Consider the following 72089-nt stretch of genomic DNA (forward strand, 5'->3'; position numbering starts at 1 on the left):
AACCAAGTCCAAAACAAAACTAAAAACCGGGAGGAAAGTTGAAGTAAGTAACTTTATGGATTTTTCTGTTTAGAATTTTTGAGTTAACTTAATTAATAATTATTGATTTAGTTTTTAGTAACACCTGCGCTTCCAATATTTTAAAATTAGAAAAAGTTTTACATAAGTTTACTTACCTTTTCAATAATTATTTTCCAAACTCGAAAAAACCAATCATCGATACAATCAAAATTAGTTTAATCAAATCAGACATAAAATTTGTACATAGATTAATCCAAAAAAGAATCGATTGTCCTGAAATTTTAAATTTTTTAACTTTTAATTGCAGTATGCATAACTCACGCAATCGGAAGCTATTTTATTCATGTACAAATACCCCTTTGGTTATGGAAAGAATGACGTCCAATTATAATAAATATGGCTTGGGTAATGATATTCTTTTACAAAGATCTTTGTCAAATAATTCGGTAAATTTGGAAAATGTTAATTTGATTGTAAATATTAGTGAAACAATTTATTCCGGATCTGTTTTTGTTTTTTTTTGCTATCTATGTTTGTATTTTATGGCGGTATTTTAACTTAATGTAACGTAACACCGACAATGTGTAATAACTAGCTGGTTTTTTATAACTGTTTTATTGCACAATAAAGTAATTATATTATATTCTATATATATAGCCGTTTTTAAAGTTAACCGAATCGAATTCCAAAAAAAAGACAAAAGAAAATGAAGTCTAATTTAGCCTCTTTTAATAAAAAAGTTATATAATTTCGTAAATACATAGTTATTAGTTAATATTTTGATACGTAACTAGTCAAAATGTCTGTTAACATATAACTGCAATATAACAGTATTATTTTACCCTTTAAAAAGTTGGTTTTCCTAATTATTTAGTCACTTTCGGTTACTATTTAACACTTAATTTCCGAAATTTAAGTGTGTAAATGGGTATCAGTAACATCATAGGTCTATAATTAAGGGCTTTTTTAATTCACTTAATAGAGCAAGTTCGGTACGTTATCGAATCTGCCGCCGATTTCCAAGATCGTCCAAGTCTCCACAGATGCGTTATTTAGTTACCTCAGTGACCAACTGGTGGCGTTGCTCTGTTAGCCAAGCGCATGGTTCGTAAAAAACGGAACCATAAGGTTGCCTCGAACGCCTGGTTTTTTTATCAACATTTTACGGCTTTTGGGTTGCTAGGTAAAATCGTGACGTCAGCCAGATGAGATCGTATTGAAAATCAACGGAGGCTCATCTGGGTGACGTCATCAATTTGAACTCGTACAGAAATTTTTTCAAACATCTTTTTGATCGAGACCCCCTTGAGCCAAGCGCACCCGGCGATCTTTTCCAAAGTGTTCAATGATTGGTTAAATCCAAATATTCTCGTTATGGTTTGTTGAAAGCGGATCACGTGCCAACCCGCTAATACGCGTCCTTTGCCCGGTCGTCATAGTGAGCACGTGCAGGAATCCGTTGCCAAGTGTAGGAACAACGCGAGATAATTGGCAATTCATTTGAACCTTCTCTTTTTTGATATTATGTTAATTCTACGTCACTTGATATAAAACACTATAATACATATGCTTATTTACTTATGTTAACACGGGGCTTATCTTTTTGGTTAGAAGTATTTATTTCGAATAACTTAAAGCATGGCCAGTAAATTAAGAGGACAGGTTTTCGATACCCTTCCACAGTGCATTTTATTTCTCCCCGCGTATCAATCAGCTCGAGAGACTCCGAGGGAGTCTTGCAAGGTCAATTGTACCACGTGATCTTAAAATTTCAAATTGGCAATCTAATGCGGTTGATATTGTTACGTAATTATTTGCGCTTTATATTTTACTAATTTTTAATTTTGGTTTTATAATTGAATAAAAACTATCAACTGATATGTAGTATATCATATTTAATCTATAAAAACGTGAAAAAATACCTTTTGGCGTAAAAATGTACTTCGTGTTTATCTTTTTTCTTTTTTCGAACAGTATCGTCCACTCTTAGCGATACTTGTTTTTTTTTTCAAATAACCTTGGCCGACTCCCTTAGTGTGATTGGTTTACGGGGGCTAAAAACCAGGCTTTTTACCGATCCTCTAAAATCTACTATCCATGCTTAAAGCAAGTGTCGGCTCGACCTGAAATAACTCGTATTTCAACAGATGTCGTTAGCGTCGAAATCAAAACAAGATAGTTAAGCTACATTTTGACCCAAAAGGCGGAACATAAAAGTAGAGGTCGGCGTTTGGATAAAAATTAACCGTTTATTTGGATAATATCCATGAACAAAAATTATCCAACAAATAATCAGTTATTTTTGGCTTTTTCCCATATTAAATCGTTTCTATCCATGGATAATATCCATGGATAAACGGTTAACCGCAATTTTTATGATTAATTGAAATTTTGCCAGTTAATTTATCTGTTACGCCGATCTCTACATAAAAGTATCCCTCGCGTTGATTGGGTCGGTTGTAAATTTCTCAACAACGTAAATTATAGTAGTTTTAAGCAATATATTTTATATCGGATATATAATGAAAGTTAAAGTCCACTTACAAGGAGACTACCCGAGGTGTAACTCATCGATTTTCTTTAAATTCAGGGATTAAGTAGACCTTCACGTAACTTAAAAAACCCCAAAGGGAAAAAATGCGATGGGCTTTAGTCTTACCATGGCAACCGAAAACGTTTTTGACAACTAAAATATTATATTTCTCTATGTAAATTAACATAGGAAAATCGAAGATTCTCTAAGGGTCCCCCGTTATGAAATTATTCAAATTTGTTTTAAACCAATTTGGTTAATTTTGGGATATTTACCCACAATTTGATATTTACCCACAATTAACCAACTTTGTTTAAAAAAATTGAATAATTTAGGAATCTTCAATTTTCCTATGTTAATTTATATAGAATATTTTAGTTGTCAAAAACGTTTTCGGTTGCCATGGTAAAACTAAAGCACATCGCATTTTTTCCCTTTGGGGTTTTTTAAGTTACGTGAAGGTCTACTTAATCCCTGAATTTAAACAAAATCGGTGAGTTACACCTCGGGTAGTCTCCTTGTTAGTATAGTATAAGTTATCTAATTATAATAATTAGAAATCGTTGTCTGACGACGTTATTGTTTCGCTGTTTCGAAATTTAACTTCCTTTGCCATTAAAAGATGGCACCACGCTCTCCAGTTAAGTCGCTTTTTCAGAGAACCACATAGATTCATTGCCATTTCTAATTAAAAGAGCCTTATCATAATACAGCTGGCAATGATAGAGCCGACAGTTGCTTTAATGATGGACAATGTTTATCTATTTGGGTATGACGCAATTCTACGTCACCCCTTTAAATAATTTTCGAGAGATGTTGCAATATTCATGCACTCTCAAACAATGTTTACAGGAATACTTTTGCCCTCCCCACAATGAGCGAAACGCCAGACGTCAAGACAGGGAAGTCATTCAAAATTGCAAAGAATGACAAAACGACCAAGTGGTTTGTATTACATGTATATAGATTATACAGATTGTTTATCTACTAACTCCCAAATGTCTCGAAATAAATGTTCCATGAAGCAAAAAAAGTGATCGGTACTTATCATTTATAAATAAGCTTCATTTCTTGGTCGGATGATGGCGCTAGTCTAGTGTACTGCCTTTTGTTTTAATAAACTAATTTCAAGTAAGAGTTTATGAGATAACGATATCGCAACGTACTGCCTATCCGTTCAACCTCACAAAGAAAAATAAACACGAATCAAGTTTAAAATGTACGTAAAGTTTATAATAATCGTAAAGTTTAAAATGTAGGTAAAGTTTAAAATGTAGGTAAAGTTTAAAATGTAGGTAAAGTTTAAAATGTAGGTAAAGTTTAAAATGTAGGTAAAGTTTAAAATGTAGGTAAAGTTTAAAATGTAGGTAAAGTTTAAAATGTAGGTAAAGTTTAAAATGTAGGTAAAGTTTAAAATGTAGGTAAAGTTTAAAATGTAGGTAAAGTTTAAAATGTAGGTAAAGTTTAAAATGTACGTAAATTTTAAAATCTACGTCAAGTTTAAAGTGTACGTCAAGTTTAAAATTAACGTAAAGTTTAAAATTTACGTAACGCTTAAAATTTATGTTAAGTTTAAAATTTATGTAACGGTTAAAATTTATGTTAAGTTTAAAATTTACGTAACGGTTAAAATTTATGTTAAGTTTAAAATTTACGTAACGGTTAAAATTTATGTTAAGTTTAAAATTTACGTAACGCTTAAAATTTATGTTAAGTTTAAAATTTACGTAACGCTTAAAATTTATGTTAAGTTTAAAATTTACGTAACGGTTAAAATTTATGTTAAGTTTAAAATTTATGTAACGGTTAAAATTTATGTTAAGTTTAAAATTTACCTTATCTGTCCATCATGAAATCCTTGGTTTTATATTATTCTAAAACAGGTTTGCCAGTATATTTTAATCGCAGATGTGATTATGGATCAGGACGGTCCGTATAGATTTAAGGCAGTGTTACTTTAAATTTTAATTTTAATACAATTTTTAATACTTTATTTTTCTACTCCATATTAGTTACTGTAAATTATTATTTCTTCAAGACCATCCTTTTATACAGCATTTGGTAGTGACCGTGGGTTAGTTATTTATATTAAATATCTAGTGGAAGTAAAGTTACTCAGATCCCAAATTGACTTTAAAATATGGATACAAAAGAATATTGTCTCTTTAACACTTGGAAAATATTTCCAACTTCTATAAAGAAAAACGTTTAATAAAACGAAGTATTTATTCGAAAGTTACACCAAATATTAACCAATTTTAAGGTTTCCAATGTTACCCCGGATCTGATTAAGACTATCGTAAAAGATGGCTTCTGTTTCTTGAGCGAAAAATTCACACATTTCTTCCAGCTTTCGGGATAATTCTTCCTTCTCTGCTTCATTGTCGCAAATGCTCAATTTCTTTCGAAGTGTCGCTATATCGGTTTCCATGTTTCTAGCATGCTCGACACGAGCTTCCAATTTCTCTGCATTAGGCCTAACTGATTTAGTAAGCATCACTTCTTCCGGTTTCAATTCATTATCCAACTCCTCTCCTTTCGGTTTCAATTCATTATCCAACTCCTCTCCTTCCGGTTTCAATTCATTATCCAACTCCTCTCCTTCCGGTTTCAATTCATTATCCAACTCCCCTCCTTCCGGTTTCAATTCATTATCCAACTCCTCTCCTTTCGGTTTCAACTCATAATCCAACTCCTCTCCTTCCGGTTTCAATTCATTATCCAACTCCTCTCCTTTCGGTTTCAACTCATTATCCAACTCCTCTCCTTCCGGTTTCAATTCATTATCCAACTCCTCTCCTTTCGGTTTCAATTCATTATCCAACTCCTCTCCTTCCGGTTTCAATTCATTATCCAACTCCTCTCCTTCCGGTTTCAATTCATTATCCAACTCCTCTCCTTTCGGTTTCAATTCATTATCCAACTCCTCTCCTTCCGGTTTCAATTCATTATCCAACTCCTCTCCTTCCGGTTTCAATTCATTATCCAACTCCTCTCCTTTCGGTTTCAATTCATTATCCAACTCCTCTCCTTTCGGTTTCAATTCATTATCCAACTCCTCTCCTTCCGGTTTCAATTCATTATCCAACTCCTCTCCTTCCGGTTTCAATTCATTATCCAACTCCTCTCCTTCCGGTTTCAATTCATTATCCAACTCCTCTCCTTCCGGTTTCAATTCATTATCCAACTCCTCTCCTTCCGGTTTCAATTCATTATCCAACTCCTCTCCTTTCGGTTTCAATTCATTATCCAACTCCTCTCCTTCCGGTTTCAATTCATTATCCAACATCTCACCTTTCATATTTAATATAAAATTTTGCATTGACTCTTTCGTTTTCATTTCTTTGTTTACCTTGATTTCATGCTGTTTCAATTCGGATTTTGACTGGTTCTTTTCCCCCATGATTTCATCCTTTGGGAGAGTCTTAACAAGCTTAAACCCACATTTTGAGCTCGATTCCTCTGGCTTTGTTTCATTCTTCAACTTAGTTTCATCTGGTTTCATTTCATCGTACGATATAGTAGCGCCGTCCAATTTCACCTCAACTTTTGAATCCACCTCTTCGTTCTTCATTTGATTCTTATTCTTGCCTCTATTCCACTTCTTTTTTCGCTTTTTCTTTGCACCTTCACTGTTTTCATTTGATCCTTTCGCTTTCATTTCATCCGTCAACTGGTTTTCAACCGGTTTCATTTCACCTATTGACATAAATATTCCTTCCAATTTCACCTCAGCTTTGGAATCCACCTCTTCGTTTCATCATTTCACTCTTTTTCTTGCTTCTGTTCCGTTTCTTTTTTCGCTTTGACTTCGCACCTTCAATGTTTTCCACGGTTTCTTTTGGTTCTATTTCATCATTTAAGTCAGTTTCACGCGATTCTATTGGACCCTCTGACTTGACTCCTCCCAATTTCACTTGAACGTTCGATTCTGCTGCTTTCAGTTTAATTTTGCTCTTTGAGTTTGATTTATTTTCTGCAATGTTTAAGTTTACTTCCTTTCGATTGGAGATCAGTTTCTCTTTGTCTTCACCTGGAACAACATGCTTTATCCTCTCAGTATTGACTACATAAGGAAAAAGTAGCTGCACCAAACGTGGATTTCTGTTTTTCAAAGCCCAGGATAGTGCACTACGACCCGCTGAATCAGTTGTGTCCAAATTAGCACCGTTTCGTAACAGCATTTCCGCAATATCCAACCTGTTTTCTTTAGACGCGAGTTGTAACGGACTAATATTTTCATCATCAACCAAATTGGGATCGGCTCCGTGGCTAAGTAGCGTGGCGACTACCTCTTCGAAACCCCGAAGTGTCGCTAAGTAGAGTGGGGAGGCCTTTTTTCTAAAGCCATCATTCACGTCAGCGCCGTACTTTAAAAGAATCTTTACAAGGCTATGGTAGCCATCGTACGACGCATAAGCCAGTGAATTACTTCCACTGTTATCTCTGTTGGCTACATTGGCACCATTTTTTAATAGCGTTTCGGCTATTTTAGCACGGTTTTTCAAAGACGCTAAGTTTAAAGGACTTTGATTAGAAGCATTAACCAAATTCGGATTGGCTCCGTAACTAAGTAACGTTTCGACTATCTCTTCAAATCCATACCAAATTGCCAACTTAAGTGCTGTCGGCCTATTGTTGAACGTAGAATTTATCTCCGCACCATTTTCAATTAGAATCTTCATTATTTCAAGGTGATTTTTTTGTGTGGCTAAATGAAGAGATGCATCACCATCTTTATCCGTATCGTTAACATTGGCCCCGTTTTTCAATAAAAGCTTGACGACCTCTAAGTGACCATGGCTCGAGGCCATGATAAGTGGAGTTAGTCCTTTCAGATCGGCGTCGTTAACTCTGGCTCCTTTATTTAACAGTAGCGAAACAATGGCCGAATGACCTTGATACGACGCCTTTAGGAGAGAAGTACATCCATCAACCTGACTCAGATTAACGTCGGCGTTATATTCTAATAACAGCGCCACGATGTTCTCGTGGCCAATTGCCGTAGCTATATAGAGGGGAATCGCTACTTTGTTATTCGCTGTTGCTCCATTACTCAGTAGTTGTTGAACCACATCAATATGTCCGGCTTGGCAAGCTGCATAGAGAGCTGTGCATTGGTTTTCATCAGTTAGATTGACGTCTGCTTTATTCTGTAGCAACAGTGCCACGACCTCTTTGTGGCCGAAAAACGACGCCACCATTAGCGACGTCATTCCCGTTTTGGGAGAAGGTTTATTTACATCGGCTTTTTTCAGCAACTCCGATATCATCTTCAGGTTGCCTTCATTACACGCCATTATAAGCGGTGTCTTTCCATCCTTCGCGGGCATATCAGCATTGGCACCATTCGCCAACAAGAGTTGCACCATTTCCAGATTATCATTTTCGACCGCCATTCCCAATGCAGTAGCTCCGTCTTCCTGCCATGGAGCATTAACGTTCGCTCCACCTCGCAAAAGAGTCTGGCAAATTTCCAATTGATTATGGGAAACGGCATAGAAAAGTGGTGTATCACCATTTATCATGGTGTCATTTACGTCGACAGTAGTCATCAGCCATCTAACTCTAATATTGTTGCCGTGTTCTATTGCTAAAATTAATTCAAGGCTCGTAGCAATCTGATACATGACTGGATAATGACTCATCGTTGACTACTCTTGGACAACAAAGATCGCCGATTGTTCTAAAAATGAAAAGAACAACGGGTTTAAATCCACCGAAATATTATAGAGATATGGATTTCAGAAAGAGCTTTTCAAGCTGATATGAGTAATAAAACAATACATTAAAAAGGACCACAATAGAAATATACATACAGGGTGGCTCGATTTGCTCTGACCAGGCTTTGTTTCCTAAAAAATATTTGAGATATAATTTTGAAGTTTTCAAGGTATGTGTATTTAGTTGGGAACGCTTTAAATGGTAAATTGCAGAAAACTCCAGTACGTTTTATCGTTTTTTAGATTTATATTTTGACCGATAGGTTCTAGGGAAACAATCTCGATAAAGCATACTTGAAAATCTACAAATATAGTTTGTTCGATCACAAACGATTTTTTTTTTCATTTAGATAATGCGGTCAGCAAAAAACCAGTTGGCCATAGCAGGTCAAAGGGTTCTTTTACATAGCTTAGTAAAATTAATTGTTTTTGCGAATAACTAGCTAAGGTACGATAAGTTAACCATTTATTTGGTACAAACAAGTGAGAGAAAGTACTTTCCAATCAAACTAAGAAAAAACATTTTTAATCGAAGCAACGAAAGGGTGAATAAATAGTTCGATAATTTCCCCGTCTGCCGCGATACATATTTCTGCGCGATGAAGCATACTTTGGAATGCACGCTAGATCACATCAGGAGTGACAAATTGAAAGCACCAATGATACGCTGACGTAATCCTTCCAGGCTCGTACCAGGCGTCGCATAGACATGATCTTTGATGAAACCCCACAGGAAGAAGTCCATCGGTGTGAGGTAAAGCAACCTTGGATGCCTTTGGACTAGTCCGTTTCATCCTATCCATCGTTGTTGGAATGCAGATTTAAAACATCCGGAGTTTCGTTCACCATGTTGCTTAACCAGTTACAAAAGACAAACCAACGAACAATATCTCCGTCAAGAAGAGCTTGATGAAGTGTTGCTCGATAAGGATGGAAGTTGTGCTTGTGAAGGATACTCCAAATGTGGATTCTGGGCAAACCCAACTTTACGTTTGCACTTCGAATGCTTGCTTGAGGATATGCCGTGAAGTACGCTAAAACGAGCTCTTCTTCGTCGATGTTGTGACGACCAGCTCCTCGGTATCTTGGATTGACATCGCCATGGTTCTGGAAATCTCACACAGCTCCGAAAACGGTGTTGTGACTGGGAAATCTGTCATGCAGGATATCTCATGCTGAAATGTTGACATACCCTACGAGCGTTTCGATGGGCTTGTCCAATATTATTTCGACCATTAAAGCGCGCTGTTCAGCGGAATACACGGGCAGTGTTGAGCTTTGAAAACTTGCAAGACTCAGACTGCATTTTGGGTTATTTTGGTTTAAATACTAAAACTAAATTAAGCCTTTGTACAAATCACCTAAAAAATGTAAATTTAGTAGGTGTAATTAGATCTCACTTGTTTGTTGACATATTATTCTCAAAAACAATTAATTAACTAAGCTTTGTAAAAGAACCATTGGACCTGCTATGGCTAACCTGTTTTTTTAGACCTCATTATCTAAGTGATAAATTGTTCGTTTGAGATCGAGCAAACGTTATTTGTAGGTTTTCAAGTATGCTCTACAACTTTCTCATTGGTTTTTGATCTATTATGGAACATATTTGTGCCGGGCCCCATTTGAATCGCCTGCCCCCTTCTGCACGGCTTTCTTTTTGACATGGTATGCGATTAATTATTATTTGCTGGTGGTTATTCATAATATTCAATTACTTAACTAACGTGATTTCTCACATATAGAGGGAAACGGAAACTTTTGATAAGTTCTTGAATTACGAGTAAAATGGTTTTTATTATGCAAAAAAGGTAGTTAATAACCCTGGACAGAAGTGTCTATTTTTAGGGAATTGTGGGTACTTTAATTGAGTTTATAGCCCGCAGTCTGTGGGTCGAGCATCAGCGCGGGGGTAAAATTCACTATCTACCATTTACAATGGATTTTAATTCAATTGTTCAAATGCCATAAAGAGATTCCGCTAAAGTCGCGGCGAATTCTGTAATTTAAAGCGCGCGTGCATGTAGATATAAAACGAAACAAAGACGCCAAGTACTTAATAAAAAAAACGGGGCTTTGAAAGGGTGATCACTTCAGAAATACGACTCCATTGCAAGCACATAGATATAGAAAGTCTAAGGGGGGGGGGTTATAACAGATCCAGATGAAATCGCGAGCGTGAAATTTTTCGTTAGCAATAACGCATATTTAAAGTACTGGCTAGACTCGGGAGTGACAATGACCTTTCCGCACGTGTATCAAACGAAGTTTTTAATACATTTGCGAGAAAATGATAATAAAACAAAGAACAAAATTGATATTGTTTTGCAAAATTTAATATTTTTATTGGAAAAGGATAATGTTAAAGTAGTAATTATTAAAATACTACCTACACTCTACAATATGCAATAATGTAGATTATGTAGTATTGACCAAAAAATTATTTGGTATCGTCGTGTATCCTGCTTTATTCAAGGCAGTAGACGACTTAGCAGTTAGCCCACTTAGAGCATGCACGATTTACGAACCTTGAGTTAGCCGTCAAATACCAATGAATATTTGTGAAACAATAAAACAAAATAGTATTAACGGCCAAAGGTTTTAAAAATTATATTTTTCCATAATAGCCTACGTAGAAACTTAGAATTAGTAATAATTTAAATGAGTATTATGAGTTATATGTTACAAAATATTAGTATTAACAAATTAGTTTAATATGTAATCTTGTGTGGTCGTGCAACCTACTACATCATAAAAATATAGAACGGTTGAAGGAAACGTTAAAGTAATAGTATCACTTTCAAAGTTTCGATTATGTAAGATTTTAGAATTTAAACGGTTAATTCAGGATGATTGAACTTTGTTAAGCAATTACTATATGTATTACATATGTCATGTAAATTAATTAAGTTAAAAAAATACAAAAAAAAGAACTTACAAACTTCAAAGCCTAATTACGGTTATTAGTACCACCGTAGTTACACGAAGATGCCGCTGGACTCGTGCATAATATTTTTGTATAGACTAGTATAATCTCTACATGTTTTAATATTTTTGTTTTAAATTCTTAAAGTTTTGGCTTTGCTGGAAATGTTCTGCTCTAGGCGTAGGGCGGCCCGCTCCTATTAATATATTTTAATATATTTTACTGTGCTGCGTTGCGGATATTTCAATTCGTTTTACGTCTTAAGGCCCATTTTCATGCTCGCTGGTAGCGGATAAAAATCATCAAAATTCACATTCGCCACTCGCAAGCGTGAAAATAAAGCTAACATATCTGTTTGAAACAGATCGACGCGGAAAGTGAAAAAGTGTGTAGCGGAAGCGGATTTTGTCGATTTTTACCCACTACCAGCGAGCATGAAAATGGGGCTTTAAGCTTGTTGCGCTCCTTTCGTAAGAAAGGAATCGAGTCCTAAGTGGGGGGGGTTATATACGTCCTTGCTCCATTGAATAGGGAATATCGGTCTGATATCTTTGCTTCGCTCACTTCTGTTGTAACCGAAACAATGCTTAACAATAGGTACAAATTGCGATTTTTAGGGACTACAGCGCTTTCCTAAACAGCATTTGTTTAATCAGCATTTTCCAAAACAGCGTTTTGTCATAACAGCGTTTCCCAAAACAACAAATTGTTCAAACGGCGCTTTGTCATAGCGGCGGTTCTCAAAACCGTATTTTGTCGAAACAGCGTTTCCCAAAACGGCGCTGCTTTCTATAGCACTAATATAGGCCTATTGTAATACATATTTTTCTGGAATTTCGGCAAATTTCATTACCTAATGGTTTCTGCCGATAGTTAGTATTGTAAACTTACCTAACCTAACCTAACCTAACCCCTGAAGTTTATATGTGTGTTATACAGGGTCTTTTTTTTTGCTCGGAAAAGTTTTTTTTTTCAAAAACTATTTATAGTACCGATTTCAAATTTGGAAGGTCAATTCTCTATACCGGGGGACATCAGTTTGTGAAATTTGAGCGTTTTCGGTAATGTTTTTCACCAATTTTGAAAAATTATTTTTCGACCACTAGGTGCGAGATAAAAAATTTCTATCGTAATTTGGCTTCACCAACTTGTAAATTTTTCAAGCTCGAATTTTCACTGATAAATAAATTGTTTTTCGTCGAGTGAACAATTTTTAAGGGTTTTCGATGACGGCCTACAACTTCATAATAGAAATTTTTTATCTCGCACCTAGTGGTCGAAAAATAATTTTTCAAAATTGGTGAATTGACCTTCCAAATTTGAAATCGGTACTATAAATAGTTTTTGAAAAAAAAAACACTTTGTCCGAGCAAAAAAAAAAGACCCTGTACATTTTCCATCGACAATTCATATAAATTTTAAGAAACCGCTGTCTTGACCAAAACCGCTGTTTCAAAATCGCTAATTTGAGAAACTCTATATTCAGAAACGCTGTTTATGGAAAAAGCTGTTTTGACAAACCGCTCTACTGAGAAACGCTTAACCAAAAAACGCTGACTAAACAAAACGCTCTTTCGACAAACCGCGGTATTGAGAAACGCTATTTCAACAACCGCTGTTTTGAAAACGCGCTTTTGAAAACGCTATTTTAACAAATGCTATTTTAGTCAAGCGCTCTATTCCCTACATACCACAAATTGCCATGCTTCCTTCAATTTTGAAATCCTCCCACAAGAAACAACGTTTTTTTACCATGATATTAGTCTTTAGATACTAATCACGAAATATTTATGCAAGCGCGTAATAGAAAACTTCGAACAATCGATTACGGCTAAGAAGGGACTGATATTAACAATTTATATTATATGAATATTAATTTAATACGAGTTTATCAATTCTTTCTATCAGTATTTTTGTTAAATATTTATTTATTTATCAGCTAGCCTGATAACTAAATTTTTCACAAAAATACTGATAGAAAGAGTTGAAAAACTCGTATTAAATTCATATTCATATAATATAAATTGTTAATATCTGTCCGGGTGTCCCTTCTTAGCCGTAATACTTAAAATAAACGCCGTTTTTTCAGTTCAAAGAACTATTTTATAATATATGTCCCTTTTTCACTGTGCTAAATTTTTTTATATTAATGTCGACTATTTGTTTAAGTTATTGTTTAATTCGAAGTTACGTAATGATATAATCATAATTCAACTTTGTTTTTATTAATTTCAGATTTGTATTAGTCGTTTTCCATATATTTACTTTAGTCTAACTACCAATATAAGCTCAATCAAGAGTCCTACTTTACCGACTTCTTGTCATTTCTAAAAAAAAACGCTATGTAAAGTAGAATTTACCAATGGAATTTACGGAAATCACGGTATCCGTTTTCAGAAAATCCAAAATAATATTTACTATTGTCTATATTTACTCAAGTCTAACTACCAAAACAAGTTCCATCTCGACTCCTATTTTATTTTTTTGCAATTTTACTGAAGCCTTTGTACCAAGGCTTAACATAGGCTAACAAAAGTCATTTTTGGAAAATAAATATCATTATAAATACCTTGAACCTTTCACTACCAGATTTGAAAAACTAAAGAATCATTTCTTTGTTTATATGGCCTGACTACCTTTTTATACTATATATTTTATTACCATCATTAATAAATACCTGAAACGTAACAGCTGCGGTTTTCTTAACCTTCCAAGGTCAGACCATGGGCCAATAAAAGATTTCATCGTGGGCTACGTTCATTCGTTCAGTGAAGCCATGGACACTGTATCTCTAACCGGACGGGAAAAGCAGCTTAAAAGAGGTACCCCCGCACATTGAGTTGGGAATATTAATCTAGAGGTCCAATCAAAACGTCGGATTTCAGTATTTCGCGAAACAAGTTTTTAAAAATAAGAATACTGTCGTCTGCTCCCATCGGCGTCCCAAATGACGAGGAAACGTTATCATTCTACCCGTGGCACCGTCTATCTCCCAATGGTTCGTTCAAATAAGACGCGTTTTCTAGCATCGTCTATAACTCCGCGGCTGTCACCCACTTACGGCGCTTGGACCGTCTCCAAAATGCTGCACTTCGTGTCATCTTGGGTGTTCCCAAGTCGACAAGTATTCAGCTAATGGAAGCTAAAGCGGCGATCATGCCGCTTTCCCACCGTAGAGATCTGCTGGGTATGCAGTTTGTCAACCTGGCCGCCGCCGCCGATGCTCCCGACTACTACAGGCGCTACATAAATGGCTCGGTGGCCACTCTCAGTCACTTTGAACACATCTGGACGATACATAATACCCCAACGATCCTCAAATACTGGCGTCAACTTGTCACTCTTAATCTTGACTGGCTTCATGAACTGGTTCCTTCTCCCAGCCTGATTTCCCCTCCTTCTTGGACCCCTGTCCAGGCGGACGTCAACTGTCGCTGGCTGAGCTCCTCAAAGTCCGAGTTCTCGGATGTCGAGTTGCGTCAGCTCTTCTTTTTCGAACTCCATGCAATGGCCGGTGATTCCGTGGTCATATATACCGACGGCTCCCTCCAGGACGTCTCCAGCTGTGCCGGCGCCAGCTTCTGCATTCCTGATCGCGATGTCACTCGTCCGTTCGTTGTGGATCCGGGCCACCCGATTAACACGGTGGAGCTCTTTGCCATTAATCAAGCGGTGGATTTCGCTCGCAGTGAAGGTCTCGGGAACATTGTCGTATGCTCCGACTCACAATCGGCCGTGGCTATGATTTTGGGGGACGGCCCTGACCCTCAAGTGCTACGTTTCCGGAGCCTCTGTCACGGTTACCCCGGGCATGTTAAACTATTGTGGTGTCCGGCTCATGCCGGTATCCCGGGAAACGAGATGGCGGACAAATGTGCCACAGTGGCGGCTATCGACCATCCAGCGCGGCCTATGGTTTTTTTGCCTCGCACCAAAAGCTACCTTAAAGCACGGGTTTCGGTTCTGGCAGGTTTCATGGAACCACTTTGTTTCGGCTCGGGGCGTCGGGTGGTACAAGACTGATCCGTCACGGGACTCTATTGCGGGTCTTCGGTTGCCACGTTGGCAAGACTCGTTAGTAGCACGTGTTAACTGTGACCGGCTTCCAACTGCCGCGGTGCTTTTCCGTTTTCGCTTAAGAACGTCTTCGGTGTGTCGCTCCGGTCAGTGCGCGGCTATGGAGACGCTTCACCACATTCTTTTTGAATGTCGGGCTGCTAGCGGTCCCCGCCATTCGTTTTTGGCGTCGCTTACTGCGGGTGACTTTCTCCACTCTGTGTCGGGTCTCCGTTTGGCCTTTTCTCGAGGTGTATTACCGATTATTTCGGACGTGTGTAATCTGCTCCGCGCCTTTGGCATTCGTTAACTTTACCGAGTCCAATAGTTTTGTTTTTGGTTTGTTTATTTATCTTCTTATCGCTGTTTGTATATACTTTAAATTTGTTGTCTAATTCTGTATGATGCACATGGTGTGAAGGCCTCCGCTGCCATATACACCAATAAAGTCTTTCTTCTTTTTGAAAAAAAAAAGACGCGTTTTCAAGCAAAAAGATTTTTTTTCTTCAAAATAATGGATGGCGCCACGGGTCATATGATAACGTTTGCTCGTCATTTTAGAGCAGACGGCACATTCGTATTTTTCAAAAACTTGTTTCGCGGGGAGCAGATTTGATTGGATCTCTCAATGCCCCGCACTGTCCGTTTGCGTCCTACTTCGTATTAGCTGAAATAGTCGGCCGTACTCGATTCGCAGGGCCGTCAAGGCCATTCGAAAGAATGTAAGCCCCCATTTTAAACGGAACGTTTTGTCGAACATGTGACGAATTATATGGCCTTGACAGCCCCGAAACTTTCCAAATTCTTGAACCTCCCCCCTTTACAGAGAGATGGTGGCGGCGGCAGCTGATTTTGTATGGTGGAAGCTACAGCTTTTCCCGTCCGGTTAGAGATACAGTGTCCATGGTTAAGCTCAACGGTCTCAACGTTGACAACTTTTTTTGACTGAACGGTTTTTGTAATTTCCGGTTTTGACGTCATGTTGGCAACGTTAGCTCAACAAACTCACCGATTGAAAGAGTCGTTTCTTCGTTGTTAAACGGAATCGTGACGTCACAGCACACGGGAAGGATAGCTGCGGACGGAATAGCAGACGATATTTTATAGAAATTACAACAATCCTAAGAAAAGCGACCAGCAAAAGTCTCAACGGAATTAACTCAAACGTAAGACCGTTAAGCCTCACTGAACGTAGCCTAGGACACGACTTTTTCCTTGAAAAGCGTCAAACAAGAAAAACGGCTACTAGTGGCGCGAACTATCGGCCAAATTTATATTAAACGGAAATTGCCCTGTTTTAGATCAATGCCACGTGCACGGACCCATAAAAGATTTGAACTTCAAGTTCGTGTATTTGGTAGAAATTCAACATTATTTGAATTTATTTCTTTAAAAATGTAAGTATTAATATGCAAACAGTAAATTATAAGATTAAAGACCTTTTCACACGAGCCAACTTTTTAAATCGAAATGCTGAGTCAGCAAAAATGGATCAGTGATCCATTTTTTTCTCGCGCACATTTTTAGATCAATGCCACGTGCACGGACCCATAAAAGATTTGAACTTCACGTTCGTGTATTTGGTAGAAATTCAACATTATTTGAATTTATTTCTTTAAAAATGTAAGTATTAATATGCAAACAGTAAATTATAAGATTAAAGACCTTTTCACACGAGCCAACTTTTTAAATCGAAATGCTGAGTCAGCAAAAATGGATCAGTGATCCATTTTTTTCTCGCGCACATTTTTAGATCAATGCCACGTGCACGGACCCATAAAAGATTTGAACTTCACGTTCGTGTATTTGGTAGAAATTCAACATTATTTGAATTTATTTCTTTAAAAATGTAAGTATTAATATGCAAACAGTAAATTATAAGATTAAAGACCTTTTCACACGAGCCAACTTTTTAAATCGAAATGCTGAGTCAGCAAAAATGGATCAGTGATCCATTTTTTTCTCGCGCACATTTTTGGTGGATCAACTCATCGAACTTTTATTCACACGAGCCAACTAGTTGACTCAACTCAAGTTGACTCATCTAGTTGGATCAAAAAGTTGGCTCGTGTGAAAAGGCCTTTACTCGCACATTAATAAAGCAAATAGTTATTTTAACTAATACAAACCCTTTTCAGAATGTTTAGACTGCATACCTTTGAAACTTTGGGCATAGAAACTCCATCAATTATAGTACTACCAGGTGAATATTTAATACATTTTTTATTTAAGTTTAACTCTCTAATCAAACGAAATACCATTTTTTGAATTGTAGATTCGGATTCTGATGGATGATTACCCCATCGGAGTCATGATCAATGGTTACTATAAAGACTGTTTCTATCATTCATATCTTCTGTTAACTCTCCCTAATCTATAGAAGTTTTCGCTGGTAGCGCGGGGAAGTAAACGGGGGTGAAAATCACAAGAGCTGCGCATGTCAAGTAGTGTGCTTGGGGGCAGGCGGTTTTTTACTCATAGTATTTCTTTACGTGTTTCAGTACCTAATTAGTTAAAATAAAATGGTTTCATGTTGTAATACCGGTTGCAAAAGTAGAAATGGGAATTCCAGTCGCTCGACGCAAGATTTGGGGTAGAATTATTAAATTGTAAAATCAAAATTTCAATGCCAGGCTTGTATGAATTTGAAAATGTATTTATATCTGGTGGCCCTGGCAAAGATAATATAACTACGTACCCTAGATTCGAAATCAAGCTCCTTGCACGTAAACGCAGGCTCTTAATGAGTTCCCGGCGGAAGTCGGAAAAAACCATAGAAATTGTATAACATAGAATGATTCCGTATAATTACAAAATGGGCCAATTACATTTTCGGAGGTTTCGTCATTATCAGCCAATCACGAATCAAAGAGTGACTACGGCAACGACTCGTTGCCATCTAGTTTGAGTTACTGAAAATAATAGCTGAAAACTATTCGTGAGTTCGGAACCGTTCAACCAGTCCCCATGCGCACTATTCGGCAAAAGAAATTCTAGAACTACCCAAATGCAAACTATTCGCAGACAAGAACCTCTTGTTGAACCGTTCGGAACCGTTCTAAATGGTACCTGCTCAAGAGCAAGTACTGGTCGGAACTCATGGTTGAAATCTCTAAAATTCGTCTGCACATCGGGCTGCGTACGTCAAATCGTACGAATCACAACTATTCGTACAAAAGTTCTGAACTATCCAGAACTTTTGCGTGACGTTACAGCTCAGTCCTCAGAACTCACGAATAGTTTTCAGCTATTAATTCGATTTTAGATTACGTCACCTTAAGAGCCCGTATTTGATTGGCCTACTTCAATCAAGTCACGGCCCCTGCACGCGCTCACGTGATCGAGTTTAATGTAAATTTTAAACATGGTAGACTGTTTCTTTACTCGTAAAGATTTTTCTCTTATATGCAAACGTTTTGGATAACTATTGCGTTGTTTGTTGTTATGGCTCCTCGATATTTCATTTCCACGGTAATGTGTCGTTGTACAGGTAAAAGTTTGGGTTTCCATAAGCCTCGGGGCTATTTGAAATGTTAACAAACGGCGGGCTTTCAAATTGATGATTTGGTAAAAGTTACTTCAGGAAGTTCAGTGAGCCTACTGGAACAACAACTCAGGACTATAATTACTGCAATATCCGTTTTTTTTAAAACACTTTATTTAACATTGTAAATATCGGTCTATCTCTTTTGTTGTTTAACAGTGGAATGTTGAATTTAAGCAGAGTGCGAGACATTTATCTTGGCTAAGCTTCTAAGAGAAAAAGCATTTTATTAAATAGAAGGTAAAGTTTTGAAAAATAAGACAATTATCAGTAACTGGTGCTTTTATCGGGGTTATTGGAAAAGAACTCCCAGGTACTACACTTGAGCCTGGTGTTGCACGGAAAGCATCTGATGCTGTGAAAAGACAATCTGGGTTCGCCAGAAGAGAATCTGAGGTCGCAAGAAGAGAATCTGTGGTCGCAAGAAGAGAGTCTAGGGTCGCAAGAAGAGAAAGAAGTAGACTCGGTCATCAACGGAGTAGATTCATTACTAACCGAGCTTTTCAGGATTGAAGCTGGTGGTTTCACAATTGACAATGTGGCACCAAAGGAAATCACAAATTATTTCAATAGTGCACAAAGATAAAAACATACAGGAACTGGAAATTTTGGGGTCTCAACCATTCTTGTCCTTGGAAAAATTCATCACCCAGGTGTCTTGAGCCAATGTAAGTTTGATACTTAACATTGCTTACATTTGCGGAACGCTACAAATTCAACACCTTTCATGTGGGGTTTGTGAAAATACCGATTGTCACTATTACAATTCGGAAACGCGCAGTGTTTACAGGTAACCATTTTAACTACGTTTATTAATAACTACAATCTACAGAACGAAAAATTAAAAACTAGCCGTTAGCCGTTAAAGACAAGCGCCGCAAATCAGTCCTCACAGTCAACCGGAAAAAATTTGATCTAAATCCCGGTGCATCCCCACTTTTACCCCCCCCCCCCCCAAATATAGGAAGTCTATTTTTCTAGCAGAACGAAAGCGTTTGTACGCGAAAGCATACGCTGTCTAGTGCTAGATTAAATCTTTTATTGGCCCATTAGTTAAGAATCTTGAAACTATTAATTAAGTTTTTAGCGACTTGCACAGATATACTTATTTTTAAAAGGAGAAACAACGAATTTTAAAGTGCACAAGAAAATGTTTAAAATTTTATTTTAAAACATTCTTCACCCGACTAGTTTCGGACACGTTATCGGACCGTCATCAGTGGATAACGTGTCCGAAACAAGGCAATAATAACTTTGAAGCCTTTGTGTTTGTGGTCAAACACCCAATGCTTCAAAATCTGTATCCTCTGTTTTAGCTTACTTCTCTACAAGGGCGTATCCAGGATTTTATTTCAGGGGGGGTTTTGAGGGAAAATTTCAAGGGGGGTGCTGACGGAAGTTTCACTGATTTTTATTAGGCACCCCCCCAGTCATCACCCCCCCCCTTAAATACGCCCTTGCTTCTCTAGGTAAAGAAGTAACGCACCAACATGACTACATCCACCAGAGTTTCTTAAAAAATATAAATCTCACTATGATACTTTGACTTTAATAGAATTACCTAGAAATGACTTAAATAAATTGGCCATTAAACTGTGAGAGGCCGTACTGCGCTTGTTTTAAATAAAAACATTTCGGGATAGTTTATATCGTTAGTTGGCTTTTTTCAAGCTTTTAGTAGCAAGAAATTTTGAACCAAACTATTGGTGGTGCCGAGGGTGGTACCAGGGACATAGGAACCGGGGGGGGGGGGCAGGGAGAGCAACGCCCCTCCCTAAAATTTGGCTGGGAGGGGAAACTAGTGTTATTGCCCCCTCCAACTTTTTGGTCAGTTGAAATCTTCAAAAAGGCTCAAATTATCAGTTTAAAAGCTTATTAAGGTTATAGAACCTCAACTGTGTTTAAATTTCAGTCGTTTACCGTCAATTTACATATTAGTAAAAAGAACACAGGCATTCGGACGTCGCATTCGGAGAAGCTATTTTTCATTAAAAATTCAAATCCATTCTGCCGATCCCTTTTCTTTTCTCTTTGCCCCCTCCAACTTTTAGAACGTTCCTACGCCCCTGGGTGGTACCATTCTGAAAACTAGTTTTTTTAAGACTATAGTGGTACCATTTTTAAAAGGCGTAATATCTGGAGTTTTTACTTTAAAAACTAAAACCAGAATGAGTTCCCGAAAGTTTATGTCGCGGGCCCAAAAACGCCAAAAATGTAAGAAAGAAACGAGCATAGTTGGTAGTCAGAAAGACGCAATGGAACGATTTCTTCAACCGTCAGCTAAAATAAATATACTGAATTCAGGGGAGACTCTAGGTTTTACAGAGACTGAAAACAGTAAAAAAATGTGGTTGACGTTGTACCCAATGTCGATGTCAGTCCGGCTAAGGAGGTACTTCTAAATACTGAGTTATAGGAAATTTTGGTTGAATCCTCTAATAGAGCCTCGAGTGCAAAGATAGACAATTCAAACGTAAGGCGATTAATTGCTTCAGATATTAGTTTAGATAAGGATTGTCTGCCCGTTCAACCTAACCTCGCGTCTTTTCCCAAAACCCTAATTCAATTCTTCTTGGTACACCAAATACCAAATGCTCGAATATTCTGTAGCAAACGATAAAGTTTATTGTTTTTGTTGTCGGCATTTTTTAGGTGGCAGAAATACGTGCTTTATTGAGGGGTTTTCGGACTGGAAAAATATGGCCCAAAAGTTCGAAGAACACTTTACTTCGACTAAATCTGTACCCCAACAGTCTTATAAAAAATATTCAGACTATTTGGAATCGAAATCTCGAGGCTCAATAGTATGTCATGTTGATCAGCATCATAAAACAGACGTTGCTAGAAATGGAGATGTCTTAGCTGCTCACGTGCAGATAATGGTACTGTGCGCCCAACAAGATCTCACTCCTCAGGGGCCTAGGTCGGGCGATGAAAATGGGAACAGGGTCAATTTCGTAGAAATGTTTGATTTATGAAAGATAAATTGTCCCTACTTAAAAGCCAAGTGCGAAAGTATGCCGAATAATGCTAAATACTTACATAGCACTGTCCAAAATGAGCTGATTAACCTTAGTGGAAATTTTGTAAGGCGAATGATGGTAAAGGAGGTTAATGAATGAAGTGTTTTATTTTCCGTAATTGCCGATGAGACTAGAGATAATGCGGGAGCAGAACAGCTGAGTGTTTGCATTAGGTATACTAGAAAGGAAATTGGCGTAGTAGAGCGATTTTTAGCATACACAGATTTGCATAAGCTCGACTCTGAAAGCATCAGCTTGGCTATAATTACCATTTTGACGGAGAATGGACTGAAAATTGAAAATTGCGTTGCTCAGACTTCTGATGGGGCCAGCGTAATGAGTGGGCACGTAAAAGGGGTGAGGGTTCAAATAGAGAAGGCAGTAGGCAGAAATTGTCCGTACGTCCATTGCTATGCCCATCGTTTAAATTTAGTTTTGGTTGAATGCTGCTCCAATATAGTCGCGCTTAGGGAATTACTCGGACTAGTTCAAGCGATCTATTTTTTCCAAAGCAATTAAGATATTAGGAGTGAGTGTTTTGATAATTCTCAAAAATAGCTGGGCTACGAAATAGTTCTTAAAATGCCGCAAAGCTGCGACACTAGGTGGTGGAGCAAAAAAAAAGGTCTTCATTACTTCAGAAGTAAATTTGATTATGTTCTATTAGCATTGGAGAACTTGGTAGAAAATGGTAAGCCCGAAGAAGCTGCCGAGTGTCGAGGGTACATATTGCAATTACAAAACTTCAATAACTTGATTTTGATTACGGCTTTAGATGAAATATTAGGTAATACCAACTCCTTGTTCGAGAGTCGTTCTAACTGAAGCTATCGCTATTTGCAAAGCTACCATAACTACCTTAGAGGAAGTAAGGAACCCCGAAAAATTCGACTTAATTTGGGACGAAGCTTCTAAGTTAGCAGAATCCGATCGCAACACTGCACCTTTAGCTTTAAGAAAACGAAAAATAAACCCTAATCAAAGACTAAAGCATAGTGTGGTAACGTGTACAACAGGAAACCGAGACACTGAAGCAAAGACCTTAAATGAATAGTTGAGATCAACTTACTACCAAATAATCGATAAATTTATATCAGAAATGAAAAATCGATTTTTAGAAAATAATAGCCTAATTAAAGGAATAACTGCATCTGACCCCGACAAAGGGTATGTAATTGAGGAAAAGTGTAAATCTTTATTGTACCCATAATATTTGTGGTGGATAAAGACCAATTGATGAAAACAGATATCAAGAAAAAAACACCCAGAATATGGGGAGACTTTGAATTTGTGTTGAAAAACGTATTGCTTAAGTCTTGAGATTTATCATCCTTGATCGGGCAATGCCTAGCACAATAGCTCCAATATTTTAGCAACTACAAACTGCTGTAGTTCTGTTGACCAAATTTCAAAACTATTTAGTTCAGTTTTAACGATGACATTAATCTAACTTTAATTTTAAGTTTTATTAAAAAATAATAGATATAAAAAATCTGTGAAATTATTTCACAAAATGAACATTCTTTATATACCTTGTCGTATAAAACTTTTGTTGTACTAAAACTTTTTAATATTTAATCGACTAGAAATCACATTGATGAGTAAAAATTAAGTTTATATCTTATAGTTCATTTTAAAAATAAACCTTTCAATGATACCGTGATTCTGAACTTCAAATCAATAGTGAATGTACTGATTATCAATGAAAATGCTATTGTCAATATTATTATAAACTAGAAATCATTAAGGACTGGACAGAGTATCAATGAAGGCACTATTAATGTAATTAATTATTAATTAATTAATGGCGCTAACCACAGTCCCATAAAATATGAACATAATGTATTTCTATGTATTTTTCAACGTTATACTTCAGAATCACCGATAATAATCCCTTCTACCACAAGTAACATAATAACCATCAATTTTCCAATTCCTGTTGATTTAATGCTTATTTTCTGACCGAACCTTAAATCGAAAATGCCACACTCGCCCTACTCCGACTTAGACTTACAACCTAACTGGGTAGCTAGGAGCAACAAACCCAAGGAGAACATAGTTATAGCCTTACAATTTTCCCCTTCCGACAGCAGCAGGCACTAAATCGTCTAACCAATGAAAAATCTACACAAGAAAATGCACAATTTGTGACGGGCTGCGTTCTAATTGTGTGTTTGTTGCATCGTCCTTGGAATATTTTGGCCTGGTCAGATTATAGACACTAGGGCGCACTATTCTGAACAAACTCTTGACTGCGGGTTAACACTAAAAATTAATTTGGTGATATTTTTGTTAATCGGGATACTTATGATATTATCTTACTTGCGCTCCTACGAGATGCAAAACTGCCAACACTGTATATTCAGTCTGTAGATTGTGTAATTGATATTTAGGGCTTACTTATCAGTCAGTGATAATATATGTTTTCTTTCCACGTATTCTTCGGCGAAAAGCTTATAGTTATGATAGAGGTCGGCGTTTTAATAAGAAATTATACAATTGTTTATATTTATCCATAACCGAGAATTATTCAGAAATATTCGAAAAAAATGATTAATTTTGCATGTTACATCGTTGTTTATTCGTATAATTTATTCGTATAAAACAAATAATACTAATTTTAATGATTAATTGAAATTTTTGCGATTAATTTATTTGTTCCGCCGACCTCTAAGTTATGACATACGTTAAAACATTTTCCTTTGCACTCTCATTGGCTCTTTGTTGAAAATGGTGAACTTGACCTTGAAAATATTTTTCATTGGAATTTTAGGCACCCATCAAAGATAAGATTTCATTTTCCCTCTTTACGCAGGTTGTAGCTCACTTGTTATATCACTGTCTAAAAAATCTAGGTAAAAGCTTTTTGTATGAATTATATTTAAAATCGATAGTCCGAGATTTATCATTAATATAAATACTCAAAATTGTGGTTAATATAGATGACCCGGTCGAACTAAATTAGATTTTATTTTACAAGCTCAAGATAAAAAACGAAGGGTTCATAATTAATTCATTGGTTTTATATTTTTTCAATTCATCGATGCTATATTTTTTAATCCCCGACACAGATCAAAGAATATAAAGCCCCAGGAATGGAAGGTGTAGCTCCGTCTAGTGGAACTTTTGCGCCTCTCGTTTTTAAAGAGAGAACGGGTTGCGGTAACCGTTTCCGGTTACTCTGATTTGCTTTGCCGTAAGTTTCTAGCTCAGCCAAAACACGCGGCCAATAATATCAATCCTTCCATTCCTGGGGCTTTATATTCTTTGCACATATAAATACGTTAGTGTTAAATTTAAATTTAAATTAATATAATTTTTATTAGGCTTTTATATATTTACTCCAGACGATATATTTAAACCGACTCTATTTTTTTAATTGCTTCATTGTGATCATTTTATACAGTGCCATTTAGTGGTCACAGGTAACAATGATTTATAATATAGTGGAAGTAAAGTTACTCAGATACTAAAGTGACTTCCGATTATAAATACTAAAATTTGTTTGCATAAATGGTATTTTGACACAGTCCACAAATTTCAAACTTATGAAATGTAAAAGGTTTAATATAACTCAATAAACTTCTACAGACTTAAAGTAGTTATTCGAAAGTTACAAAAATCTTAACCACTTTTAATGTTTCCAAGACTACCCTGTATCTGTTTAAGACCGTCGTAAAAGATGGTTTCTGTATCGTGCCTGAATAATTTCCACATTTCTTTCAACTTTTGGGATAATTCTTCCTTCTCTTCTTCATTGTCGCAAATGTTCAATTTCTCTCGAAGTGTCGCTATATCTGTTTCCATGTTTCTAGCATGCTCGACACGAGCTTCCAAGTTCGCTGCATCAACTGATTTAGTAGGCAACGTCAATTCGTTTTCTGCTTTCAGTTTAACTATTGACTTCGCTGCTTTTGGTTTCATTTCATCTATTGATATTGCTCCTTCCGGTTTTAATTCATCTTTTGATTCTGCTCCTTTGGGTTTCATTTCATTATCCAATTTTTCACCTTTTAGATTTAATTCAAAATTTTGCATTGTATCTTTCGTTTCCATTTCATCTTTTATCTGGATATTATGCTCCTTCAATTCGGTCTTTGACTGGTCCTTTTCCACATTGATTTCATCCTTTGGGTGGGAATTAACAGGTTTCAATTCAACTTTAGGGTTCAATTGAATTGACTTTATTTCATCTTTAGTTATACTAGCCTTTTCCAATTTCACCTCAGCTTTTGAATCCACCACTTCGTTCTTAATTTCATTCTTTTTCTTGCTTTTGTTCCATTTCTTTTTTCATTTTTTATTGGCAGCTTTCGGTTTTATTGCATCCTGTGACTTGACCTCTTCCAATTTGGCTTCAGCGTTCGATGCTGACGTTTTCAGTTCTACTTTACTCTTTGAGTTTGATTTATTTTCTTCAATATTTAAGTTGTTTCCATTTTGATAACGGCACAATATCCAAAACAAACTTATATTTCCAATTTTGTAAGCCCAGGATATTGCATAATAACGGCACAATAGCCACAACAAACTTATATTTCCGATTTTGTAAGCCCAGGATAGTGCACTACGTCCCACTGAATCAGCTACGTCCAAATTAGCGCCTTTCCGTAACAGCATTTTCACAATATCCACACGGTTTTTAGAGGTAGCCAAGATTAAGGGACTAGGGTTTTCACCATAAACCAAATTGGGATCGGCTCCGTGGCTAAGTATCGTTGCGACTACCTCTACGAAACACTGAGAGGTTGCCATATCAAGTGCAGTGTACTTTTTTTTAAAGTTCGAATCCGCATCAGCCCCATACTTTAAAAGAATCTTCACGGTGTTAAGGTAGTTCATGTTCGACGCGTAAAAAAGTGAATTCATTCCTTTATCATCTGTGGCGTTTACATTGGCGCCATTTCTTAATAACAATTCTGCAATATTCGAGTGGTTTTTAGCAGTTGCCATGTGTAAGGGACTGAAATTTTGATCATCAACCAAATTCGGATCGGCTCCGTGGCTAAGAAGCAGCGCGATTATCTCTTCGAATCCACCCGAAATCGCCCAAAAAAGTGATGTCACCTTGTCATTGTTCGTAGAATTTACATCCGTGTCGTTTTCTATTAAAATCTTTACTATTTCAAGGTGACCTTGTTCCGACGCATACTGAAGGGAATTACGGCCTTCTTTATCTGTATCGTTAATATCAGCTCCTTTTTTAATTAAAAGCTCAACAACATCTAAGTGGCCTTTGAACGACGCCAACATAAGCGGAGTAAGTCCTTTGCGATCGGACACATTAACTCCTGCTCCTTTATTTAACAACATTGAAACTATCGCTGAATGGCCTCCATTGGACGCCACAAAGAGAGAAGTACTTTTATTATCGGTTTCCAAATCTACTTCGGCACCATTTTTTAATAACAGCGACACTATGTTCCCGTGACCTTCTTGCGAAGCTTTATGGAGCGGAGTAACGCCTTCTTTATTAGCTATGTTAACCCTGGCTCCATTACTCAGAAGCAGTCGAGCCACATCAAAATTTCCTACTTCGGATGCTCCAAGGAGGGCTGTGCATTTGCTGTCATCGCTTAGATTAGCGTCCGCTTTATTCCGTAGCAACAGAGCCACGAGCTCTCTATGGTCAAGATACGATGCCACCATTAGGGACGTCATTCCCGTTTTGCGAGAAGGTTTATTTACATCGGCTTTTTTTAGCAACTCCGTTACCATCTTCAGGTTGCCTTCCTTACACGCCCTTATAAGCGTTGTCGATCCATCCTTCGCGTGCGTATCAACATTGGCACCATTCGCCAACAAGAGTTGGACAATTTCTATATTCCCGTTCTGGGCCGCCATGCCCAATGCAAAGGCCCCGTCATTGTGCCTTAGAGCATTAACATTCGCTCCTCCTTGCAAAAGAGTCTGGCAAATTCGAAATTCATCACACGTCACTGCATAGAATAGAGGTGTATCACCATTTGACATGGTGCCATTTACGTCGATAGTGGTCATCAGCGAAAGCACCCGCCTGTTATCGCCATCATCTATGGCTGACATAAATTGATCGTTTTTAGAAATCCGATTCATGATTGGATATACAATAATCGTTGACTACTCTTTTATGACGAAGATCACCAACTGTTCTAAGAATGAAAAGAGCAACAGTTTTAAATCCACCGAAATGTAAATTGCATATTATAGAGATATGGATTTCAGATATCGAGCTGATATGAAGTTTTAAACAGGTACAATAAAAAAACAAAATGAGCAACATTTTATCTTGACGAAGATAGTGGAACTCTGGCAGGTAGCGTTAAATACAAGGTCAAAAAAGGGGTTTGAAATATAGTTATAGATTATTACTATTTTTGCTGAAGGTTCTTTAACCTTCAGAGTTTTTCGTTAGACAAATGAACACTTTGAAAGCCTATCGATTTCTCTATACCCAATCACCAAGACATCCTTTACTTGAATATTAACTAATAACATTATATCATATTTATATAGATTCTCAATTTCGGTATGATTCAAATTATATTTCACTTCATACGTAATTAGTTTTTGTTTCGGAAACTAATACACTTACGGATAATAATTGTAGACTTCTGGTCACACGGCGCTTATCTATTTGGAAAAAACGCCAATTTGGTCTCACTCCACATGTAGCTATCAGTAACTAACTGCCACACTGACATGAAACATCATTATAGACTTATGACAAAACTTTATCAGTATGCTTTATCGCCTTGCCAGTCTTGACGTAACGTTGGTCAACGAAGTTTGCGGCTGTAAAGGCTGGGTTTTTGATTCGAGTAAGGTGAGCTTCTGAATTACCTTTTGCGTATGGGAAGCAGATAATGTATCGGGTCTATCGTGAACGGGTTGCTGTCGTACGTCCGCCATGACTATATATCAATCCCTTAGAATCCCTCAGTTGGAGAGGCCATGACACACCACATTTGTCGTGGCCTCTCAAACTGTGGGACTCTCCCAACGCATGAGTTCAAATTAAAGATTGAATGGTGCATGTGTTAAAAACAGTATATGTTAATCTATACTAAAATAATAGACCAAAAACACTCATGAAATGAAAAAGGTTTAACAACAATCAGTAAACGTACACAGGCCTGTAGAGTAGTCATTCCGAAGTTACACAATATTTTAATCAATTTCAAGAACGGCGATGCACTGCTCCATCTTTTTAATGCCCGCGTAAAAGATGGCGTCGGTTTCTAGGCTAAATAATTCGCGCATTTCGCCCAATTTTCGAGATAGGTCTTTCTTTTCCTCTTTGTTTTCGCAAATATCACATTTATCTCGGAGGGTCGCTATGTCACTTTGTAAATTTCTAGCATTTGCGATACGTACCTCCAAGTTTATTTCAACTTCCGACTTGGTTTCTTCCGGTTTTAATTTATCGTTTGAACTTGCTCCTTCCGGTTTTAATTGATCGTTTGACTTTGCTCCTTCCGGTTTCAAATCATCCTTTGACTTTGCTCCTTCCAGTTTTAATTCATCCTTTGACTTTGATCCTACCGGTTTCAATTCATTATTTGACTTTGATCCTACCGGTTTCAATTCATTATTTGACTTTGATCCTACCGGTTTAAATTCATTATTTGACTTTGATCCTACCGGTTTCATTTCATTATTTGACTTTGATCCTACCGGTTTCAATTCATTATTTGACTTTGATCCTACCGGTTTCAATTCATTATTTGACTTTGATCCTACCGGTTTCATTTCATTATATGACTTTGATCCTACCGGTTTCAATTCATTCTTTGACTTTGATTCATACGGTTTCAAATCATCCTTTAACTTTGCTTCTTCCGGTTTCGATTCATCCTTTAACTTTGCTTCTTCCGGTTTCAAATCATCCTTTGATTTTGATCCTACCGGTTTCAATTCATCCTTTGACTTTGATCCTACCGGTTCCGATTCATCCTTTAACTTTGCTTCTTCCGGTTTCGATTCATCCTTTAACTTTGCTTCTTCTGGTTTCGATCCATCCTTTAACTTTGCTCCTTCCGGTTTCAATTCATCCTTTGATTTTGATCCTTCCAGTTTCAATTCATCCTTTGACTTTGATCCTACCGGTTTCAATTCATCCTTTGATTTTGATCCTTCCAGTTTCAATTCATCCTTTGACTTTGATCCTACCGGTTTCAATTCATCCTTTGACTTTGACCCTTCCGGTTTCAAATCATCGTTTGACTTTGCTCCTTCCGGTTTCGATTCACCCATTAACTTTGATCCTTTCGGTTTCAATTCATCCTTTGACTTTGCTCCTTCCGGTTTCAATTCATCCTTCGAAATTGCGGATTTCGGTTCTATTTCATCCTTCAAAATTGCTGATTTCAGTTCTATTTCATCTTTGGACTTTTCTACATAACGGAGAAGTAGCTGAACCATTTGCGCTTTTCCTTTTTTATAAGCCCAGTCTAGCGGACTACGTCCATTAGAGTCAATTGCGTTCACATGGGCGCGTTGTTGCAGTAACATTTCGGCAATATCCGCTCTGTTTTTCATAGCTACCAGGTGTAAAGGACTAATATTATCCTCCTCAACCAAATTAGGATCGGCTCCGTGGCTAAGAAGGCATTCAACTACCTTTTCAAACCCCTTAGAGGTTGCGAAGTGCAGCGCTGTCTCCCTTTTGAAGTTCGTAGAATTGGCGGCAGCCTCATTTTCTAGGAGAGCTTGCACAATTTGAAAGTGACCATTTTGCGAGGCAATTCGAAGGGAATTATTTCCTATTATATCCGTAGCGTTAACATTGGCACCATTTTTCAATAAAAGTTCCAGCACATCTAAGTGGCCATTACGCGAAGCGATGATAAGTGGAGTAATTCCTTTGCGATTGGCCACATTTACTCCGAATTTCTTATTTAACAATCGTGAAACAATGGAAAACTGACCGCGACTGGATGCTATTATAAGACAAGTATCACCGTCATCAGGAGTCATTTCAACGTCCGCGTTATTGTCTAATAGCAGCGCCACAATGTTCGCGTGGCTTCTTCGCGAGGCTATAGCTAACGGAGTCTCTCCTTCGCTATTGGCTAAGTTAACCAAAGCTCCATTCCTTAGTAGCAGTTGAACCACATCAATATGTCCTTCTTGGCACGCCGCAAAGAGAGCCGTGCAGTTGGTTTTATCGGCCCGATTGACGTCGGCGTTATTGCGTAGTAACAGGGCTACTATCGCCCTGTGACCTTGATACGATGCTCCAAAAAGGGCAGTACGTCCCTTGTTTTCGGGTTTATTGACGTCGGCTATTTTGAGCAACTCCGACGTGATCTCCAAGTGGCCTTGCCAAGAGGCTATTAACAATGGGGTCCATCCTTCCGTATCTGATATATCAGTATTCGCACCATTCGCCAAGAATAACTTGACTATTTCCAGATTACTGTTCTGGGTAGCTATAGCCAAAGGAGTGGTTCCGTCGAAGGACCTTGGAGCGTTAACGTTCGCTCCTCCTTGCAAAAGTGTTTGGCAAATTCGCAAACGGTTATGGAAAGCTGCGAAGAAAAGGGGTGTTTCACCTTTGATGACGATTCCATTTAGGTCGACACTGGTCATGAGAGAGCGAACTTGACTGTTGTCGCCATTTTCTATGGCCATCATCAAGGCAAAGTTTTTCATTATCGGAAGTATAGGAAACATGACTAAATCACCAACTTTTCTACGAATTACAGAGCAATTACTTGAAAACCATAGAACGTTACGGGTTCTTTTTGATTTGATTTTTGAACACGTTTACACGGGAGACCAAAACGTCAACCGAATTTTATCTCGGTAAAGATAGCAAAGGAAATAATGCAGAGTGGTTGTAAGATAAACGAAACGCTCATATAAATGTACACACAATTACCAACTAGCGAAATCCATATTATGATTTGATCGTTTCGTACTAGCGCCAATGTTGTGCTGCGGCGAGTGATGAAATCTGATGAATATTTTGACACAATATTTAATTTTATTTTTTATGACTTGCCTTTTATTTTTAAAGAGTTATATGCAACCCAAAGAAACTAAAAAAAATATTTTAAAATGTAATAACTTGATCTCTTTGCTGGCCATGGGTGGTTGAGGCTCACATTCAGTGGCGTAGCCAGGGGGGCACAGGGGGCACATGCCCCCCCCGAAACGTATGGTCGTACGTACAAATATTTTTATTTTTTAACATTTTTTTCCATGGTGTGCCCCCCCCCCCCCCGAAACCAAATCCTGGCTACGCCACTGCTCACATTAAGATATTAAGTTTAATGGATACTCACCCATACCCCCAAATACCAGTCGCTAGCTAGTGTTGTATGCAGCATTTATAATTGAATGTGTACTTAAATAGTTGCCCACCTCCACATTATTTCGGGCCCAAGCTAGTGTTGTGTGCAGCATTTATAATAAAATGTGTACTTAAATAGTTGCCAACGTGCACATTACTTAGAGCCCCAGCTATTGTTGTATGCAAAATGTAACTAATATAGTATAGTAGTATTAAGTTACTTAGATGCTAGATTGTATTTAGATTATAAATGCTATATTTTGTTTTCTGTGTGAAAAGGAATTTTGATACTGACAAAAATATCAAAATAATAAAATGATAAAAAATTAAAAAGGTTTAATTACATAATCAATTAACGTACAAAGAGTCACAATTATATTTTTCAAGGCGATCCTTTACCTCTTACCGTAAAATATGGTTTCGGATTCTTGGCTGAGTTATTTGAGCATTTCGTCCAATTTTTATTTTCGTTGCCGCAAATGTTAAATTTTCTGCTTCCGTGTTTCCAAGTTCGCTGCATCAACTGATTTAGCAGGCACCATCTGCACTCATTTTTCCCGATTTCCCTTCAACTATTAATTTATCTCCTTCCGGTTTTATTTCAGAATTTAATTTTCCTCTTAGTTTCAATTTCAAGTTCTTTAACTTGACTTGATGCTGTTCCCTTGACTGGTTTTTACCCTCGCTGATCTCATCCTTCATGTGGGTTTTATCAGGATTCAGTTCACCTTTTGAGTTTGATTCGTCTGGCTCTATTTCATTATTTGACTTAATTTCATCTTGTTTCATTTCATCGTTCGCCATAGTAGCACCTTCCAATTTCACCTCAACTTTTGAATCCGCCTCTTCGTTCTTCATTTGATTCTTCTTCTTGCCTCTGTTCCGCTTCTTTTTTTGCTTTGGCTGGGCACCATCAACATTTTCCACGATTACTTTTGGTTCTATTTCATCATCTGAGTTAGTTTCACGCGATTCTATTTGATCCTGTGACTTGACTCCTCCTGATTCTGCTTGAACGTTCGATTCTGCTGCTTTCATATTAATTTTGCTCTTTGAGTTTGATTTATTTTCTGCATTGTTTAAGTTTACTTCCTTTTGATTGAAGATTAGTTTATCTTTATCTTCACCTTGAAAAACATGCTTAATCCTCTCAGTGTTGGCTGCATAGCGGAGCAGTAGTCGAGCCAAACGTGGATTTCCGTTCATAAGAGCCAAATCAAGCGGACAAATACCAATCGAATCGAGTGTTTTACCATTGGCGCCTTCCAGTAACAACATTTCCGCAATGTCCGCTCTGTTTATCGCAACCGCCGTGTGTAATGGACTAATTTTATCCTGATCAACCAAATTTGGATTAGCTCCGTGAATAAGTAGCATCGCGACTACCTCAACGAACCCACCCAAAGTCGCAAAACGTAGAGCGGTCTCCATTTTGTGGTTCATTGAATTTACATCCGCACCATTTTTTATTAGTATCTCCACTATCTCAAGGTGACCTTGTTTCGAGGCCAGTACGAGAGAAGTATGACCGGATTTTCCAGCGGCGTAACATTGGCATCATTTTTCAGTAAAAGCAGAACCACAGCTTGTTGAAGGAAATAAAAAGAAAGAAATATATTTACATATTTCCCTGAACATCTATTTTTGTATAGGTCGTATTGTTTACATTGTTTTTTATAATATACCTTTTTTAACTTCGTTGTATAAATACTCATTCAGGTTTTTGTGAATAAACATTCCTTTGCATTACTTTAATCAAGGCAGTTGTTTGATTAGTTTTATTCTTAACATGGTAGCATAGAGCGTGGTGGTTCAGGTTCCATGCAAGTATAGCTCACTGTTCTCTTCAAGTCAATCTACCGTCGCAGTATTCCTTTGGAAAGTCTGTCAAGTTGTCAGTCTCTACGTTTCTTCGTGATCGAGATGGCGGAGCAAGACATTTCCGGTTTCCAGAAGCTGCACGGGTCTTCCAATTGGGCTAATTGGAAATTTGGCGTTGAGATCTTATTGATGGACTGACCAGGAGCATATGAGGTGGTATCAGGGGAGATTCTTTTTCCGACTCCACTGTTGCCTAGCGCAAGCACGACGGACCAGGCCGACTTTACCAAGAGAGCAGCAGCTTGGGAAAAAGGCAATAGAGCGGCTAAAGTGGTCATTACCAAAATGGTGGACTCGAGCGACTTCCCGATAATTCGATGCCATGCAAGTGCCCGCGACATGTGGTTGGCACTGCAAAATACTTACGAACCGAAGACAGAGCAAGAAGCCTTAAATCTTCAATTCGAATGGTCGAAGCCCATGTTGAAAGGATCTGATGAACCCATGGTGAAATATATCACTCGCGTCAGGGAACTGGTGGACAAGATGGAGGAGTTCAAGATAAAACCGGATGATTCAAGCGTCCAAGTTAAGATTCTTCACGGGTTACCGGAGCAGTTCGAGACAATTACGGAGCTTTGGTTTACGAAGGCTGCATCGGATCGTACTATCGAAAGTCTCACAGCTACCTTGGTCGCTGCTGAAAAACGACACAGCCTGAGGCAAGCCCAACGTACTGATCCGTCGGCTGCTGGTGGAGAAGCCTTTTATGTAAGGTCTCAGAAAATAGCAAATACTAAGACGTCAGCCCAAGGAAAGAATCTCAACGATGAGACCAAATCTGTTCCTGCCAAACAGAAAAGGAGAGGTGTCAGGTGTTTCCATTGTGGTAAATGGGGTCACTACAAACGTGACTGCAAATTGAAAAGGGAAGATAAAAAAAATGCCACCCAAATCTGGGGAACAACTTGGATCCGCAGAATTGCTCATTGGCGAAACTACTTCGATCATTGACCCAGCTGAAAGGTTCATTGTCGACACGGGTGCGACCTGCCATATGTCGTTTAAGTTTTCCTGGTTTACCAAGTTCGAAAAATTCACCGAACCGATTCCCATTACATTAGGGAATGGAGCGAGAATCGACGCCATTGGCCAGGGATCTATAGATGTTAATACCATCATTGAAGGCAAGTTTTTTATCTCAACAATCTCTGATGTTCTTTATGTCCCACAGTTGAAGCGCAATCTATACTCGATAAAGTCGGCGAAAGAGAAGGGGCTTCGTTTCAGAGACGTTGGTCAACAAATGCTATTCGTTCGAGATGGAGGTGTCAAGTTGGTGGCGGATTACACTGGTGTATTCTATACTTTAAACATTCGTATCCGCACATCAGAAGCAAACTTGACTGGCGTTGATTCTTTGCAACTCTGGCACGAACGTTTTGGTCACATGAATAAACGGCAAGTCCAATCAGTACTCGGAAGAATGAATATCACTGTTGGAGACAAAAACGATTTCTGTGGAGCATGTGTTGAGGGTAAACAAAGTCGTCGTCCGTTTGTAGAAAGGACACAAAGATCGGCTCGTGTAGGAGAGCTCATTCACGCAGACGTGTGTGGACCGATGGATACGCTGTCCTTGGGTGGTACTAAGTATTTTGTTTGCTTCACTGATGATTACTCGAGGTACCGCTTAATCTATTTTTTAAAGGAGAAATCTCAAGTTTCAAAAGCGGTGGTAGATGTTGTGAAGTTCGTGGAAAAGCAACATGGCTTCCCAATTAAGTCAATGCTGACCGACGGTGGAGGCGAGTTTGATAACCATGATGTTGCAGAGATTTTGTCCATGATTGGTGCTCAGTTTCGAAAAACCAATCCATACACTCCACAACAGAACGGATGCGCCGAACGGACCAATCGTACGCTTCTAGACATGGCTCGTACAATGCTGTTAGCCAAGAAATTACCCAAAGGTCTATGGGCTGAAGCTATAAATATGGCAACATTCATTCTCAATCGAGTTGGATCAAGTCGCGTGGAGAACAAGTCCCCTTATGAACTTTTTCATGGCAAGCTACCCAGAGTACACGACTTTAAAGTATTTGGCACTGTGTGTTACGTCAAAACACCTGATGCACGGCGTCGTAAATGGGATCCAAAAGGCGTACGTAGTTTTTTCGTTGGGTATAACGATGATGTTGATGGTTTCAGAGTTTGGATCCAAGAAACAAACAGGCTTGTATGCAGTAGAGATGTGGTTTTCGAACCAGAGTTAATCAGTTCTTTCAGAAGCACTGGTCCTTACGAATATCAGGACTCGGAAGACGCCGGTCATTCTGACGACGAGGACGGTTCGAACAATACCGTCGCTGCCACTTCATCTGGTCATTCTGCCGACAAGGACGGTTCGAACAATACCGTCGCTGACACTTCATCTGGTCATGAGGACGTGGCACCAAAGAAAGCGATACCTTATCCCATCAAGCGCCGAGACCATCATACAAGTAAAATATCCCAACGACTATTCGAAGCCATGGTTGCAGAGATCGAAGAGCCTTCTACTTACTTTGAAGCTGTCAATTCGGAGAAATCAAAAGACTGGACTGACGCAATGGACGACGAAATTCTTTCATTGGCTGAGAATGAGACGTGGACGTTGGTGGATTTACCGAAGGGAAAAAAGGCTCTGTCTAATCGATGGGTCTTTCGTGTCAAGCTTCATGCTAACAACACCATCGCTCGTTATAAGGCCAGACTTGTTATCCGGGGATACTTACAACAGGAAGGCATTGACTACCATGAAACGTACAGCCGAGTTGCTCGATACGAGACCATTCGAGCAGTCCTGAGTGTAGCAGCCAACGAAAACCTCCATCTTTTCCAGTTTGATGTAAAAACCGCTTTTCTCTATGGTCTTCTGGAAGAGGAAATATATATGTCGAACCCGAGGGATATATTGATGGTTCCAACAGAGTCTGCAGGCTGAACAAGAGCCTGTACGGTTTGAAACAAGCACCCAGGTGCTGGAATAAACGGTTTTCCGATTTGCTCTTAAATTTTAGTTTGAGCGAAAGTACGGCTGATCCTTGTTTATTCTACAATAACAGCGTTGGAGATAAATTGATAATCGTCCTGTATGTAGACGATGGACTTGGAGCTGCGAAACAAGAAGGCACGAAGCAAAAGTTTCTCTGCGAATTACGAAACCAATTCAAGATAGTAGTACCAACAACTGAACGATTCCTTGGCGTTCAAATCTCACGCCTTGAAGATGGTTCTATTTTTATAAATCAAGAATCGTACGCCAGACAGATTCTCCACCGTTTCAATATGCAAGATGCAAACACGGTTTCGACACCAATTGAAAGGTCCCACGGTAATTTTAAAGATATTGAACTTAATACAGTTGTTCCTTATAGAGAGGCGGTTGGCAGTCTGAACTTTTTAGCTACTTGCACCAGACCTGATATATCGTTTGCCGTTAGTGTGGTATCACGCTTTCTGGACAGGGCAACCGCTATACATTGGATGATGGTAAAAAGAATTTTTCGCTATCTTAAAGGGACACTTAAGATGGGAATCCTGTATCGAGCTAATCATAAACCTGGGACCTTGGAGGCGTTTAGCGACTCAGATCATGGGACGGATATTGATACTCGTAGGTCAGTGAGCGGGATGGCCTTTTTGTACAGTAATGGAGCAATATCATGGACAAGCCGTATGCAAAGATCAGTGGCGATATCTTCAACCGAAGCCGAATACATGGCGGCAAGTGAAGCGGTAAAAGAACTTGTCTGGCTTAAAACTCTGTTCCGTGACATCTCCCCACTAACAAGTATTCCAGTCCTTCAACTGGACAACATCAGCGCCATCAGGTTGATCAAAAATCCCGAATTTCACCAAATAACTAAGCACATAGATGTGCGTTATCACTTTATCCGGGAAAGGTATACCAAGGGAGAGCTTCAAGTTGAACATGTACCAGGGTCGGATCAAGTAGCCGACCTCCTCACTAAAGCCGTAACGCGTCAGATATTGGAAAAGCTACGATCCCTACTCGGAATGGTTTTGGAAATTCCAAGTTCAGATGTTACTAAAATATAGTTCAAGGGGAAATGTTGAAGGAAATAAAAAGAAAGAAATATATTTACATATTTCCCTGAACATCTATTTTTGTATAGGTCGTATTGTTCACATTGTTTTTTATATTATACCTTTTTTAACTTCGTTGTATAAATACTCATTCAGGTTTTTGTGAATAAACATTCCTTTGCATTACTTTAATCAAGGCAGTTGTTTGATTAGTTTTATTCTTAACACAGCTAAGTCGCCATTGCCAGCGGCAATCATAAGCGGAGTAAGTCCTTTCAGATTGGCGATGTTAACTCCGGCTCCTTTCTTTAACAATAGCGAAACCATGGCCGTGTGACCTTCTAGTAACACCATTATAAGAAGAGTATTTCCGTCATCTGTGGTCATACTAACGTCTGCGTTGTTGTCTAATAGCAGTGCAACCATTCTCTTTTCGCCACTAAGCAAAGACAAATGGAGCGGAGTCACTCCTTTGTTAGCAGCTACATTAACCCTGGCCCCATTACTCAGCAGTAGTTGAGCCACACCAATATGTCCGAATTGGGACGCGACATGAAGAGCCGTGCATTTAATGTCATCAGTTTGATTGGAGTCTGCTTTATTTTGTAGCAAGAGTGCCACGAGCTCTTTGTGGCCCAAAAACGATGCCTCCATTGGCGAAGTCATTCCCGTTTTGGGAGATGGTTTATTTACATCGGCTTTTTTCAGCAACTCCGATACCATCTTCAGGTTGCCTTTCTTACACGCCCGTAAAAGTGGTGTCGGTCCATCCTTCGCGTGCGTATCAGCATTGGCACCATTTGCCAACAAGAGTTGGACCATTTCCAGATTATCATTTTCGACAGCCATAGCCAATGCAGTAGCTCCGTCTTCCTGCCATGGAGCATTAACGTTCGCTCCACCTCGCAAAAGAGTCTGGCAAATTCGAAATTCATCACAAGTCACTGCATAGAATAGAGGTGTATCACCATTTATCATGGTGTCATTTACGTCGACACTAGTCATCAGCCATCTAACTCTACTATTGTTGCCGTCTTCTATCGCTAAAATTAATTGAAGGCTGGTAGCAATCTGATACATGACTGGATAATGACTCATCGTTGACTACTCTTTGACAACGAAGATCGCCGATTGTTCTAAAAATGAAAAGAACAACGGGTTTAAATCCACCGAAATATAGAGTCATTATATAGAGATATGGATTTCAGAAAGAGCTTCTCAAGCTGATATGAGTTTTAAAACAATACATTAAAAGGACATCAATAGAAATATATTATCTTTACGATAAAATATAGAGATACGAATCGGTAATTTACTGATTTTCTGAATTACGGTAATTTAAGAACTCTAATAAAATATTCATGCAGGGGGGGGGCTCGAATTGCTCTGACCAGGCTTTTTTTCTCAAAAACAATTTGAGATATAATTTGGAAATTTTCAAGGTATGTATATTTAGCTGGGAACGATTTAAATTGTAAATTGCAGAAAACTGGAAAACGTTTTAACGATTTTTTTCATAAATGTTTTACCAATAGGTGCTATGTAAAAAATTTCGATGAGAAAGTTGTAATGCATACTTGAAAATGTACAAACAAAGATTGTTCGATCACAAACGAACAATTTTTCACGTATATAATGAGGTCAGCAAAAAACCAGTTCGCCAAAGCAGGCCAAAGGGCTCTTTTACAAGGTTTAGTTGAATTATTTGTTTTTGCGAATAACATGTCAATGTACGATAAGTTAACCATTTATTTGGTACAAACAAGTGAGAGAAAGATAACCAAGTACTTTCCAATCACACTAAGCAAAAACATTTTTAATCGAAGACACGAAAGGGAGGCGAAATTACAGGTGTAGTTCGATAATTTCTCCGTCTGCCGCGATACATGTTTACTTGATACGTTGACGTTTTTATTCCAGGCTCGTAACAGGCGTGCATAGACATGATCTTTGATAAAACCCCCCAGTAAATCGGTGTGAAATAGGGGTAGGTACATTTATTCGAATTTCAATCGTTCGAACGGTGGAACAATTGTTCGAATTTCATTCGTCCGAACCGCCGAAATAACAAATGTTTCAATTGTTCGAATTGGACAACTTGTTTGTTTCATTCGTCCGAATCGGTAGCACCACTTGTCCGAAATCTGTCGCTAAATTAGTATTTCTTATTGCTGTTTTTTTTTGGTCCGGATTTTTTTTCAGTGCAAAAATAAAAAATAAAAAACTACATTGTAAATATCATTGTTTGTTCAACGGATACAAGGATTATAATGTCTAATCATTTTATCTTATTATGTCCATTTTTCCTTTGGCCGATATAGTGAGTGGGAATTGCGTTGAATGTTGTGGATATTTTAGGTTAGGTTAGGTTAACGTTAATGTTACTCTTTTCTTATATTAACAATATTATAAAAAAAAACAATTCCTAATGTTCGAAAAAACGGACAAACGATTATTCGAACCAATGAAATTCGCCAGTAAATTGAACGGCTAAATCACCAACAAAGGTTATGATAAATTTTTCGGGCAAATGAAATACGTTTTCGGACATAAGATGCCTGTTTTCCGGCATTCGTACATTTGTACCACCGTTCAAACGAATTAAATTCGAACAAATGTACCCAAATCGGGAAATAAGGCAACCTTGGATGCCATTGGACTGGTCCGTTTCATCCTATCCATCGTTGTTGGAATTCAGCGTAAAGGTGGTCAACTACAGCTCGAAGTTGATGGGGAGGCGCACCGTCATGTTGGTACCAGAGTCATCCGTAGTTGGCCAAAGGATTGTCTTCTAATGCACCCGCGACTTCATTAAAACAAAACATACAAGTAACAAAAACAGCTAACATTGGTGTAGGCCAAAGACTTTAGACACCAATGTTTTCATAAATGAACCATTGCACTTGAAAAGTAGATACCGATTACGTTAGGGCCTCGCGGCACAGGGGTAAATTATGGTAGATATTGGTAAATAATATATTTCCATTAATTATTTACAGTATTTAGTAATAAACCTACTTCTATGGAGATAAAACCTTTAGGATTTAGAACAGACTTTGTTCGAATCTAGGAGCAACAAGCACAGCACCCCACACAAGGAGAACGCAACCCGTCAAAAGTCGTGGATTTTCTCGTGTACATTTTACATTGGTTAGACGCTTTAGCGCCTGCTGCCGTCGGAAGGAGAAAATTCGGAAATTGTCTTCCCCCTTTCCGTAAAACGTTCAACGTAAAGGTTCGTCCAATTAAATTTGTACACAACACGGCGTTAGCGTGTTTAAAGGCTAGCTGCGGTCCCCTTTGTGTTTGTTGCTCCTAGGTTCTAATGAAGTAATATTTTTGGAACACTGTTTGTAGTTGGATTTCTAGACTAACTACTAGGATTGGGTAATAATCATTCATTACAATTAGTGAAGTAGTGCTGCCATCATTGACCACCATCATTCACCATCTTTTATCATTCGGCCTTGGCCATCAAAGTTAAAATTGGTATAACACCTATAAGCTTATTTATAATAAGAATTTGTATAAAAAAGATAATTTACCAATCGTAGTTGAAGAATTAAGAAAGCTATTTATCGTCACTGTATTCCTCCGTGTGAGCCTCGCCAGCAATGTGACCAAACATCAGAGCAACGACGTAGAAGTTCGATTTTGATAAAGCGAAAATTTCCGAAAATTAAACTTTACGCAGTCTAAAAGAAAATACGCGATAAGGCGGGTCGAAGGTTAAAAATAAAATAAAACATTTGGTTATTTTTAGTCCAATTTAGTTTTTCCAGCAACTTATTTGATAACGTTTAAAAGAGTACTTTTTTCGACTCTTATAATCCAGAGTAGCTATAATCCAAATACGGTCGCAAATTGAAGCTTGAGTTGTTGATGATGATTAATTTGCGCGTACGATATTTGAGCCGGGTGGATGAATATAAGCTTAGAAATTTCCAAAATAACCACATACTTTTGGTTACTTAGTACATGCTCTTTGCCTCTTTGTCATGGTGAGCGCGAAAAGGGAAAACTTGTTGAGGTTAACGGTAATAGTTAGTGTAGGGAGCTGTTGGCTCGCGTGGCATGAAGGGCTCCTACGCATTGTAACCCGGCCACCTGATTTAAACGCTTTTAAAGTCGCTCGATGGGTATTAGCCTAGCTTATTATTATTATTAATATTGTTATAATAACATCCTTCAAGGAAATCGTCAAGAAGTAATTTTTCCGACAGCCACTGAGGATCTGCAAGTCACTGTTTATATAGTGCTTGTTGAAATAATGGAAACTTCTCACGTCGTGTTTTTGCCCAGCCTTAATATGTCATAAAAAGCTACCTGGTTAAAAGAAAACACTTGTTGCATATCGAACAGGTGAAAAGTTTCCATTATTTTAACCAGTACTATATAAACAGTGACTTGCAGATCCTGGCTCTCGGAAATATTACTTCTCGGCGATTTCCTTGAAGAGGTTTTATTGAAGAGTCTGTTGTGTACAGGCGTAGGATCATTTGATTTTAGTTGAATGTTTGACTATCATTTTGCGTGTGACGTCAATTTGTTTTTGAGATAGGGCAGTCACATAGAGTGGAAGGCCCAATGGAAGCGCATGAAACATTAATCCTTCCTTGCCAACTTGCTTTCGAGGCGCGAACAAATATAGCCCGAAGAGCGATATTGTTTGTTTTTTTTTTCCTTTTTTTAGGGCATAATCTTACTTTTTTATCCAGATATTCTACATTTACATTAGGCCAACTTGTTTATTTCACGCCTCGAAAACAAGACGTTGCGTACGAAAAGGGTTAACAAGTTTCGCTGATAGCCACGTTCACACTAGACACTTTTTGAAAAGGTTTCTAAAGATAAAATTGTAAATTTTGGTGTCGAATGTATTTATCGTATGTCTATTAACACAGTTGACACCGAAAATGTTCAATTTGATCTTTCGAAACCGTTTTAAAACGTTTCCAAAGTGTTAGTGTGAACGCGGCTTAAGTGAGTGGGTTAGGGTCAAGCCTATGGACGAATTCACTAGCTCTCTTCAGTGGAAGATCTGGGAAAGCAATGTAGAAGTGGGGGACAAAACAGTCAACGATTAGGCCAAGATATTCTATGAAAATGCCTTTTCTACTAAACTAAACCAATAGTTTTCGGTAGTTATTTCGACTATCTGGCACAATTACGGATCGTAGTTATATACTTATGGTAACACGCCACTTATCTTTTTCGGTATGACGGTTTTGTGTATGAAGTCAATTCTACGTCACTACACAAATAGCTTTCAGTAGTTATTTCGACTATCTGGCACACTTACAAAATGTAATTATAGACTTATGCTAACATCCACTTATATCTTTAAGTATGACGACAATTCTACGACACTCCAAACATATCAATAATTATTTCGAGTATCTCACACTTACGGAATATATTTATAGACTTAAGATAAACATCCGGTCTTGACGAAATTTCTAAAGTCACAGGCTATAAGGGCTGAAGGGTATAATGACGTCCGCGAGGAATAGTATTGAACTGGCCTCAGTATTATGGTATTTGATGGTTATTTGAAAATTATCTAATACAATAGACTACAAATATTTATGAAGAAAACTTTACAAATTTAATAAATAAAAGCTGTACTTTGTCCCAGTACTTCGCGTTATTACTTGCTGGTATCCCATAGGAATTAAATCCAATTTAAGTTTTATCACGCTCCAATCACTTCCATTACGCTCCGAGAACTAATAATAATAATAATCAGCTAGGCTAATACCCAAGGCACCACGTCGTCTAGCGACATTTAAGCCTTCAAATCTGGTGGCCTGGTTATACCGCGTAGGAGGGTGATGGAAAGCCCTTCATGCCATCGTAGTCGATGAGCCAAAGACATTGGTCGGTACCAATAGGTGGTACCAGAGGAAACTTTCAGGGTAGATAAATGATATCATGGTATAGCTTAAAAACCTTGAAGGTAATTTCAAATCCGTAGCTTTTCAAGATGGCGGCCGTTTCAAGATGGTCGCCACGTAAAATACGAAATGGTTTACATCTTCGGTTCTTTTCATCGCATCGACATGTGCTATATTCCAAATTAAAGCTTAGAATAACCTACATATTTTGTGTTCGTAACGTTATGCGCTATCATGAACAGAGAGGGCGCTACGATCGAGTTTAAGTCGGCCCACCCTTTTCTAAGAGAATATTATTCAGCATATCATAATATATAACTGAAACTTAATGCTGCCATATTTTTTTAAAGAATGAGCTCTTAACTTTAAAATAAGCTATTGTATATAGAAATCGAACAATCGGAGCTTGCGCTATGAATTTCGAAACTAAAAAATGTAGTTATGCACTTTCTGAAAAAAAATCATCCAAGATACATATTGTCTATGAGCCAAAGATATTGGTCGGTACCTGTAGGAAGTACCAGAGGAGACTTTCATGGTAGCCTTTTTCACCCGCGTGCAGAACCATTCTCGTGTCTGCCTCTCCCTGAGTATCCTAGTCCATTCACTTCTGTAGAGACTTTTCACCGTTGCAACATGCAGTACCCTTGTACCGATGGTGTCTAATTTGTCCAATCCTTGGCGAGGAACCTAATTAGGTTATCTTTACTAAAAGAACTCTGAAGGAGACGTCTCCAGTTTTTTATTTGATGTCCAGCTACAATTCTTGAAAAGGGAACGCCTGAATCAGCTCCTCTTTTGGTCCTTTCAATGTTTTAAATGGAAAGGTCCCCATATACATCAAATACAACATTAATCCTACTGCATTCGGAGCCTAGTTGAAGCAATGAGCATAGAAGATGTTGCGATAGTTCTCCAAAAGTGTAGTTGTCACCTTTTAATTTTTGAACTATCGTTAATTGTACAGGAAGGCTGTATGATGTGATCTGGAGGGCCGACTGGATTCCAAGTGGTTTGATAGCGCGGACTTGCTCGTTTTCTTCAATGTGCCGTCATTATTAGCTAAGGACCAAGGACGCGGACCGAAAGGATGTTTGAACACCTACTCCATGTTCAGTTTCCTGTTTGATGCTATCAAAATCATACGACCAAATAAATGGTGTTCAGCTTTTAGAATGGTCTTATTGTTACTCGATTTAATATAAGTTTGGGTTATCATAGTTCCGAATGTTTCGAGCTTTAATTTTGGTAATTCCTCGTAGAAGAAATCTTTTTTTAAGCCTCGTTTCAAAAAATAATCTGTATGTCGATTCTCCCTTTTCATTTGCCTTAAGTAGATCGCTCGCAACATCTTCCGCGGCTGTTACGCACCAGATCACCTTCGCTTTCTTGCAAGTAAATCAACGATCGACTGAACATCATCTTCGTCTTTTTCCACTAGAAAGATACCGAAATCTGCAAGACTATTTTCACATGGACTAGTATCGATTAAACTACGAAGTTGATTCAGAGATGCATTCCAATATTTTCCGGTTAAATAGTATTTTGTAAGCGTAGCTGGTTTGAGGCTAAATCTCTTCGTACCCCCCCCCCCCCCCCCCCGCTGTTTGCTTATCCCTATTGACGGTTTCTTCGATTGTTCGATCTTCTGGTATTCGGAAAAACGTGTTCGTTGCACTTCTTTGAACTGAGAAATATCCCTCTAACATATGCTGGTAAGTATTGGGGTGTGTCTCTTTTAATAAAGTTATTTGTGAATGATACACCGAAAGGTATCTCGCGTAGTTCTGCTTGTCGTACGCGAAACACCTTGGTATAAAGGACCATATGGCCTGCAAGTGAAGCATCCAATTTCCTTCCCTTGAAACTCGGATAAAAGCTAAAATGATGTCCAAAACGAAGCAAGCGGGCCAGAATCAAATCGAAGATAATTTTAATAGTATAAGAGTATTGTGGTTAATTTTTCAAAAGCCTTATTGTTCACACAATCGGAAACCATTTCATACTCTTGCTTTAAGTAATCGTCTCTAACACATAAGTCAAGAATTCTTCAAAGTCCATATTAGAAATCCTTTCCACATTAGGCGATAGACTCCTCGATTGTATTGGCGACCATCCTTCGGCAAAAACTCCCGCTTCAACAACTATGAATTGAAAACCAGCGTCTCTAAATCGTTTACCAACAATTGACAGAGCATTGCGTAGTGTGGAGGGCACCCATTTGCAGGAAAATCGGTTTGTAATATTCGGGATCGTGCCACACAAATAGCTTTTGCGTAAATTGCTCGATCAAAAACGCAAACATTTTCAGAATTACACGAAGTCACCATAATTTTATTGACTGTCGAAGAACATCATGCACTGCCGACATTTCAGTTGTCGGCGCATTTAATGTTGGCCAGTATCCCACTGTATCCGGCTTTACTGGTTTAATACTATTGGCGAGAATGTTATATTTTGCATTTAATCTCTCACCAGGCGGCACACCACCCACTGCACCCAGAGCAAAATTGTATTTTTAGCTTAAATAATTTTGTTCACGTCATTTATCGATGGTTCAAATGATGTCAAAGCTGAGGGACTGTTTGCTGTTTTGTCCTCTAGTGGTTTAATGGTGGTTAGAACTGGTGGTTGAATAATAATGACACTAACTCTGTGTGAAGTTCCCGAACCACTAAACGTTTCTTCCGTTCTGTCGATATTATCAAAGGCTAGTTCCGTTGGAACCCCATGAAATATATCTAGTTCTGAAGGAGTCGGTGGCCAATCTTGCTCGAAGTACGGTAGTTTTATTTATCTTCGTATTATTGAAGCGGTTTGAGTTATCTCCTTTAGTATTTCTGGTAAAGATATCCAACTTTTCTCGAGTTTCAAGCAATTCTTTGGCTAGCTGATCACGGGTTATATTAGAAAATATGTAAGGGCTGCTAGCGAATTGCTGCTCCAATTTTCATCGCACGCGCTTAAATTAACTTCACCCTGGTCTTTAATGAAAGTAACAAGTTTATCTGAGAGCAACGTTATTTTCATTAGTTTTCATTTCCCTATTAGTTCATTTCTTATGAAACAGAACAATAGTTCTTTCTATAAAATCGGGGGGCAAGGAAATGGGGTGAGGGAAAGGATGTTCCCGACGCGTCATGAACGACGTCATAAGCCGCGTTTGCCAGATAATTTTTAAAGCTCGACGAAATTTGACGAAATTCTTAAAAAACACTTTCTAAGCGGCTTAGCGCGGTTTTTCGATTTTTTGCTGTTATAGTAGACTAGACGAGAAGTTATTTATTTATTTATTAATTAAACAAAACAAACTGCTCAAAAAGCCACAACTTGGGCTAATTTTGAGCATCAAAGTATAGATATTTTTATACAATATAAAATAGTACACAAACTAAAAAATATGTTGTATGATATTTTATGGAAATAACCAAGTGAAATCTTTTAGATTAACTTTTTGAATACTGTGTTAAGTGGCCAAATTCAATATTTTAATATACAAAATAGGTTCTTCATAAAAATATCCCTAACTCCCCCAGTAAATGACGTTTTTGTGAAGTGCCGGGACCCATCTCTAACAAGTTGGGCAAGCATAAAAAAATTATAGAAAGAACTATTGCTTGTTGGCGCTGAGTTCTTTTACTGAATATTGGAGAGCAGCATCTTGGTCGCTGCCTTCTGAGACATATTTTCCTCCCTTTTGTCTTGTGTAGTTTATAAACATGTCTTATGATAATGAGCATCGGCTGTAAACGATATCACGTGACGTCAAAGCTGCTATTCTTTGGGGAAATGATAACCGATCTGGCGATAGTTCGGTGCCAAGCTATCGAGTTGCAACATCGCGAATAGTGTTATCAGTGCGAAGATCAAGGCACTGGGTTAGGTTTTCTTTTACCCGCTGCTTTACATATTTAGTTATCTCTTGACAAAATAAAATTTTATGCCTCATATACAAGGGATTTGGAAGTTTCTACCTCTCTTTGAGATCGTCGAACTGATGTACCATTCGTGCAAGTTTCATCAGTTTCCTGGGATGTTCAGTGCCGGATTAAGCCAGCGCGGGGCTTGTAGCATATGTTACCAAGAGACCCTGGGTTTCAAAAACTTGTTTCGTGGGGAGCAGATTTGATTGGATCTCTTGATTAATATTTCCAACTCATTGCTTCTACCTTACGGTTATTAACTCGTTAGTAGTTACACGAAGATGCCGCTGGACTCATGCATAGACTAGTTTAATCTCTAGATTTTTTAATATTTTTGTTTTAAATTCCAAATTTTTGGCTTCGCTGTAAATGTTTTTCCTTAGGCGTGGCCCGTAGCATTTGCTACTTCTGCTATATAACTAATCCGGCACTGGGGATGCTGGTCTTAATTTATCCAACGATCTTTTATAAGTAAACTGGTTGCGGCATTTACTTTCATACCATATATCTGGTAAAACGTCATTACCTTCATGTTGAATAATTGGCTGAAAATTAAGTAGTTTTGCAGCATCAAGTAGGAACAGTCACGATTTCTTATCTTTGTGTTTCCCAAGATTGTTCTTCGGAAGTACTCGGTTTCAAAATACACAGGGTGCGGATTCCACATTTTCGTTGGCTTGGAGTAAGCACTGCAATTCAGTCATAGAATTAATACTATAATGCACCAAAACGTTTATAGTTTCTTATTGCTTACTAATTATTAGAAAATTAATTAAATAACTACACCGAAAGAAAATTAAAATCAGATGATTTATTAAAGCATTTACGCCAAATAGATATTAGAAATACAAAACCTCAGTGGTAGCAGAAACTAAAATCTAAACTAAAACCTAAAGCGTTGGCTTCAACGTTACGGGTTCCATCTATCGAGAAACCTAAAGCGTTGGCTTCAACGTCACGGGTTCCATCTCTCGAGAAACCTCAAGCGTTGGCTTCAACGTCACGGGTTCCATCTCTCGAGAAACCTAAAGCGTTGGCTTCAATGTCACGGGTTCCATCTCTCGAGAAACCTAAAGCGTTGGCTTCAACGTCACGGGTTCCATCTCTCGAGAAACCTAAAGCGTTGGCTTCAACGTCACGGGTTCCATCTCTCGAGAAACCTAAAGCGTTGGCTTCAACGTCACGGGTTCCATCTCTCGAGAAACCTAAAGCGTTGGCTTCAATGTCACGGGTTCCATCTCTCGAGAAACCTAAAGCGTTGGCTTCAACGTCACGGGTTCCATCTCTCGAGAAACCTAAAGCGTTGGCTTCAACGTCACGGGTTCCATCTCTCGAGAAACCTAAAGCGTTGGCTTCAACGTCACGGGTTCCATCTCTCGAGAAACCTAAAGCGTTGGCTTCAACGTCACGGGTTCCATCTCTCGAGAAACCTAAAGCGTTGGCTTCAACGTCACGGGTTCCATCTCTCGAGAAACCTCAAGCGTTGGCTTCAACGTCACGGGTTCCATCTCTCGAGAAACCTAAAGCGTTGGCTTCAACGTAACGGGTTCCATCTCTCGAGAAACCTAAAGCGTTGGCTTCAACGTCACGGGTTCCATCTCTCGAGAAACCTAAAGCGTTGGCTTCAACGTCACGGGTTCCATCTCTCGAGAAACCTAAAGCGTTGGCTTCAACGTCACGGGTTCCATCTCTCGAGAAACCTAAAGCGTTGGCTTCAACGTCACAGGTTCCATCTCTCGAGAAACCTAAAGCGTTGGCTTCAACGTCACGGGTTCCATCTCTCGAGAAACCTAAAGCGTTGGCTTCAACGTCACGGGTTCCATCTCTCGAGAAACCTAAAGCGTTGGCTTCAACGTCACGGGTTCCATCTCTCGAGAAACCTAAAGCGTTGGCTTCAACGTCACGGGTTCCATCTCTCGAGAAACCTAAAGCGTTGGCTTCAACGTCACGGGTTCCATCTCTCGAGAAACCTAAAGCGTTGGCTTCAACGTCACGGGTTCCATCTCTCGAGAAACCTAAAGCGTTGGCTTCAACGTCACGGGTTCCATCTCTCGAGAAACCTAAAGCGTTGGCTTCAACGTCACGGGTTCCATCTCTCGATAAACCTAAAGCGTTGGCTTCAACGTCACGGGTTCCATCTCTCGAGAAACCTAAAGCGTTGGCTTCAACGTCACGGGTTCCATCTCTCGAGAAACCTAAAGCGTTGGCTTCAACGTCACGGGTTCCATCTCTCGAGAAACCTAAAGCGTTGGCTTCAACGTCACGGGTTCCATCTCTCGAGAAACCTAAAGCGTTGGCTTCAACGTCACGGGTACCATCTCTCGAGAAACCTAAAGCGTTGGCTTCAACGTCACGGGTTCCATCTCTCGAGAAACCTAAAGCGTTGGCTTCAACGTCACGGGTTCCATCTCTCGAGAAACCTAAAGCGTTGTCTTCAACGTCACGGGTTCCATCTCTCGGGAAACCTAAAGCATTGTCTTCAACGTGACGGGTTCCATCTCTCGAGAAACCTAAAGCGTTGGCTTCAGCGTCACGGGTTCCATCTATCGAGAAACCTAAAGCGTTGGCTTCAACGTCACGGGTTCCATCTCTCGAGAAACCTAAAGCGTTGGCTTCAACGTCACGGGTTCCATCTATCGAGAAACCTAAAGCGTTGGCTTCAACGTCACGGGTTCCATCTATCGAGAAACCTAAAGCGTTGGCTTCAACGTCACGGGTTCCATCTATCGAGAAACCTAAAGCGATGGCTTCAACGTCACGGGTTCCATCTATCGAGAAACCTAAAGCGTTGGCTTCAACGTCACGGGTTCAATCTCTCGAGAAACCTAAAGCGTTGGCTTCAACGTCACGGGTTCCATCTCTCGAGAAACCTAAAGCGTTGGCTTCAACGTCACGGGTTCCATCTCTCGAGAAACCTAAAGCGTTGGCTTCAACGTCACGGGTTCCATCTCTCGAGAAACCTAAAGCGTTGGCTTCAACGTCACGGGTTCCATCTCTCGGGAAACCTAAAGCATTGTCTTCAACGTCACGGGTTCCATCTCTCGGGAAACCTAAAGCATTGTCTTCAACGTCACGGGTTCCATCTCTCGAGAAACCTAAAGCGTTGGCTTCAGCGTCACGGGTTCCATCTCTCGAGAAACCTAAAGCGTTGGCTTCAACGTCACGGGTTCCATCTATCGAGAAACCTAAAGCGTTGGCTTCAACGTCACGGGTTCCATCTATCGAGAAACCTAAAGCGTTGGCTTCAACGTCACGGGTTCCATCTCTCGAGAAACCTAAAGCGTTGGCTTCAACGTCACGGGTTCCATCTCTCGGGAAACCTAAAGCATTGTCTTCAACGTCACGGGTTCCATCTATCGAGAAACCTAAAGCGTTGGCTTCAACGTCACGGGTTCCATCTCTCGAGAAACCTAAAGCGTTGGCTTCAACGTCACGGGTTCCATCTCTCGAGAAACCTAAAGCGTTGGCTTCAACGTCACGGGTTCCATCTATCGAGAAACCTAAAGCGTTGGCTTCAACGTCACGGGTTCCATCTATCGAGAAACCTAAAGCGTTGGCTTCAACGTCACGGGTACCATCTATCGAGAAACCTAAAGCGTTGGCTTCAACGTCACGGGTTCCATCTCTCGAGAAACCTAAAGCGTTGGCTTCAAAGTCACGGGTTCCATCTCTCGAGAAACCTAAAGCGTTGGCTTCAACGTCACGGGTTCCATCTCTCGAGAAACCTAAAGCGTTGGCTTCAACGTCACGGGTTCCATCTATCGAGAAACCTAAAGCGTTGGCTTCAACGTCACGGGTTCCATCTCTCGAGAAACCAAAAGCGTTGGCTTCAACGTCACGGGTTCCATCTCTCGAGAAACCTAAAGCGTTGGCTTCAACGTCACGGGTTCCATCTATCGAGAAACCTAAAGCGTTGGCTTCAACGTCACGGGTTCCATCTCTCGAGAAACCAAAAGCGTTGGCTTCAACGTCACGGGTTCCATCTCTCGAGAAACCTAAAGCGTTGGCTTCAACGTCACGGGTTTCATCTCTCGAGAAACCTAAAGCGTTGGCTTCAACGTCACGGGTTCCATCTCTCGAGAAACCTAAAGCGTTGGCTTCAACGTCACGGGTTCCATCTCTCGAGAAACCTAAAGCGTTGGCTTCAACGTCACGGGTTCCATCTATCGAGAAACCTAAAGCGTTGGCTTCAACGTCACGGGTTCCATCTCTCGAGAAACCAAAAGCGTTGGCTTCAACGTCACGGGTTCCATCTCTCGAGAAACCTAAAGCGTTGGCTTCAACGTCACGGGTTCCATCTATCGAGAAACCTAAAGCGTTGGCTTCAACGTCACGGGTTTCATCTCTCGAGAAACCTAAAGCGTTGGCTTCAACGTCACGGGTTCCATCTATCGAGAAACCTAAAGCGTTGGCTTCAACGTCACGGGTTCCATCTCTCGAGAAACCAAAAGCGTTGGCTTCAACGTCACGGGTTCCATCTCTCGAGAAACCTAAAGCGTTGGCTTCAACGTCACGGGTTCCATCTCTCGAGAAACCTAAAGCGTTGGCTTCAACGTCACGGGTTCCATCTCTCGGGAAACCTAAAGCATTGTCTTCAACGTCACGGGTTCCATCTCTCGGGAAACCTAAAGCATTGTCTTCAACGTCACGGGTTCCATCTCTCGAGAAACCTAAAGCGTTGGCTTCAGCGTCACGGGTTCCATCTCTCGAGAAACCTAAAGCGTTGGCTTCAACGTCACGGGTTCCATCTATCGAGAAACCTAAAGCGTTGGCTTCAACGTCACGGGTTCCATCTCTCGAGAAACCTAAAGCGTTGGCTTCAACGTCACGGGTTCCATCTCTCGAGAAACCTAAAGCGTTGGCTTCAACGTCACGGGTTCCATCTCTCGAGAAACCTAAAGCGTTGGCTTCAACGTCACGGGTTCCATCTCTCGAGAAACCTAAAGCGTTGGCTTCAACGTCACGGGTTCCATCTATCGAGAAACCTAAAGCGTTGGCTTCAACGTCACGGGTTCCATCTCTCGAGAAACCTAAAGCGTTGGCTTCAGCGTCACGGGTTCCATCTATCGAGAAACCTAAAGCGTTGGCTTCAACGTCACGGGTTCCATCTCTCGAGAAACCTAAAGCGTTGGCTTCAACGTCACGGGTTCCATCTATCGAGAAACCTAAAGCGTTGGCTTCAACGTCACGGGTTCCATCTATCGAGAAACCTAAAGCGTTGGCTTCAACGTCACGGGTTCCATCTATCGAGAAACCTAAAGCGATGGCTTCAACGTCACGGGTTCCATCTATCGAGAAACCTAAAGCGTTGGCTTCAACGTCACGGGTTCAATCTCTCGAGAAACCTAAAGCGTTGGCTTCAACGTCACGGGTTCCATCTCTCGAGAAACCTAAAGCGTTGGCTTCAACGTCACGGGTTCCATCTCTCGAGAAACCTAAAGCGTTGGCTTCAACGTCACGGGTTCCATCTCTCGAGAAACCTAAAGCGTTGGCTTCAACGTCACGGGTTCCATCTCTCGGGAAACCTAAAGCATTGTCTTCAACGTCACGGGTTCCATCTCTCGGGAAACCTAAAGCATTGTCTTCAACGTCACGGGTTCCATCTCTCGAGAAACCTAAAGCGTTGGCTTCAGCGTCACGGGTTCCATCTCTCGAGAAACCTAAAGCGTTGGCTTCAACGTCACGGGTTCCATCTATCGAGAAACCTAAAGCGTTGGCTTCAACGTCACGGGTTCCATCTATCGAGAAACCTAAAGCGTTGGCTTCAACGTCACGGGTTCCATCTCTCGAGAAACCTAAAGCGTTGGCTTCAACGTCACGGGTTCCATCTCTCGGGAAACCTAAAGCATTGTCTTCAACGTCACGGGTTCCATCTATCGAGAAACCTAAAGCGTTGGCTTCAACGTCACGGGTTCCATCTCTCGAGAAACCTAAAGCGTTGGCTTCAACGTCACGGGTTCCATCTCTCGAGAAACCTAAAGCGTTGGCTTCAACGTCACGGGTTCCATCTATCGAGAAACCTAAAGCGTTGGCTTCAACGTCACGGGTTCCATCTATCGAGAAACCTAAAGCGTTGGCTTCAACGTCACGGGTACCATCTATCGAGAAACCTAAAGCGTTGGCTTCAACGTCACGGGTTCCATCTCTCGAGAAACCTAAAGCGTTGGCTTCAAAGTCACGGGTTCCATCTCTCGAGAAACCTAAAGCGTTGGCTTCAACGTCACGGGTTCCATCTCTCGAGAAACCTAAAGCGTTGGCTTCAACGTCACGGGTTCCATCTATCGAGAAACCTAAAGCGTTGGCTTCAACGTCACGGGTTCCATCTCTCGAGAAACCAAAAGCGTTGGCTTCAACGTCACGGGTTCCATCTCTCGAGAAACCTAAAGCGTTGGCTTCAACGTCACGGGTTCCATCTATCGAGAAACCTAAAGCGTTGGCTTCAACGTCACGGGTTCCATCTCTCGAGAAACCAAAAGCGTTGGCTTCAACGTCACGGGTTCCATCTCTCGAGAAACCTAAAGCGTTGGCTTCAACGTCACGGGTTTCATCTCTCGAGAAACCTAAAGCGTTGGCTTCAACGTCACGGGTTCCATCTCTCGAGAAACCTAAAGCGTTGGCTTCAACGTCACGGGTTCCATCTCTCGAGAAACCTAAAGCGTTGGCTTCAACGTCACGGGTTCCATCTATCGAGAAACCTAAAGCGTTGGCTTCAACGTCACGGGTTCCATCTCTCGAGAAACCAAAAGCGTTGGCTTCAACGTCACGGGTTCCATCTCTCGAGAAACCTAAAGCGTTGGCTTCAACGTCACGGGTTCCATCTATCGAGAAACCTAAAGCGTTGGCTTCAACGTCACGGGTTTCATCTCTCGAGAAACCTAAAGCGTTGGCTTCAACGTCACGGGTTCCATCTATCGAGAAACCTAAAGCGTTGGCTTCAACGTCACGGGTTCCATCTCTCGAGAAACCAAAAGCGTTGGCTTCAACGTCACGGGTTCCATCTCTCGAGAAACCTAAAGCGTTGGCTTCAACGTCACGGGTTCCATCTCTCGAGAAACCTAAAGCGTTGGCTTCAACGTCACGGGTTCCATCTCTCGGGAAACCTAAAGCATTGTCTTCAACGTCACGGGTTCCATCTCTCGGGAAACCTAAAGCATTGTCTTCAACGTCACGGGTTCCATCTCTCGAGAAACCTAAAGCGTTGGCTTCAGCGTCACGGGTTCCATCTCTCGAGAAACCTAAAGCGTTGGCTTCAACGTCACGGGTTCCATCTATCGAGAAACCTAAAGCGTTGGCTTCAACGTCACGGGTTCCATCTCTCGAGAAACCTAAAGCGTTGGCTTCAACGTCACGGGTTCCATCTCTCGAGAAACCTAAAGCGTTGGCTTCAACGTCACGGGTTCCATCTCTCGAGAAACCTAAAGCGTTGGCTTCAACGTCACGGGTTCCATCTCTCGAGAAACCTAAAGCGTTGGCTTCAACGTCACGGGTTCCATCTATCGAGAAACCTAAAGCGTTGGCTTCAACGTCACGGGTTCCATCTCTCGAGAAACCTAAAGCGTTGGCTTCAACGTCACGGGTTCCATCTCTCGAGAAACCTAAAGCGTTGGCTTCAACGTCACGGGTTCCATCTCTCGAGAAACCTAAAGCGTTGGCTTCAACGTCACGGGTTCCATCTCTCGAGAAACCTAAAGCGTTGGCTTCAACGTCACGGGTTTCATCTCTCGAGAAACCTAAAGCGTTGGCTTCAACGTCACGGGTTCCATCTCTCGAGAAACCTAAAGCGTTGGCTTCAACGTCACGGGTTCCATCTCTCGAGAAACCTAAAGCGTTGGCTTCAACGTCACGGGTTCCATCTCTCGAGAAACCTAAAGCGTTGGCTTCAACGTCACGGGTTCAATCTATCGAGAAACCTAAAGCGTTGGCTTCAACGTCACGGGTTCCATCTCTCGAGAAACCTAAAGCGTTGTCTTCAACGTCACGGGTTCCATCTCTCGAGAAACCTAAAGCGTTGTCTTCAACGTCACGGGTTCCATCTCTCGAGAAACCTAAAGCGTTGGCTTCAACGTCACGGGTTCCATCTATCGAGAAACCTAAAGCGTTGGCTTCAACGTCACGGGTTCCATCTATCGAGAAACCTAAAGCGTTGGCTTCAACGTTACGGGTTCCATCTATCGAGAAACCTAAAGCGTTGGCTTCAACGTCACGGGTTTCATCTCTCGAGAAACCTAAAGCGTTGGCTTCAACGTCACGGGTTCCATCTCTCGAGAAACCTAAAGCGTTGGCTTCAACGTCACGGGTTCCATCTCTCGAGAAACCTAAAGCGTTGGCTTCAACGTCACGGGTTCCATCTCTCGGGAAACCTAAAGCATTGTCTTCAACGTCACGGGTTCCATCTCTCGGGAAACCTAAAGCATTGTCTTCAACGTCACGGGTTCCATCTCTCGGGAAACCTAAAGCATTGTCTTCAACGTCACGGGTTTCATCTCTTAAGAAACCTAAAGCGTTGGCTTCAACGTCACGGGTTCCATCTCTCGAGAAACCTAAAGCGTTGGCTTCAACGTCACGGGTTCCATCTATCGAGAAACCTAAAGCGTTGGCTTCAACGTCACGGGTTTCATCTCTCGAGAAACCTAAAGCGTTGGCTTCAACGTCACGGGTTCCATCTCTCGAGAAACCTAAAGCGTTGGCTTCAACGTCACGGGTTCCATCTCTCGGGAAACCTAAAGCATTGTCTTCAACGTCACGGGTTCCATCTCTCGGGAAACCTAAAGCATTGTCTTCAACGTCACGGGTTCCATCTCTCGGGAAACCTAAAGCATTGTCTTCAACGTCACGGGTTTCATCTCTCGAGAAACCTAAAGCGTTGGCTTCAACGTCACGGGTTCCATCTCTCGAGAAACCTAAAGCGTTGGCTTCAACGTCACGGGTTCCATCTATCGAGAAACCTAAAGCGTTGGCTTCAACGTCACGGGTTCCATCTCTCGGGAAACCTAAAGCATTGTCTTCAACGTCACGGGTTCCATCTATCGAGAAACCTAAAGCATTGTCTTCAACGTCACGGGTTCCATCTCTCGGGAAACCTAAAGCATTGTCTTCAACGTCACGGGTTTCATCTCTCGAGAAACCTAAAGCGTTGGCTTCAACGTCACGGGTTCCATCTCTCGAGAAACCTAAAGCGTTGGCTTCAACGTCACGGGTTCCATCTCTCGAGAAACTTAAAGCGTTGGCTTCAACGTCACGGGTTCCATCTATCGAGAAACCTAAAGCGTTGGCTTCAACGTCACGGGTTCCATCTCTCGAGAAACCTAAAGCGTTGGCTTCAACGTCACGGGTTCCATCTCTCGAGAAACCTAAAGCGTTGGCTTCAACGTCACGGGTTCCATCTATCGAGAAACCTAAAGCGTTGGCTTCAACGTCACGGGTTCCATCTCTCGAGAAACCTAAAGCGTTGGCTTCAACGTCACGGGTTCCATCTCTCGAGAAACCTAAAGCGTTGGATTCAACGTCACGGGTTTCATCTCTGGAGAAACCTAAAGCGTTGGCTTCAACGTCACGGGTTCCATCTCTCGAGAAACCTAAAGCGTTGGCTTCAACGTCACGGGTTTCATCTCTCGAGAAACCTAAAGCGTTGGCTTCAACGTCACGGGTTCCATCTCTCGAGAAACCTAAAGCGTTGGCTTCAACGTCACGGGTTCCATCTCTCGAGAAACCTAAAGCGTTGGCTTCAACGTCACGGGTTCCATCTCTCGAGAAACCTAAAGCGTTGGCTTCAACGTCACGGGTTCCATCTCTCGAGAAACCTAAAGCGTTGGCTTCAACGTCACGGGTTCCATCTCTCGAGAAACCTAAAGCGTTGGCTTCAACGTCACGGGTTCCATCTCTCGAGAAACCTAAAGCGTTGGCTTCAACGTCACGGGTTCCATCTCTCGAGAAACCTAAAGCGTTGGCTTCAACGTCACGGGTTCCATCTATCGAGAAACCTAAAGCGTTGGCTTCAACGTCACGGGTTCCATCTATCGAGAAACCTAAAGCGTTGGCTTCAACGTCACGGGTTCCATCTATCGAGAAACCTAAAGCGTTGGCTTCAACGTCACGGGTTCCATCTATCGAGAAACCTAAAGCGTTGGCTTCAACGTCACGGGTTCCATCTATCGAGAAACCTAAAGCGTTGGCTTCAACGTCACGGGTTCCATCTATCGAGAAACCTAAAGCGTTGGCTTCAACGTCACGGGTTCCATCTCTCGAGAAACCTAAAGCGTTGGCTTCAACGTCACGGGTTCCATCTCTCGAGAAACCTAAAGCGTTGGCTTCAACGTCACGGGTTCCATCTCTCGAGAAACCTAAAGCGTTGGCTTCAACGTCACGGGTTCCATCTATCGAGAAACCTAAAGCGTTGGCTTCAACGTCACGGGTTCCATCTCTCGAGAAACCTAAAGCGTTGGCTTCAACGTCACGGGTTTCATCTCTCGAGAAACCTAAAGCGTTGGCTTCAACGTCACGGGTTCCATCTCTCGAGAAACTTAAAGCGTTGGCTTCAACGTCACGGGTTCCATCTCTCGAGAAACCTAAAGCGTTGGCTTCAACGTCACGGGTTCCATCTCTCGAGAAACCTAAAGCGTTGTCTTCAACGTCACGGGTTCCATCTCTCGAGAAACCTAAAGCGTTGTCTTCAACGTCACGGGTTTCATCTCTCGAGAAACCTAAAGCGTTGGCTTCAACGTCACGGGTTCCATCTATCGAGAAACCTAAAGCGTTGGCTTCAACGTCACGGGTTCCATCTCTCGAGAAACCTAAAGCGTTGGCTTCAACGTCACGGGTTCCATCTCTCGAGAAACCTAAAGCGTTGGCTTCAACGTCACGGGTTCCATCTCTCGAGAAACCTAAAGCGTTGGCTTCAACGTCACGGGTTCCATCTCTCGAGAAACCTAAAGCGTTGGCTTCAACGTCACGGGTTCCATCTATCGAGAAACCTAAAGCGTTGGCTTCAACGTCACGGGTTCCATCTCTCGAGAAACCTAAAGCGTTGGCTTCAACGTCACGGGTTCCATCTATCGAGAAACCTAAAGCGTTGGCTTCAACGTCACGGGTTCCATCTCTCGAGAAACCTAAAGCGTTGGCTTCAACGTCACGGGTTCCATCTCTCGAGAAACCTAAAGCGTTGGCTTCAACGTCACGGGTTTCATCTCTCGAGAAACCTAAAGCGTTGGCTTCAACGTCACGGGTTCCATCTCTCGAGAAACCTAAAGCGTTGGCTTCAACGTCACGGGTTCCATCTCTCGAGAAACCTAAAGCGTTGGCTTCAACGTCACGGGTTCCATCTCTCGAGAAACCTAAAGCGTTGGCTTCAACGTCACGGGTTCCATCTATCGAGAAACCTAAAGCGTTGGCTTCAACGTCACGGGTTCCATCTCTCGAGAAACCTAAAGCATTGTCTTCAACGTCACGGGTTCCATCTATCGAGAAACTTAAAGCGTTGGCTTCAACGTCACGGGTTCCATCTCTCGAGAAACCTAAAGCGTTGGCTTCAACGTCACGGGTTCCATCTCTCGAGAAACCTAAAGCGTTGGCTTCAACGTCACGGGTTTCATCTCTCGAGAAACCTAAAGCGTTGGCTTCAACGTCACGGGTTCCATCTCTCGAGAAACCTAAAGCGTTGGCTTCAACGTCACGGGTTCCATCTCTCGAGAAACCTAAAGCGTTGGCTTCAACGTCACGGGTTCCATCTCTCGAGAAACCTAAAGCGTTGGCTTCAACGTCACGGGTTCCATCTCTCGAGAAACCTAAAGCGTTGGCTTCAACGTCACGGGTTCCATCTATCGAGAAACCTAAAGCGTTGGCTTCAACGTCACGGGTTTCATCTCTCGAGAAACCTAAAGCGTTGGCTTCAACGTCACGGGTTCCATCTCTCGAGAAACCTAAAGCGTTGGCTTCAACGTCACGGGTTCCATCTCTCGAGAAACCTAAAGCATTGTCTTCAACGTCACGGGTTCCATCTCTCGAGAAACCTAAAGCATTGTCTTCAACGTCACGGGTTTCATCTCTCGAGAAACCTAAAGCGTTGGCTTCAACGTCACGGGTTCCATCTCTCGAGAAACCTAAAGCGTTGGCTTCAACGTCACGGGTTTCATCTCTCGAGAAACCTAAAGCGTTGGCTTCAACGTCACGGGTTCCATCTCTCGAGAAACCTAAAGCGTTGGCTTCAACGTCACGGGTTCCATCTCTCGAGAAACCTAAAGCGTTGGCTTCAACGTCACGGGTTCCATCTCTCGAGAAACCTAAAGCGTTGGCTTCAACGTCACGGGTTCCATCTCTCGAGAAACCTAAAGCGTTGGCTTCAACGTCACGGGTTCCATCTCTCGAGAAACCTAAAGCGTTGTCTTCAACGTCACGGGTTCCATCTCTCGAGAAACCTAAAGCATTGTCTTCAACGTCACGGGTTCCATCTATCGGGAAACCTAAAGCGTTGTCTTCAACGTCACGGGTTCCATCTATCGGGAAACCTAAAGCGTTGGCTTCAACGTCACGGGTTCCATCTATCGAGAAACCTAAAGCGTTGGCTTCAACGTCACGGGTTCCATCTATCGGGAAGCTTATTCTGTGAAACTTAATTTTTCGCGCAAACTACTTCTGAACACTAAATGGGATATAAATTGAGCTCTAATTATATGATTTCTTTGAGAAATAGCTTGAATGAAAGATCATTGTTTACGAATTGTAGTATAAAATTTCAAACAATTCTTATTTAAATATTTCTTAAGGAACCACCGAACTTAAATGCTCAAAATATGGTCTCAATGTACTAAAATGGGCGTAACCTTAAAACAGTCAGGTTTATGATACATAAAACTTAAATTATAATATAGAACACTTCCACAGCTTTCAATTGATATTTCAAACATTAAAATACAATAAGAAAGACCGAAGTAATTGACCATTTTGTAACTCACGTGTCCGCCATCTGGAAAATCTACGAATTTCAGTTTGCCTTCAAGCTTTATCGACTATCACAGGTCATCACGTATCTATCTCTGACGTTTCATTTGGTACCTCCGATTGGCACCGAAAAGCTCTTTTTTTTTGCGCCTGGCTCATAGACTATCGCTCTAGCAAGTGGGAAGAGAACTTGCAAACTGAACGCGGAAGGAGTTGTTCCGAGTTTTCACCCATTGCCACAAGTTGGGATCGAATCCGGCTCCTCTTGCTAAGAGGCATAACCTTACGCTCAAGTCATCTAGTGGCTTTTAATGCCTTTAAACAGGTGGGCGGGTTACAATGCGTAGGAGGGTGGTGGCAAGCCCTTCAGGCCACGCGAACCAACAGCTCCCTACACTCACTATATTACCGTTAACCTCAACAAGTTTTATGGAAAGAGAAAACCGAAGAACTCGGGGGAAATCGCTTCACTCAGTGGGAAGAGAACTTGCAAACTCAACGCGGAAGGAGTTGCCACAAGCACCCGGCTCCTCTTGCCGCGCGGGGGCAGGGCTAACCACTCAACCCACCCCACTACCACCACTCTCCCGAGTGAGTGCTTACAGAAAAAAGAACGCATTAGACTTACCAACAATTATAGAAGGTTATATTATCGAGAAACGTCGTCGTTAGACTGCGGTCTTTCGCTCAAGATATGCCGATAAGAGCTTTTACGGAGGATATCCTAGTTTTCGCAGAGAAAACTTGCCGCACTTTCTCGTAGAAAAGGGGCAATCGAACCGTATACTCTCCCAAATGCGGCTCATTAAAAATCGTTTACTCGCCGGAAAAAGTCCCTTAAGTGAATAAGAATTTTAAAAGTTACTTTAGGGAGAAAAGCAAGATGTTTAACACGCAAACTTCCAAGCCTTCCTTCAAACTTTCCCACTTTTTGATGATCAGCCATTTTCTCGCTCAAATTTGAACTTGATTCTTATGTATGAGATTTAAATAGCCTCTTTTACAACATTTCGTCTTCTGGGTCAGAGACCTTTTTCGTTAGAGCGTTGCTTAACTTTGGCCAAAAGATTTAGAGACTACCAGTAAGCTTTTTACGTATTTACTTGGAATGTCTAAGCATCCAATGGACTCTCATTAGAACAATAGACTTACCAAAAAATTTATTTAAAAACTCACACATGATTTATCACACTGAAGTTCAAGGATAATTTGCCATGTTCTTCGTGAAACTGTCATAATGTAAAATCATGTAATTCGATGTTTGAAAAAGATGGATCCAATAGACATACACTCGGAAAAAATTCTTGCTAGAACATGTATTTAAGATAAGTTCTCACACTGAAGATCACGGAGAATTTGCCATATTCTTCAAGAAACTGTTCTAGTTCCGTGTAAAATCACGTAATTAGCCGTTTGAAAAAGATCAAAGTATGTTTGAGACATGGCTTAATGTAGACAAGAAGCCGAATCTAGCTTATAACACGTCGCGAGCGAAATCTCCGCTGCACACTACGTCCGTTTATATGAGCGATGTAAACTCCTATAATAAGTTTAATAGAAGATTATTTAAGTAGAATAAAGTATATTTTGAACTTTTGTAATGATCTACACAAAGACAGTAGAATATCTAATTTACTTATGTAAAATAAACCTCATGTCTCGCTGGGGTGGCGGAGTGGTTAGCACTTTTTTGCCTCACAGCAAGAGTAACCGGGTTCGATCCCAGCTTGTGACACTAGGTGAGAGCTTGAAACCACACCTTCTGCGTTGAGTTTCCAAGTTCTTTCCCCACTGGTAAAAGAGGTTTTCCCCTAGTTCTTCAGTTTCCCCTTTCCATAAAAAACATATAGAGGTTAACGGTAATAGTGAGTGTAGGGAGCTGTTGGCTCGCGTGGCATGAATGGCTTGCCACCACCCTCCTACGCGTTGCAACCCGGCCACCTGTTTAGGGCAAATAAGTCACTAGATGATGTGGTGTCTTGGGTATTGGCCTCGCTGATTATTATTATTAATTACAGACGAAAGAAAAAGTTTAAGAAGTTTTGACCTATAAAAATTATTTTTTTCCTTAACAGATTCATTGCCCCTGATTTCCAATACCATTTTTTCGAGTCAAGTATTTTTTTAAGGTCCTCCACATACAAATCGCCTCGTGACGCCCCTGATCAAAATCAGGCGTTGAAATTTCTATAGGGTTCGGTTTTCCTTGGAACCAATTTATTACCTTCGAAAGTATTTAGCCAAACCATTTCGCAACAGGCAACTAAAGTTTAAAACTAAGATTCGTTAGAGGGGCGGACGCGAAAAGTAGGCTTAGTGAGCCCTGATGCGACCCTTCGTTAAGGAACCGAGACATTAATGCTGACCGATGAAAAACTGTTTTCACAAACTCTCTTTTTACGTCGAGCGCGAAAAGCCGCTTAATTGCCTTTTTCGCCCGCTGATCATTATACCTTGTATTAATTATTCCAGTGACAGTACGCCCCGTCTGCCTGTACAGGGTGCTGTCATTCGAAAGAACACGATCGTTGCCTCCAAAATGGACGAAGATTCGATTTTCACATTTTCAGGGTATATTTCGATTGAGAGACAAAATATTAATTTTAAATTTCAATTAACTTAAAATGAAGGTCGAAATATTAATTTTAAATTTCAATTAACTTAAAATGAAGGTCGAAATATTAATTTTAAATTTCAATTATTTTAAACTGAAGGTCGAAATATTAATTTTAAAATTTCAATGATATTTAAATGAAGGTCGAAATATTAATTTTAAATTTCAATTATTTTAAAATGAAGGTCGAAATATTAATTTTAAAATTTCAATGATATTTAAATGAAGGTCGAAATATTAATTTTAAAATATCAATAATTTTAAAATGAAGGTTGACATATTAGTTTTAAAATATCAATAATTTTAAAATGAAGGTTGACAGTTTTGTTTTAAAATATCAATAATTTTAAAATGAAGGTTCATTTATTTATTTTAAAATATCAATAATTTTAAAATGAAGGTTCATTTATTTATTTTAAAATATCAATAATTTTAAAATGAAGGTTCATTTATTTATTTTAAAATATCAATAATTTTAAAATGAAGGTTCATTTATTTATTTTAAAATATCAATAATTTTAAAATGAAGGTTCATTTATTTATTTTAAAATATCAATAATTTTAAAATGAAGGTTCATTTATTTATTTTAAAATATCAATAATTTTAAAATGAAGGTTCATTTATTTATTTTAAAATATCAATAATTTTAAAATGAAGGTTCATTTATTTATTTTAAAATATCAATAATTTTAAAATGAAGGTTCATTTATTTATTTTAAAATATCAATAATTTTAAAATGAAGGTTCATTTATTTATTTTAAAATATCAATAATTTTAAAATGAAGGTTCATTTATTTATTTTAAAATATCAATAATTTTAAAATGAAGGTTCATTTATTTATTTTAAAATATCAATAATTTTAAAATAAAGGTTCATTTATTTATTTTAAAATATCAATAATTTTAAAATGAAGGTTCATTTATTTATTTTAAAATATCAATAATTTTAAAATGAAGGTTCATTTATTTATTTTAAAATATCAATAATTTTAAAATGAAGGTTTTTTTTTATTCAAAGAAGAAAGGGCTGATTGAGTCTGAGAAGACCGCGAGCCCGGCGAAGACACCATCTGATTAATCAGGGCAAGATATGTATAACGGCCACGCCAACGGGGAAATACGTGGGGACAGGGGTGGGGACACCCGTGGCGGAAGCATTCCGACCACCCGTTGGGGGATTGGTGGTCGTCCTCACACGGCCATCCACAAACTCTGCCTCCCGGACGCCTGGGATTACAGGAGTGAGCCACTACTCCCGGCTAAATGAAGGTTCATTTATTTATTTTAAAAAATCAATAATTTTTAAATGAAGGTTCGTTTATTTAAAATATCAATAATTTTTAAATGAAGGTTGAAATATAAATTTATAATTTCATTAATTTCAAAATAGCTTGAAATAATAATTTTTACTCGGGCATCCCTTCCCGCTTTTCAAAACAAATTATTCTGAACCCAAACCCTCAAAATTCAAACGATTCTGTCACCCATTAAGCAAATTTAACCAAAAGTTACTTTCGATTTAACTAAATGGGAAAATTTTGTTTTAAAGATATATATAGCATATTGATAATATGACTATATTGCATTTGAGTAAAATGTAATAATAATAATAATAATAATAATAATTCAGGAGTCTAGGTTACAATGCGTAGGATTGTGGTGGCAAGCCCTTGATGCCACCCGAGCCAACACTCAATACTACTGTTCACCTCACCAAGTGTTTATGGAAAGCTAGGAGGAAAAACCCCCAGTGACACAACCTGGGATCGACCCCGGCTCCTCTTGCTACCGGGCGGAAGTGCTAACCACTCCGAAAACTATAACCTGAATAAAGTTTAATAGATTTTCCCAAGAGTTAGCCGAGTCTCAATCTAACCCGGGTTCCTCTGGGTATGAACAGAATATATATATATATGTCAACCAAAATGAGCCGATCGAAGGAAATGGCTACACCCTGTCAGGATTGGAGGGTGGCGTCGGTGGCGGTAGCAGCGGGAAGCTGAACAATAGAGGCTAATGAAGCGCATTCCGAATTTATTCCTGCCGAAAAAAGCTGTTTGGGTCTCCGGTACTCAGCGGGTATTTGGATGACTTCCTCTAAGAGTCATAAGGATTAGTTGGCGCGTGTAATTAGCGAGATTTCGGGGTCTAGAAACGCGATACACGCAGAACGGGTATGGAACGCTGGCAACGAGCGGACCCCGTAACCTTTCGCTCCGCGGGTTGTTTTCTTAACTCGAATAAGTATACGAAGAAAACTCGAACGCCGGCTCCGTATACTATTATAAGAATGGAAAGCAATTTTATTAGCCGCCAGGGAACGGCGAAAATATTCGGCGGAAGTGATGCAAAGATCGCATTTGGACGCTAAAGGGGTCGCCAACCCAGCGCGCCCGGGCTGGCCTTGATTATAGAGTTGGAAGGTGAAATGGGAAGTATCGATTTCGCGTCTCCCCTAAGCCTTGGCTCGCCTTCTTTCAACTACTTTCCCATTATAACCCGCGTAGAGAGATACGTTTTCTCGCCGCTTCAGTATTGATTATTTAGGACACACCACCTTAATAAAGTTTATATTAAAAAATACCAAGACGTTCCGAAAGATGATACACTACTGGTTTTTTTTTCCTTTCGCCGCTACTTCCTGAGGAGGTGGTAACTCGAAGGTAGTGCTGGAAAAGAACTGGAGCAACCGAGATACGCGCTCCCTTTTCTATCGGAACGGCGAACAATTGACGCCCCGAAATGAATAAGAAAATGTTATCCGCAACCAAAGTTTGTTCCCCGAAACCGAGACCAGTTTTCCGAACTGTTTGAAAAGAATATAGCCGCTACATTCAATGAAAAGCCAATTCCTTTTTTTTTCCCACTTTAACACAAAAATTTATGGAATGTTTTTTGAGATTGAAATTCTTAAAAGGAATTGATTCCGCTTCCCTCAAAAGGCACCCGGTATGTACGTGGCAGCGGTGCTCTCTATGAAAGTGCCCTTTTTTTAGAGGTACCCAATTTTTCAAACAATCTCGAGGGAAGCATTACAATTTTCTCACCGGCGACGTGAGATACCACTTTTATGTAACATAAGCCCGCGTAAGGGTTCCAATATGGTGCTCAATTAGTAAATTCCAATATTTATTATAAGGCTGCGTAAGTATTGAAATCCAACCGGCAGACACAGAGCCATAATAACAATCGTCTTCTAGGGCTGTCCTAGTTGTGGTTTTAGGAAATCGAGTCGGGTACCGAGTATCTGAAATTGTTTTCGTCGAGTATCGAGTCGGGTAGTATTTTTGTCGAGTTGGGTAATCGAGTCCTGGATTAATCCAAAAAATTCCTTATTCGAGTAGTTAAGAAATACGTTCGGGTACTCGATCGAGTTTTTTCCCCGATAATTTTCTTTAATTATTCATAACTGTATACTTGATTATTCATAACTGTATACTTGATTATTCATAACTGTATACTTGATAATTCATAACTGTATACTTGATTATTCATAACTGTATACTTCATAATTCATAACTGTATACTTGATTATTCATAACTGTATACTTGATTATTCATAAATGTATACTTGATTATTCATAACTGTATACTTGATTATTCATAACTGTATACTTGATTATTCATAACTGTATACTTGATTAATCATAACTGTATACTTGATTATTCATAACTGTATTAAACTTGATTTATGATAATTCATAACGAATTAGCGATTTAAAACTTATCTATGAATTATTAACTGTATTAAACATTTAAACTACTAAATTGATAGCTAAGTCAGCGGTTCCCAAAAGGTGTTCCGAGGAACCCTGGGTTTCCGCGGAAGGGTCACAGGGGTTCCGAGAATTCGCAGCTCGGCCATCTTTGTTTGTGTCAAGAGTCTTTTAAGATATGTAAAAAAATGGGTTGGGGTTCCGCCAGAATTAGGTGGATAATTTAGGGTTCCATATCAAACAAAATTGGGAACCGCTGACCTAAGTAACCTAAAGGATGATAAAAATAACGAATAATTAGATTAGTCCATTAAGAAAAGGGATAATAAAGCTAAACCTTGATCTATTGGCTCGAGTTTCGCGCCTTTTTGTTTGCTCGAAGACCTATCGGTAGTAAGTTTTTAAATTTCTTCAATTTTCTTTAAGGTTTAGCTTTATTATCCCTTTTCTTAATGGACTAATCTACTTATTCGCTAATTTTATCATCCTTTACATTGCAGTCCATAGGTGGTTCCTTTTAACTTAACATTGCGTATATACTAATCTCCACCACTCTCCCCCTATTCGGCTTTCCGTTGCTATGCAACTCGTTTTGAAATTTTTAATGTTTAGGCTTAGTTTCTCTTTTCGGTGTTATTTTTATAGTCGCAAGCCAGATTTCCCGCACGGTGCTGACGAGTCCCAAATAGGACGAAACCGGTCTACCGTTGGAATTTCTGGTTAGTTAATTTAATTTAATTTAGTTTATCACTTGAAGATCTATTTGATCCGAGTTTCGCGCCTTTTTGTTTGCTCGAAGACCTATCGGTACGAGCTATTAGTAATTTTTTTAATTTCTTCATTTTTTTAAGGTTTAGCTTTAGTATCCCTTTTCATTATGGACTTATCTACTTATTCGCTAATTTTATCATCCTTTTCATTACAGTCCATAGGAGTTCCTTTTAACTCAACATTTAGTAACCTAAGCCTAACGGCACCGAAACCACCATTCGAACTCATCCAGAAGAAAAGCCAAAGTGTCTAAGTGATGCTCAAAACCTAAACTACAACTTAACACTTGTCGAACGAGGAATTTGAAAATCGCGCAGCCGCACTACGGAACGATTGCGTAGAAAATATTGCGGCGGAAACACAATATAGTAAAATACTCGTCGAATAGTCGAGTACCCGAACTTGATTGGAAAATAATAACCCTACGAATTCAGCAAAGCAGCTTATTCGAGTATTCGAGTACCCGAGTATGTAACCTTTCGATACTCGATAATCGATAATAATAATCCATTTTTCTTGATCGAGTTACGAATTCGGGTAACCGACCTAAAAAATGTCTGGTACTCGATGAGCGTTGATGAAAAAAGACCAACCCAACCCAACCGCAAAGCAATCCGTTAACGCTCACCGTCACTCGGTGGTTTTGCCAACCGTTCGAGAAACTGCGAACGCAGTGAGCCAAGAAACTGCGTACGCAATGATTACCCTTTGCCTGACAGACAGACAGACAGACTGACACGGTGGTTGTATAACCCCTCCGAGGGTACAAAGTCCCCTCGGAGGGGTAAAAACGAACTCTGTACCTAATTTTTAGCACTAGAAGGGCCGTGAACGTGGTCAGACCCCTCGTATACAACGGTGCATACGCGCCTACGGCGCGCGTACATCAACCTAACCTAACCTAACCTGACCCTATTTATATATATCAAAAACAACGGGCCGTTATCGTCGATGTCATAAAAAATTCCATCATATAGTGTATAAAGTCAAAATCTCTTCATCTTTGTGGCTTAATACAGTTAAAGCAATGAATTATTCCATCATTATTCCTTCTGCACTTAAGCAATTAATTATTCCATCATTATTCCTTCTGCACTTCATATTGACATTCGGTAAAATAAAAACATACCAACTGGTACTATAAATACTTTTGAATTCGATAAAATAGTATTCGATCATTTGAAGGTTTGATCTTATGAAACCAATGACAAATGTGATTCGATCAAATGGAATTTCGATCAATTGCAACGTATAACGATCGACTGTCGATCACATATTTTTCTATCAAATGGACCAACACCTGAAATACAGCCCCCTATTGCTGCGTGGCGCCATCTTTAGCAAAGTGGGAGTAAAAGTCCGCCTCATTAAGTAAGCTCATCATTGTGGAGGCTCATCATTGTGGGGACCATCCTTTCGGGATGTTGAAAAGCGTTCGACCCTTCTTCGGTTCATCCAACGACACTCTAGCGTTGAACTAGTTCATGACGTATTAGAGAGGATTAGCGTCAAACATTTAATGCTACGATGATAAACAGAAACCATAACCGGAAATAAGATTGATAATTTGCCCACAATTGATTTAGACATCCCTTTGCTAAGCTTGAAACAGAGTATAGCTAAATTTAACGCAAAAATATAACTTGAAGAAAACCAGATGATAAACCTTTCTTAAGGTTGAATGACACGGCGAACTTCGAACAAGGCTTTGTCTACTAAATCATGATTATTTTCCCGATAGAAAACCTTCAAAAACATCAAAGTTTGACCTCATATTCTCCAACCTTATCCCGTCAAGCCAAAAAAAAATATTTCGGGGCAAGAAAAAAGCTTTTCCAACGTAACGCGAGTTATTATAACGCAAGGAACAAATTCCCAAAACGATTATCTTGCCCCGTAATTGCATGGAAAAAAGTTTACCAACAAAAATCGATAATTCACCTTAACAACTAACCGCGCCGTTGATGCACTATTGGTCTTTGCTCACCGAAGGAACCCGTTTCCACATAAAAGAGTTTTCAGTTATCTTAGAGAAAAAATACTTTGCTGGACAAATTGAAAAGAGGCGAACAAGGCGAAAAAAATCCCTTTCGAATATCTATACCATCAAACTATTTTCCGTTCCGTCGTTGTACCCACCGCACCTTCACCCTTCTTTTAGTCTATAAAAACTCGAGATACGACGAAGTATAATAGTGACATGCCGAAGGAAAGCAATATTTAAAATATTCAATAAAGCTGATATGGGAAACTGCTTAAGCCGACGAAAAAAATGAGATTTAGCGCCAGGCGTTTCGCGATAAGACGTAAGCTTTCGCCAAGCTTCTTTTAATGGTTTGGATGAAGTATTGAAAAGCATTGTGGAAGCGTAAACGTTCGCGGTTTGGACGCGGACAGCTTAATCTCGCATATTTTAAAGAGTCGCGGCACGATAACGAAAGATAGGGTGTGAAGCTATCAATAACTTTTTCAATTTACTGAATATAGAGAACTTTTCAGAAATTAGCTTGCGGTTTTATTAATATTCCTCAAATGTGATTTTTAACCAGTATGGCACTGGTTAAAAGTCATATTTGAGGAAAAGATTAAATTTAAAAGTTAATATTTTTATAAGAGTATATGAACAAAATTCATAAGTATTATAAAAAGGTCACTAGTGGTGTAACTCAGACTGACAAAATGGACGTGAAGAAAATGTAACAAAAAAAAACCAGAAAAATGATCATGCTTTTTAGAATTTTCTACAAATATCATAATTTCTTGATGTATAAAGTATAAGGGTATAGGACTTTTCGGTGCCGAGGTCTTTTGGTGCAAGACGTTCAGTATTCCGAAATGGTATTTAACAGGTGGTATATAATTTGGTAAATAATGGTAAATAACGTATATGGTATAAAATGGGAATAGGGGTAAATTATGATAGATATTGGTAAATAATATATTTCCTTGAATTATTTACATTATTTAAAACTTAAACCTAATTTTATGGAGATAAAACCTTTAAGATTTAGAACAGGCTTACAGAGTAATGAAATTAAATTTTAAGATGTTCTAATGTTGATCAATTCCTTTTTTAATGAATTTCTTGATTTCAGAATGTAAACCACTCTTTTTCACTATTTACCACTATTTTCCACTATTTATCCTTAATTACCATTTTTTTCTATTAATTACCACTACTTACAATTAATTACTACCAATTACCACTATTTTCTATTAATTGCCAGTATTTACCATTACTTACCAGTATTTACCATTACTTACCAGTATTTACCATTACTAACCATTAATTACCATTTTTTTCTATTAATTACCACTACTTACAATTAATTACTACCAATTACCACTATTTTCTATTAATTGCCAGTATTTACCATTACTTACCAGTATTTACCATTACTTACCAGTATTTACCATTACTAACCATTAATTACCATTATTTACCATTACTTACCATTAATTACCAGTATTTACCATTACTTACCAGTATTTACCATTACTTACCATTAATTACCAGTATTTACCATTACTTACCATTAATTACCAGTATTTACCATTACTTACCATTAATTACCAGTATTTACCATTACTTACCATTAATTACCAGTGTTTACCATTACTTACCATTAATAACCAGTATTTACCATTAATTACCATTAATTACCAGTATTTACCATTAATTACCATTAATTACAACTATTTAAAACTAATTACCACTATTTACCATTCGTTACTATTAATTACCACTGATATGCACAATATTAGAATAAAGTGGTATTTTTGGAACTCTGAAGACATTTAGGTGCACTTTCAATATGGATGTCGGTTTGGTGCCGTACATATCAGTTCCGGCTCTTTTGATGCGAAATGCTTTTTAGGAAAGGAAAGTTTTGTGTCGGCGTGGAGGGCGTTTTTGTGCAAAACGTTTAGGTGCCTGAACTTTCGATTTGGATAACGATTTGGTACAGAACATTTCGATGCCGACGTATTCGGTGCGGAAGGTTTTTGGTGCAAGACAAATAGGTGTTAACAATTATATTAAAAGCTTAGGCCTATTTGAAAAAATAAATGTAATATAAAAACATTTTGAAAAATTGTTAACATTCGATTTTGTAAATTCGAATATCAAAGGATTCAGAAATGTTTTGCAAGCGCCCACAGTTATACGTTTGACACCGAAACGTCCGTACCGAAAGCACCTAAACACGGAAAGCGCTG

At 39.6% G+C, this 72089-nt stretch overlaps 3 protein-coding genes across 3 annotated transcripts; all 3 read right to left on the minus strand.

Annotated features, from left to right (window-relative positions):
* Nucleotides 1-6174: 6174 nt before the first annotated feature.
* On the minus strand, nt 6175-27940 carry LOC149963464 (uncharacterized). The gene is made up of 2 exons (XM_090180504.1): nt 26048-27940; nt 6175-6284 (listed from the first exon to the last, which is right to left on the minus strand). The coding sequence occupies exon 1, from the start codon at nt 27896-27898 to the stop codon at nt 26117-26119; it is 1782 nt and encodes a 593-aa protein (XP_090036630.1). The 5' UTR covers nt 27899-27940; the 3' UTR covers nt 6175-6284; nt 26048-26116.
* Nucleotides 25448-26110, minus strand: LOC149963465 (uncharacterized). Its single transcript, XM_090166932.1, has one exon. It carries the CDS (start codon nt 25877-25879, stop codon nt 25448-25450), a length of 432 nt encoding a protein of 143 aa, XP_090023058.1. The 5' UTR covers nt 25880-26110.
* Nucleotides 27941-28894: 954 nt separating the features above from the next.
* Nucleotides 28895-33650, minus strand: LOC149963466 (uncharacterized; the record flags this gene model as incomplete). Its single annotated transcript, XM_090166940.1, has 2 exons — nt 28895-31499; nt 32749-33650. Coding segments are annotated over 2 exons (3429 nt in total), but the record flags the coding sequence as incomplete, so codon positions are not given.
* Between the last annotated feature and the right edge of the window lie 38439 nt (nt 33651-72089).

This window comes from Leiobunum rupestre, chromosome 1 (assembly GCF_980474605.1).
Source record: "Leiobunum rupestre chromosome 1, qqLeiRupe1.1.hap1, whole genome shotgun sequence".
Classification (NCBI taxonomy): domain Eukaryota; kingdom Metazoa; phylum Arthropoda; class Arachnida; order Opiliones; family Sclerosomatidae; genus Leiobunum; species Leiobunum rupestre.

Excerpts from the sequence above, each read along its gene's own strand:
- LOC149963465 (XM_090166932.1), bottom strand. The coding sequence starts at position 25,879 with ATGGAAACGAAAGATACAATGCAAAATTTTGAATTAAATCTAAAAGGT.
- LOC149963464 (XM_090180504.1), bottom strand. The coding sequence starts at position 27,898 with ATGAATCGGATTTCTAAAAACGATCAATTTATGTCAGCCATAGATGAT.